Below are 72089 nucleotides of genomic sequence, written 5' to 3' on the forward strand. Positions count from 1 at the left end.
GGTTCTCTGTGGTAGCGTTCTTCGCTACAACATTGTCCGGGGACAACTTTTAGGTAACTTCACAAGGGGAAGGTGCGTCGGGAAAAATCATCGGAAAACTGGAAGAAGGACGATATTTGTCGCGTGTAGCCCAGGAGTTTTATTGCTGACACCAATGATTCACGCACATGGGGAGGGTTTCGAACCACAGGCACCGCTGCGAGAAGGAGAGGATATGATCGACCACGGCAACCACAGCAGTAGATGTCCGCTGCATTGTGCAACCCGCAAAAAGGAACCTACGTAAAGCAGCAAGCACACTAGGAATCCCATCTAACAGGACTGCAGAGCACGCTCCATAGTGGCAGGTTGACTGTGAAGGGGTAGCCTCTGCCCGACACCCACACATCGGCGGCACGGTTGGCGATGGTGCCAAAAACATAGGGACAGGAGCAACTAGGAGTGGGGTGACTTACTTTTCTCGCATGAGAGCAGATTCACCCTGAATACTGATTCTGGAGGTATCCTCATATGGCGAGAAGTGGGAACATGTAATTCGTACAGGAACATTGTTGAACTTGGACGTTATGATGGTCCATGTGTTATCTGGAGGCATCATGCTTGACGTTGCATGGGCGTACTGGGCTCAGAATGTTTGAACATGGTACATTCAGCGGCCATCAGCATTGTGACACTGTACTCGTATTTCAGGAGTGCATTCGGCTTTGACTTCATTTTCATGGATGACAACGCACGATCACATCGAACAGCACAGGAGCTCTTGGAACGAGGGTATATTCTGCGAATGGACTGACCCGCCCGTTCGCATCGACTTTCGTCCCATAGAGTACGTGTGGGGTGCTCTGATGAGACGTAGCACGTCCATAAGCACCAGTGATCATCCGGCAGTTGTCACCCGCCCTAAGGGAGAAATTGGTGATCACACACCGTATTAACGACCAAGTCCCACCTTTTGCAAAGCCCAGTGGACGATCATAAATCGGAGTGACTTCACTGTGATAACTGTGATACAAGTATGGTGCATGATGTCTGTTCATCTCATTGCGTATTTCTTTCAGTCTTCTTCTTTACTATATTGTAGGGGTTCGGTGCATGTATGGTCGAAGCATCATCAAGCTATGCCGGTTGACAGTGACACGTTACGCAGAAGTTACTTCCGTGCATAAATTTTGCACACCAGTGCATTTTACCGTGCGGTTAACACACCACTTTTTAATCAATCGAAATTCTGACATTGCCAAATTCTTTTTAAACAGATATATGGTTAACACACAACTTTTTAATGTATGGAGATACTAAATTTACCAGTTGTAGAACTATGAAACTGGAATTTGGTTGCAATAATTACAGGTCTGTTGTTTGGCACTGATGCACAATATTTTATTCAAAATAATCTCCATTAGAATTTATATATTTCTCCCACCTCTCCGGCAGGCTATGAGTGCCACGCCAAAAAACAGTTCTTCTTGTGAAGAGCCATTTCCGTACATTTTCATACGAATTGAAGCGTTATTCAGCGAGAGCGTGTCCCAGTGATACAAAGATGATAATCGGACGGAGAACAAGCCGCATGCCCTAGCGTTCGTTTCCCAACTGAACGCCTCGGTCGTTTCCCTGACCCGTTTTGCTGTGAGTGATGGGACATTTCCATATTCCAGGATCGTTTTTCATGTAATACTCGATTTAAAACGTTCATTTGCAGTTGGTAAAGATCAGTGTTAACGGTTTCACCAGGTTTTATCAGCTCATAATAGATGACACCCTTCTGTTCCCACGAAACACAGAGCATTGTCTTTTTTCCAAAGCGGTTTGGTCTTGCAGTGGATGTCGTTGGTTTACCTGGATTTACCCGTGATTTACGACGCTTAGGATTCTCAAAATGTATCCATTTCTCTTCACCTGTAGCTATTCGGTTTATAAACGACGGTCTTTTGTACCTGGCGAGCAGCATTTCACAAGTAGTCTTTCGATTTGCTTGCTGTCTTTCATTCAGTTCATGCGGAACCCATTTTCCCACTTTCTACACCTTTCCCATAGCTTTCAAACGAAGAGAAATGGCTTTTTGCGTCACATTCAATTGTTCCGCGAGTTCCTGTTGAGTTTGAGTATCGTCTTCAACCAATAAGAACTGCAATTCGTTGCCTTCGAACTTTTACGGTGTTTTCCATTGCTTTTTATTCCTCACGTCAAAATCACCTCTTTTGAATTTTTTGAACAAGTCTTTTGAATTTTTTGAATCACTGTGCTTTGCCAAGAGCATGTTCGCCGAAAGCTTCGACAAGCATTCGATTTGATTCTGCAGCAGTTTTCTTCAAATGATAACAGAAAACCAATGCTGTCCGCAAATCGTAGGCACAAAACTCGACGTGTTTACGGGTTTGGAACAGATACAGATGTATGGAACTTGGGATACTAAGTCTCGACATACGTCGCCAGCCATTCCAGGAAGCAGATGGCGCTGCAGACACGGTCTCACGGGCCGTATACTGACGGCTGGCACCATCTATGGGGAAATTCCGGTTTCATACTTCTACACGTGGTATAATGCGGATACATGCGGATATATGTTGTCTTCAGTAGAACTCACTGATCTCCAAGAGACACTGATTACGCCTGCTAGTATTTTAACTGTATTTCTCAACCACGGTTATAATTATCAATTCGAAAAGGTAAAGTAATATTATTATTTTGTTGTTTGTTTGCAAGCACATGTCCGAAATCCTTATATACTTCAAATCATCGCGCAACACTACCGTGCTCGCCGATAGTGGAGCCAAACAAAACGGCGCAGCCCGTTGATGTAGTAGAGTATCGTACAATTGTTTTTTTCTGTATTTAAAGGGGAGATATGTTGCAACAATTCATTCTGAGCCAAATCAAGCGCGATTCGACAATACAGCTATCTACGTTAGCCTAGACGTTGCCAGTGTGGTCAAACAAGTCTGAATGACGAAGAACGAAGTGACTGAGGCTCTCTGTGTGGAGCCCAGGTGCTGGAAGACCAGTATACCACAAATGACGTGATAGTGGGACAAGTCAAAATCAGTTGTAACTTTCAACACAATTTCACGACGTTTCTAACTTGACAGTGGTTACCGTCCACTACGTTCGCACACAGCACACACCCATTCAGAAAGCCCACTGAACGGAGGCAGCAGCGAAAATGCTGCAGATTTGTTAGGCCAAGCTTAATCACCATCGATGAATATTGGATAGATCATTGTGATCGCGAGACAGGGAAGAAAAATAAGTAAAAATGGCGAAGACGCAGTCATCGTTGAGAGAGGTGAAGTTGAGTGTTTTTTGTGTTCAAATGGTTCAAATGGCTCTAAGCACTATGGGACTTAACATCTGAGGTCATCAGTCCCCTAGACTTAGAACTACTTAAACCTAAGTAACCTAAGCATATCACACACATCCATGCCCGAGGCAGGATTCGAACCTGCGACCGTAGCAGCAACGCGGTTCTGGAGTGAAGCGCCTAGAACCACTTGACCACAACGGCCGGCAGTGTTTTTGGGACTGCTACGGTTTTGCACTAATTGATAATGCTCGTATGTGACAAATCGTCACAGAAACATACTGTCCGTATCTCATGATGAGATTATAGGGGGCTGTCAAGATGAAGTGTCGCAGAAAGCAGTGGAAAGAGATGGGTTCACTCTAGTACCCCAGTTCATTCCCCAAAGGATACATTTACATATGATTCATCTTTGGGCTACCGAAATTCTTTTATATGTCCTTGGATGAAGAAATTATGGTGTGGCAGTCACTCCGAAAATGATGATGGGTGTTTTTCAAAATAGAACGTTTCATGAATAGTTCAAATGCGTTCTGCAACCAAGGGCTTCACCATGTCATCCATCATGGGGGAATACTTGTAACACTGAAGGTTAATACGTAGAGAAACCAATCTCCATGAAGCATGGACAGTGCAGTGATGGGGTAGCTTGCATGCCTCAACGATACACATCTCAGTACTGTAGGTGAAACCACAACGGAGGGGTATCCGTTGAGAAGTCAAAGAAACACATGGTTCCTGAAGAGAGGCAGCACTTTTCAATACTTTCAAGAGCAGCAGTTTGGATGATTGACTGCTGTGGCTTTGTAATACGAGGCGTGTTTTTTAAGTAACTACCGTTTTGAAATTAAAAAGGACGTGCTAAGATATCTCGATATTTTATTTTTACATGAAAGCCTGTACCTTAATCTACTTTTCTACATAATTTCCGTCAATATTGAGGCACTTGTCATAACATTGTATCAGTTTTTGAATACCGTCCTCATAGAAGTCTGCCGCCTGACTTGTTAACCACTACATCACCACTGTTTTGACTTCGTCATCGTCTTGAAGACGCTGACCGCCCAGGTGTTTCTTCAAGTGCAGGAACAGATGGTAGTAACTGGGCACAAGATCGGGTCTATACGGAGGATGATCTAGAGTTTCCCATTGAAAAGATGTGATGAGATCTTTGGTCTGATTCGCCACATGCGGACGGGCATAGTCTTGCAGCTAAACGATGCCCTTGCTCAACTTCCATGGACTGTTGCTTTGATTCTGGTGTGACGTAGGCCACCCATGTTTCATGACCCGTAACAGTTTGGCTTACGAAATCATCACCGTCATTGTGGTGCCGCTCAAGGAAAGTCAGTGCACTATCTAAACGTTTGGTTTTGTGCACATCCGTCAACATTTTCGGTACCCAACGCGCGCACAATTTTCGGTAATTCAAGTGCTCGGTCACAATGCCACACAAAAGACTACGAGAAACATTAGGAAAGCCATTCCGCAAGGAGGAAATCGTAAAGCGTCTGTTTTCTCTCATCTTATTGTCCACTTCCTGCACCAAATTTTCGTTAACGACCGAAGGACGCCCACTCTGATGTTCATCATGCACATTTGTGCGGCCATCTTTAAATGCTCTCACCCACTTTCTTACCATTCCATCACTCATAATGTTTTCTCCGTAAACTGCACAGATCTCACGATGAATATCGATCGCTTTTAGGCCTTTAGCACTAAGAAATCTTATAACAGCTCGTGCTTCACAGTCGGCGGGACTAACGATTATCGGAGGCATCTTAAACACTCAGTACACAACGTAAATAAGGAAGAATCAGACTGTAATGGCATCAGTGCGAAGATTAAGGTACACCCTTCATGTAAAAATAAAATTATTGAGACATCCTTTCACGTCTTTTTTTTTAATTTCAAAACGGTACTTACTTAAAAAAACACGCCTCGTATCAACCAACATGGTCTTGCTGTGTTGGTACTGTGGACAGCTGAAAGCAAGGGGAACCTATAGCTGTTAATTTTATCAAAGACATGCAGCTCTACTGTATGGTTAAATGATGATGACATTCTGTTGGATAAAATATTCTGGAAGTTTCCTAGTCCCCTATTCGGATCTTCGAGTGGGGCTCCCCAGGAGGATGTCATCATCAGGAGAAACAAAACTGGCAATCTACGTGTACAAGCGTGGAATGTTAGCTCTCTTCATCGTCAGGTAGATAATACAATTTCAAAATTGAAATTGATAAGCCGGATTTAGATGCAGTGGGAATTAGTGAAGATTGGTTGCGCGATGAATTGGTTTTCTTGTCAACCGAGAACGGGATTATAAATACAAAATCAAATAGGGGTAATACTGGAGTAGGTGTAATATGAGTAAGAAAATAGAAAAGGGGATAAACTACTATAAACAGTACAGTGAACGCATTATCGTTGCCAAGACAGACACGAAGCCAACACCTACCACAGTAGTACAAGTTTGTACGCCAATTAGCTCCACAGACGACGAATAGATTGAAAAAATTTGTAGCGAGACAAAAGAAATTATTCAAAAAATTAAAGGAGAGGAAAATTTAATTGTGATAGAGGGAGTGGAATTAAGTAGTGAGAAAAGAAACAGAAGAAAAAATAATAATAGGTGAAAAAGGCCTGGGGGAAAGGAATGGAAGAACAAGCTGCCTGTTAGAATTTTGTACAGAGCGTAATTTAATTAACGATGAAACATGGCTTGGCAAACGTGAAAGAAGGTTGCTTGTTTAGAAGAGACATGGAGACACTGGAAGATTTCAAATTGATTATATAATGGTAAGACAGAGACATCAGAACTAGATTTTAAATTGTAAGACAATTCCGGGGACAGATGTGGACTCTGACCACAATAAACTGTAGATTAAAACTGAAAAAATTGTAAATAGGTAGGAAATTAAGGAGATGGAACCCTGAAGTCGAAGCAACGAGAAATTTTCGACAGTTTCAGAGGAAGCATTAGGCAACGATTAACGAAATAGAGGAAAGGAATACATTAGAAGACGAATGGGTTCTTTTGACAGATGAAATAGGGAAGGCGGCAAAGAATCAAATAGGTGACAAGACACGGCCTAGTAGAAACCTTGAATATCACAGGAGATATTAAATGAAATTGATGAACCGAGAAAATATATACATACTGAAAATGAAGGCGGCAAAAGAAGTACAAAATGAAATTGACAAGGAAATGCAAAATGGCCAAGTAGGAATGGCTATAGGACAAATATAAGGGTATAGAAGCATGTATAGTTATGGTAAGGACAGATATTGCCTATAGGAAAATTAAAGAGACAGAGAAAAGCAAAGCAGCCGTATGAATATCAAGACCCCAGATGGAAAACCAGCCCTAAGCAAAGAAATGAAAACTAAAGAGTGGAAGGAGTTGTAAGTAACCTGTGTATATGTTTGTATGTTGGCACCACTATTGACCGCATTAATATCACTGTCAGCGCTCTGCGCCCTCGGTAAGAGACTCTGTGGTGGGACGGAGTCGCTGTAGGCCGTTCGTAGTTAGCAGTGTTGGTGGCCAGCAGTGTTAGCGCGAGCGGACGTTTGGACGTGTGTCCTTCACGGAGGTTTAGTATTGGTTGGAAATGGATTCTAAAATTATGACTGATGTATCTGATAATGTTTGGGAAATGGAATTATTGATGATTATATAATTTTGGAACTGGATGTTACATGATTAAGCTGCAACAAAATCTTTCCTTTGCTAACCACATGCCTAGTAGTTAGAGCCTATAGTAGTTAGAATCTTTTTATTCAGCTGGCTGTATGCTTGCTGTATCTGTTGTAGTTCGTGTCATGAAGATTTTCTGTGAGATAAGTGACTTATGAAACATATGGGTTATTGTTAGGATCTCTTTTAATTCAGTGTCATTCTTTTGTTGTGTTAATTATTCAAGGACGTTCTTTTGAGTTAATTATTTGCAGTCAGATTGCGTTGCGCGTGAATATTGTGGGTAATGAATGAACAAGTTTGAGTTGTATTTGTCAGGGTAATTCTGTTGGTCAGTGTAATGATAAAAACAAACAAAGAGACAGTAGGTTCTATTTCACTTAGCGATTTCATCTCCTGGTAAAGACTAGAAGTTTCACTCAGTAGGTTCAGTTGCATTCAGAAGTTTAAGTAAAAACATAGAAGATTCAGACTGTTTAAAACGGGCTATGAAGGTGAAATGTACTTGAAAGTAATATACAGGAAAAGGAGAGGGCGAAGATGAAGGTGAGACGTACATGATACTGCGAAAAGAATTTGACGAAGCACTGAAAGATCTAGGTCGAAACAAGAGGCCCAGAATAGACAGCATTCCCTCAAAACCACTGATATCCTTGGGCAACCAGTCATAAAAAACTATTCCGCTGGTATGCAGGATGTATGAGACCCTGAGGCTTCAAGAAGAGTCTAATACATCCAGTTCCAAAGAAGCAGGAGTTGTGTCAGTATTACTGAACTATCAGTTTAATAAGGCATCGTTGAAAAACATCGACACGAATTAAACAGAGAAGAGTGGAAAAACTTGTAAAAATCGATCTCGTGGAAGATCAGTTTGGTTTTCAGAGAAATGTAGGAACACACGATTCAGTATTGACCCTACGTCTTATCTAGGGGTAGGTGAAGGAGACGTTCATAGCTGAGAAAAGGTACTACCACAGCTGTATCTTGAGAATGTCTTTATTCTATTACACTACTAGTTTCGGCGGCACATTCCCGCCAACCTCAGGCCCCACCACTGATTTTCGACCCTGTGTTGGCATTGGAGACAAGGTGGTATCGAGTGTAGACACCTGATGAAAGGTAGTCCACTTGTAGGCAACAAGGATGCCACAGTAAATGCGCCAAGGTAATCAAATACTCTTTCGGCAGTGCTCTGACCTGAGGATGGCTGTAATGTGCAGCCGAATCTACTCGTGTGATAGAATAAAGACATTCTCAAGATACAGTTGCAGTGGTACTTCTCATGTATATCATCAGCTGAAGTCCTTCGTCTATGCAATAAGTTGGACATCCATAAATTAGACGTTTATATTTTTTGCTTTTGACAATGTGGACTGTATTACACCTTTGAAAACTCGAAAATAACAGGTGTAAAACAGAGGGCACGAATGCTACATGCAACTTGTACAGATACCAGATGGCAGGATTCTATGGGCATGAAAGGGAAACACTTATTGAGAAGGGAGTGAGGCAGGTTGGTAGCCTGTCAATATGTATACTGAGCCTACAGTATGGGAAACCAAAGAAAAAGTAAGAGAAGGAATAAAAGTGCAGGGAGAAGAAATAAAAACTTGAGATTTGTAGATTACATTACAGTTCTATAAAGGCAGTGAAGGACTTGGAAGAGTCGTTGAGAGGAGTGAACAGTGTCCTGAAAGCAAAGTATAAGATGAAGATCAACAAAAGCAAAACAGATGTAATGGAATGTTCTCGGATTCAATCAGGCGATATTGAGTAAATTAACTAAGGAAACGAAACACGAAAAATAGTACATGAGGTTTGGTATTTGCGTGGTAAAATAACTGATGATGGCCGAAGTAGAGAGGATATAAAATGTAGACTGGCCATGGCAAGAAAAGTGTTTCTGTACAAGAGAAATTTATAAACATCGAATATAGATTTAAGTATTAGGAAACCTTTTCTGAAGATATTTGTCTGGATTTTAGCTATGTATGGAAGTGAAACATGTACGATAAACAGCTTGGATAACTAGAGAAATGGTGCTACACAAGAATGCTGAAGATTAGAAAGGTAGATCGTGTAACCAATTAAACGGTACTGAACTGAGTTGGAGAGAAAAGAAATTTGTGGTACAAGCTGATTATAGGAAGGGATTAGTTGATAGGACACATTGTGCTCAAGGGATCACCTGTTTGGTATTGGAGGGAGGTGGTGATGGGAGGAGGAGGAAATTATAGAGAAAGACTAAGAGATGAATGGAGTAAGCAGGTTCGAATGGATGTTGGTTGCAGTAGCTATTCGAAGATGAAGAGGCTTACACAGGACAGAGTAGTGTGGGCAGCTGCATCAAACCAGTCTTCGGACTGAAGACTACAATAACATGTAGAAAGGGACTAAAATCTCCACCAGTTTTGATGACCGCAGCCTGATTTCTTCGGGTGAGAGTCTATGGCCATCCTTTCTGTATGAGCTGTGTAAACGAGGCCAAAGCTCGGATACAGACATGAAAACAGTGTATTGCCACCAACCTTTTCTCTCAGTATACCACTTCGTTATTTTTACGTGAAGCTGCTCTCTACACATTAGCAAGAATTGTACTACTGTTCTCCTCTTTCCAACAATCCCATAATTATGATAGAAAAGTATATTGTTCTACTTAACAAAAATACACAGTTTTCAAGGCGCTGATAGATAAACAATTACAAGTATTAATAATAACAGTACAATCTTTCACGTACTACTATTTGTTTAAAATTTGATTTCGATATTTTTGGCAATTTATGAATATCAGACACGCAAGCATTATTTAGGGCACATCATAGAACGACTTTCCATTTGTGTAAGTATTAAACTATCATTTGTACAATTTCAGTTGGTGCCTCATAAACGACTGAGACATCGGATAAGATTCACAAAATTACAAAAAATCCATGGTATCAGCTTAGAGATGATCTACTGTTGCTCCAGTTGTTCTGTACATACTTCCACGTACGTCAAGTTCCAAAGCAAATTTCTAAACTACTAATAAGACTGTCACACATTTCACGCCTCTGCGACAATAAGTAGAGTCCCAAACAAACAACTTGAAACACCATTTAAAGCGATGCCATCTCTCCACTGTTAGTCTGTTTTGAAAATTTCTTTTATAAATATGTAAGAAGCACAGTATATCTAAAGTGCTCTGATTTACAACTGTAGAATATGAAAGAAAATTTAGTAAATCAGTTTGGAGACAGGGAGTAATTCATAAATCTGAAAAGAAGGAAAGTGACAAAAACATGGGTTTGAGTCAAGGCTGCTACTTATCGTCAGTGTTTCCTAACTCGTACGTTGAGGAGTCAGTGAAAGTCCAATGAAGTTTCAGAACATAGTTACAAAACCAAGCAGAAAGCGTATGAAATAGTAGAAACAAGCGTAAGAAGTTATCAGACCTTATGTATGATCATTGAACTAATGACCTTTCCGCAGCGGTAACACCGGTGACGATGATGTTTGGCTTGTGAAGCCCTCAACTGCGCGGTCATCAGCACTCGTACAAAGTCCCAGTTTTTACACACGTAACATCATTCAAGTACCCGTGGTCTGGGGGTAGCGTCTTTGATTCATAATCAAAAAACGTCTTCGGTTCCGGATTCGATCCCCACCACTGCCTAAATTTTGATAAATAATCAGCATTGGCGGCTGAAGACTTCCGGCATAAGAAGTCAGCCTCATTCTGCCAACGGCCTGCTCAAAGAGGGCGGAGAAGCGGGTAGAGGTTCAGGGCACTCTCTTGTCGTAGGGGTGGGAAATTCCCCCTAAAGGCGGAAGAATCAGCAATGATCAACGACGTGAGGATGCAGAAGGCAATGGAAACCACTGCATTAAAGACACGTAACGTGTATCCACAGGACATGTGGCCTGTAATTGAAGAAGTGTCATGATGATCTCTCCATTGGCAAAAGATTCCGGAATAGTCCCCCATTCGGATCTCCGGGAGGGGACTGCCAAGGGGGAGGTTACCATGAGAAAAAGATTGAATAATCTACGAAAGGATAACGTTCTACGAGTCGGGGCGTGGAATGTCAGAATCTTGAACGTGGTAGGGAAACTAGACAATCTGAAAAGGGAAATGCAAAGGCTCAATCTAGATATAGTAGGGGTCAGTGAAGTGAAGTGGAAGGAAGACAAGGATTTCTGGTCAGATGAGTATCGGGTAATATCAACAGCAGCAGAAAATGGTATAACAGGTGTAGGATTCGTTATGAATAGGAAGGTAGGACAGAGGGTGTGTTACTGTGAACAGTTCAGTGACCGGGTTGTTCTAATCAGAATCGACAGCAGACCAACACCGACAACGATAGTTCAGGTATACATGCCGACGTCGCAAGCTGAAGATGAACAGATAGAGAAAGTGTATGAGGATATTGAAAGGGTAATGCAGTATGTAAAGGGGGACGAAAATCTAATAGTCATGGGCGACTGGAATGCAGTTGTAGGGGAAGGAGTAGAAGAAAAGGTTACAGGAGAATATGGGCTTGGGACAAGGAATGAAAGAGGAGAAAGACTAATTGAGTTCTGTAACAAGTTTCAGCAAGTAGTAGCGAATACCCGGTTCAAGAATCACAAGAGGAGGAGGTATACTTGGAAAAGGCCAGGAGATACGGGAAGATTTCAATTAGATTACATCATGGTCAGACAGAGATTCCGAAATCAGATACTGGATTGTAAGGCGTACCCAGGAGCAGATACAGACTCAGATACTGGATTGTAAGGCGTACCCAGGAGCAGATACAGACTCAGATCACAATATAGTAGTGATGAAGAGTAGGCTGAAGTTCAAGTCAGGAAGAATCAATACGCAAAGAAGTGGGATACGGAAGTACTAAGGAATGACGAGATACGTTTGAAGTTCTCTAACGCTATAGATACAGCAATAAGGAATAGCGCAGTAGGCAGTATAGTTGAAGAGGAATGGACATCTCTAAAAAGGGCCATCACAGAAGTTGGGAAGGAAAACATAGGTACAAAGGAGGTAGCTGCGAAGAAACCATGGGTAACAGAAGAAATACTTCAGTTGATTGATGAAAGGAGGAAGTACAAACATGTTCCGGGAAAATCAGGAATACAGAAATACAAGTCGCTGAGGAATGAAATAAATAGGAAGTGCAGGGAAGCTAAGACGAAATGGCTGCAGGAAAAATGTGAGCCCGCATCTCGTGGTCGTGCGGTAGCGTTCTCGCTTCCCACGCCCGGGTTCCCGGGTTCGATTCCCGGCGGGGTCAGGGATTTTCTCTGCCTCGTGATGGCTGGGTGTTGTGTGCTGTCCTTAGGTTAGTTAGGTTTAAGTAGTTCTAAGTTCTAGGGGACTTATGACCACCGCAGTTGAGTCCCATAGTGCTCAGAGCCATTTGAACCATTTTTTTGAAAAATGTGAAGACATCAAAAAGATATGATTGTCGGAAGGACAGACTCAGCATACAGGAAAGTCAAATCAACCTTTGGTGACATTAAACGCAACGGTGGTAACATTAAGAGTGCAACGGGAATTCCACTGTTAAATGCAGAGGAGAGAGCAGATAGGTGGAAAGAATACATTGAAAGCCTCTATGAGGGTGAAGATTTGTCTGATGTGATAGAAGAAGAAACAGGAGTCGATTTAGAAGAGATAGGGGATCCAGTATTAGAATTGGAATTTAAAAGAGCTTTGAGGACTTACAGTCAAATAAGGCAGAAAGGATAGATAACATTCCATCAGAATTGCTAAAATCATTGGTGGAAGTGGCAACAAAACGACTATTCACGTTGGTGTGTAGAATATATGAGTCTGGTGATATAAAATTTGACTTTCGGAAAAGTATCATCCACGCAATTCCGAAGACGGAAAGAGCTGACAAGTGCGAGAATTATCGCACAATCAGCTTAACAGCTCATGCATCGAAGCTGCTTACAAGAATAATATACAGAAGAATGGAAAAGAAAATTGAGAATGCGCTAGGTGACGATCAGTTTGGCTTTAGGAAAAGTAAACGGACGAGAGAGGGAATTATGACGTTACGGCTAATAATGGAAGCAAGGCTAAAGAAAAATCAAGACACTTTCATAGCATTTGTCGACCTGGAAAAAGCGTTCGACAATATAAAATGGTGCAAGCTGTTCGAGACTCTGAAAAAAGTAGGGGTAAGCTATAGGGAGAGACGGGTCATATACAATATGTACAACAACCAAGAGGGAATAATAAGAGTGGACGATCAAGAACGAAGTGCTCGTATTAAGAAGGGTGTAAGACAAGGCTGTAGCCTTTCGCCCCTACTCTTCCATCTGTACATCGAGGAAACAATGATGGAAATAAAAGAAAGGTTCAGGAGTGGAATTAAAATACAAGGTGAAAGGATATCAATGATACGATTCGCTGATGACATTGCTATCCTGAGTGAAAGTGAAGAAGAATTAAATGATCTGCTGAACGGAATGAACAGTCTAATGAGTACACAGTATGGTTTGAGAGTAAATTGGAGAAAGACGAAGGTAATGAGAAGTAGTAAAAATGAGAACAGCGAGAAACTTAACATCAGGATTGATGGTCTCGAAGTCAATGAAGTTAAGGAATTCTGCTACCTAGGCAGTAAAATAACCAATGACAGACGGAGCAAGGAGGACATCAAAAGCAGACTCGCTATGGCAAAAAAGGTATTTCTGGCCAAGAGAAGTCTACTAATATCAAATACCGGCCTTAATTTGAGGAAGAAATTTCTGAGGATGTACGTCTGGAGTACAGCATTGTATGGTAGTGAAACATGGATTGTGGGAAAACCGGAACAGAAGAGAATCGAAGCATTTGAGATGTGGTGCTAAAGACGAATGTTGAAAATTAGGTGGACTGATAAGGTAAGGAATGAGGAGGTTCTACGCAGAATCGGAGAGGAAATGAATATGTGGAAAACATTGATAAGGAAAAGGGACAGGATGATAGGACATCTGCTAAGACTTGAGGGAATGACTTCCATGGTACTAGAGGGAGCTGTAGAGGGCAAAAACTGTAGAGGAAGACAGAGATTGGAATATGTCAAGCAAATAATTGAGGACGTAGGTTGCAAGTGCTACTCTGAGATGAAGAGGTTAACACAGGAAAGGAATTCGTGGCGGGCCGCATCAAACCAGTCAGTAGACTGATGACCAAAAAAAAAAAAAAAAAAAAACATCAGTGCCCATCAGATACCGAATATAAGCGCTGTCGGGTTTGGCAAGCAGTTTGATGGGTGGCCGTCCGTGTCTGCCGAACACTGTCGTCAAAAGGAGTGCACTCAGCACTTGTGAGGCCAATTGATGAACTACTTGACGGAGAAGTAGCGGCTCTGGTCACGAAAACTGGAAATGCCTGGGAGAACGGTTTGCTGACCACGTGCCCCTCCATATCTGCATCCAGTGACGGCTATTGGCTGAGGATGACAAGGCGGCCGGTCGGTACCGTTGGGCCTTCCGAGGTCTGTTAGAAATAAGGTCGTAGTTTTAGCAATTACGAAACAAGAGGACATAGTGTGGCCGAAGCAATATGACATAAAAGTGGAATAGCCAATCGGAAGAGAACTCTCTTCAACAAAACACAGTAATTAAATTGAAAAATCACATAAAATTGTCAAAGATGTATCTGAGAACATCAAAGAGGATACTTTGCTAACATTTCAAATGTGCTGCAAGTCAAGGAGACATGCGTGATTGCTAGAGTGCTGTGAAGAATTTTTTCGTGAATTAGCGTTAATATTCCCCAAAATGTGAAAAGAAAGAAAAATTTGTGCTTCGTAGCAGATTTATTACAAATATGAGAGACTGGGGCACTCCATAACTGACACTGCAGCTACGTAACATGCCATTCATTGTAGCTGCAATCCACAATTAAAGGTGCTTCGTTGTAATTTTACTGACATATATTATTCCATTCCTAAATGGAAGAATCGAACCGTGACAGTGAAGGTGCTTCACGAGCCACCAGAACCCCTCTTAGTCTCACAGTCATTAATCCTGATACTCATTTGGGCAGCAGAATTGCTAGGCAGTCTTTCTGGGAAACCGATTTTCTAAATTGTATTAAAAATGTCGGAAGTAATTTGCTGTATCAACAAAGGGAGAGTTTACAGATGGCAACTGTTGCTGCGGACCAGTGACACCTATTCGAGTACTCTTGTAGTTATGTCAACTTACGTGGACAGTTGTCTTGGCCTAGAACGCTCTTACTTTTAATATTAGTAACTCTTTTCTTTGTGTCCCCCTGAATATTCGTAGATAAGCTATGTTACTGATGACCAGTTGTTCATTGGCATATAATATGGATCTGTGTGAGAAGAAGTACTAATTTTAACAAGGAATCTAGATGAATCGCAGTGCTTGTGTTGTTAATTAACTGACGAGTCCTCAGCAACGTCTTGTCGTAGCACCCTCCGCTCGTGATGTTAAAGGGATTTCATGAGAATAGTTTCGACTGTATTCTACAGGTTTCTGTTTAAGGTCTCTGGGAACCTCTTCCAAATTTTCATATGCTCCATAGAAATTTATTACAATGATAATATCTTGTCTGAGAAATCGTTCGCTCTCTGTCCACGTGGTGAAGACTGCAATCGCTGGAGCTGTACAGATCAAACTAACGTCTCGTATGTGGTTTCTTTTACAGGTGGGCTGCGGTTTCCCAGAATCCAGAAATAAACCAGTTTTGCCCTCAGGCTCCCACTATTGATTGCAAGAGCTAGCTCTAGCACTGACCTTAGATATTTATCGTATGACAAACTTCAAATCTTCACGAGTGTTCTTGCAGTCAGATATCACCATGATCAATCCCTTTGATTTTTCATTCACACACGGGAGGCTGTATCCGTTTTTTCGATGCAATAGCCCCTGTCCATTCCACAGGCAGAAGTTCTTTCCCGTGCTTGTAGACCCTTTCAACAAAATATATGGCGCCATTTTAAAGGCACTAGACTCGCTTTTTGGAAGAGCGGGTTTCCTATCACTTCCATCACCCAGGATTTGCGGAAGCATGCTGAAAAGATTTTTTTATTCCGTTCTCAATATGGATTGATGTATCACATGTCATGCATACTACTCAATCGACTTCCCCTCTTCGCTGACGGAAGTTACAACTCTCTGCCGCTAGAGGGCTCCGAACTGTAGCGTGTAACATGGCTGTGTACAATGTAACTACGACTGAGCGTGAGAAACAGCATGTTATTATAATCGACTCTCTAACCCCAGGATAACGTCGACTTTACAGATTGCCGGCCAAGTTGTCTGAGGACCTTTGTCACATTTTCATATAGCCTATAGCAACATATCAAAATTTCTAAAGGGTTCTCTCAGAATTCGTTCGATCTCGGTTCGCTTGGTAAAAAAACCAATCGCTGGAGCAGAATAGAAAACACTGGCGTCTCATATGCGGTTTGTTTTAAAGAAGGACTGGTCTTCCCGAGAATACTAAGAAACTGTCTTGAGCAGTATAGTTATGTACACTCCTGCAAATGGAAAAAAGAACACATTGACACCGGTGTGTCAGACCCACCATACTTGCTCCGGACACTGCGAGAGGGCTGTACAAGCAATGATCACACGCACGGCACAGAGGACACACCAGGAACCGCGGTGTTGGCCGTCGAATGGCGCTAGCTGCGCAGCATTTGTGCACCGCCGCCGTCAGTGTCAGGCAGTTTGCCGTGGCATACGGAGCTCCATCGCAGTCTTTAACACTGGTAGCATGCCGCGACAGCGTGGACGTGAACCGTATGTGCAGTTGACGGACTTTGAGCGAGGGCGTATAGTGGGCATGCGGGAGGCCGGGTGGACGTACCGCCGAATTGCTCAACACCTGGGGCGTGAGGTCTCCACAGTACATCGATGTTGTCGCCAGTGGTCGGCGGAAGGTGCACGTGCCCGTCGACCTGGGACCGGACCGCAGCGACGCACGGATGCACGCCAAGACCGTAGGTTCCTACGCAGTGCCGTAGGGGACCGCACCGCCTCTTCCCAGCAAATTAGGGACACTGTTGCTCCTGGGGTATCGGCGAGGACCATTCGCAACCATCTCCATGAAGCTGGGCTACGGTCCCGCACACCGTTAGGCCGTCTTCCGCTCACGCCCCAACATCGTGCAGCCCGCCTCCAGTGGTGTCGCGACAGGCGTGAATGGAGGGACAAATGGAGACGTGTCGTCTTCAGCGATGAGAGTCGCTGCTGCCTTGGTGCCAATGATGGTCGTATGCGTGTTTGGCGCCGTGCAGGTAAGCGCCACAATCAGGACTGCATACGACCGAGGCACACAGGGCCAACAACCGGCATCATGGTGTGGGGAGCGATCTCCTACACTGGCCGTACACCACTGGTGATCGTCGAGGGGACACTGAATAGTGCACGGTACATCCAAACCGTCATCGAACCCATCGTTCTACCATTCCTAGACCGGCAAGGGAACTTGCTGTTCCAACAGGACAATGCACGTCCGCATGTATCCCGTGCCACCCAACGTGCTCTAGAAGGTGTAAGTCAACTACCCTGGCCAGCAAGATCTCCGGATCTGTCCCCCATTGAGCATGTTTGGGACTGGATGAAGCGTCGTCTCACGCGGTCTGCACGTCCAGCACGAACGCTGGTCCAACTGAGGCGCCAGGTGGAAATGGCATGGCAAGCCGTTCCACAGGACTACATCCAGCATCTCTACGATCGTCTCCATGGGAGAATAGCAGCCTGCATTGCTGCGAAAGGTGGATATACACTGTACTAGTGCCGACATTGTGCATGCTCTGTTGCCTGTGTCTATGTGCCTGTGGTTCTGTCAGTGTGATCATGTGATGTATCTGACCCCAGGAATGTGTCAATAAAGTTTCCCCTTCCTGGGACAATGAATTCACGGTGTTCTTATTTCAATTTCCAGGAGTGTATAAGAGACGGTGAAATAAAACGAGACAGATGAAAAAAAGGAAGTAAACTGTTAATACATTTATCCCACTGTGAGACAAGGCGGTCAATGACTTCACAGAAAAATGTTTGCGGCTGCTTGCGGAATTCTGATTATACCCAGGTGTCCGAAGCAAATTAACGTTCACAAATGTCTTTCTTCAGGGTCAAAAAATACGGAAATCACATGAAGAGAATCGGAACCGTACGGAGAATGTGTAAGGGCTTCCCGGCGAAACCTTGGTAAGATGTGGGTTCGCTCACCGTACCTTTTGTATCCCGCCTGGAAGGAGGCGCGTCGGTCTGCTCCTGAAAACTGAAAGGTTGGCCGAATGTGGGAAGTGAGTAGGAGCAGGAAAAGATAAGACACGTCGGTACTGCGTTTCAACTTATAGATGTTTACTATAGGCAAAAAACAAGTTAATACATGATTACATAACTTTGCAATGAGGTGCGAAGTCTTAGACTCGTCGTAAGTAGTACATAGTCTCATAGTCTCAATAGCAAGCGAAGTGTCCCGGCCGTCTGCTCTTGATTAAATGGGCTGAATCTGCAGTAGCGCTCGTAGAACTCAACAGCGCCTGCTAGAGGGCGCTGTCGTCGGTGTCTATTGTAGTGCCGACTTAACTTGCACTTAGGCCGTGACATCGTTGCTATCGATACCACGCTACCCTTGACCGTCAGAAGAGAAGAAAGAACAGCAAATCCCCTGTTGTACCGTCACGTCTCGAGGTGAGGAAAAGCGTGCGACCCAGGCGACCCGCAGCGCAGCTCTTATCTGTGTCCGGCGCAGGAAGGAACGCGGGGTCCCCGTCGGAGCGTACAGATTGCGGTGCGTGCCAGGCGCGTTCCGTACCGGCGGCTGTGCCTGGCCGCTGCTCGCTACCGCACGGGAAGGAAGCCGCCGCTTTCTCCGGCGCACTCTCCCGGAGGCTGGCGTCTGCCGCCGCTATATAGGGACGCACGCCTCCCAAAGACACACACTTTACCGCAGACAGAGCTTCACAGGGTTCCCGGGAACACAGCACCAGCACACTACTTTCAAGGTGAGTCGCAGACGATCTGTTAGTCGTAGTAGGTAACGAGGCTGCGAGAAAAATGTGTACTTCTTAGCTTGCTAGGTGTTCGCTTGCTCTAAATTCACAGCATTCCGATCGTGCTCAAAACCCTTTAGACCTCTTCTTCTTAACGTCTGTCCAAACTACTACGGGGTCCGCCATCCTCAATATTTGGCAAATTTATGTAGCCAAATGTCGTTTTGCGGCCGCAGTCGTCATTTACCTTACGCGTGTTTAGATGAACGACCCTCTGGTCAAAACGACTACTCGAAGTCCGTGCACCTTTCGCCCCACGTGTAAAACTTAAGCCAACCACGTCGCGTATGTGTCTGTGAGGACAGTGATCCATGAACCGTTGCAGAGTGTGAAGTTCTAATTTCGAACTGTGCTGCACACTGTGCAAGCGCAGAAACAAGTGGCTGTGGGGGCGTCTGCTGACGTCTGAAGTTAACCTATTCTGGCCGAGCTCGCTCCTGTTATGCAGGGGTCCCACGAGGAATGGCCAGTATTCAGGGGTATGACAGGAACTATCATTCGAAGCACAAAAAAAGTCTAATAAGCATGGTCTCCAAAGCGCACATTTTAAGAGCTATACACAGTTTTTCAATAGTAGAATTGTGTTTCACAGTAGCAAAGATGAACAAATGCTCGTAGCTCTTAAGGTATGCACTGCAGAGCCCATGTTTACTGGACTTTTTTTTTTTTTTTTTTTTTTTTTTGTCCATACTACCACCTCTCAAAAGGTGGAAAGCAAAGAGCTTGCAGTAGAAGACATTTCTTTCACGGTATCTAAGGTGAAGAAATGCTCGTAGCCCTTAAGGTATGCATTTTAGAGCCGAAGTTTACTAATCTTTTTTGCTTCGAATGATCATTCCTGTCATACTCCTGAATATTGCAGTTTCTCGTGAGACACCCTACAGAAATGAATTTTGTGCATTCGTCTCTTGTTAATCATTATTCTGTTGTTTCCTCTGTTTTCGTGAAACATTTTAAAGATTCTACGAGGTCTTGGTTCTATGTTCTGCAACAAAGACGAAAAAATCTGAAAATAAAGAGGTATTAACGTTTTTCAAAGAAAAAAGCCCTCACTATGCACAAATTAAAACGCAAATACATTATCCTGGTTTAAAGAAAATTATTTAACAGTGAAAATTTCGAATTATTTGACGAGGAAAATAATTTTCGACGACATTCCGCACTTTTCAAGAAAACAAGACACAAAGGATAGAGTAAAAACGTGCCATTTACTGCGTTCTAAATAATGTTTGTTGTGTTCACGAGTATACATTTTCTCGAGCAAAGGAAAGCATTTATTCTCAAATTTTGGGCAACTCTTACCCTATTCTTTCACATCTCAGGAGTGTAGAGAATTTACCACACGGACTTTGACAAGAACTTCCACTATGAATTTCGATTGGTCATTACTGAACTCTATTATCATTGCTTATATCTACCTTTTTTTGCTATATTTCAGTCTTTCCTTAAAAGAGATAGTCCCTCGTAACACGACCCTCACCGTTCACTTGCTAAACTGCACAGCAGAGAGCTCTCAAAACGCAAGAAATTTTGAGACTGACGAGGGTGACCACACCACACAAACGAGTCTCAGTACAGAAAAGAAACACTAGGGGCACTGCAATAGGCTGACTTGTCTCGAGCACTCAATAAGTGAGACATCAAAGTAGATCGTCTAAAGTGGGTTTTATAAAGGAGGTTTTACGGAGGATGTCGTGTGCGTCACCTGTCTGCAAGTGTATAATCTTTGCTTTGTGTGGTCGTATTTTAATAGTTGTGTACGGTATATTCTGAGGTGGAAACTGCAGACCAGCACACTATTTGTCTACACCAGTGACAAGACGCCTAAAAATCAGACTGACGGTGTTCAAATGTTCAAATGTGTGTGAATTCCTAAGGGACCAAACTGCTGAGGTCATCTGTCCCTAGACTTACACACTACTTAAACTAACTTATGCTAAGAACAACACAAACACACACACACCCATGCCCGAGGGAGGACTCGAGTTCCGGCGGGAGGCGCCGCGTGACTGGCTATGTTCGGTGCACCAACTACGAGTGTTAATTTATTATCTAACATGTTTTATGTTCATGTATAACAACGTTGTTTCAATACGCACGAGTGTCTGCCAGATAAAAGTGGGTCGCTGCCGTCATAAGCGAAGCATTCTTCATGCCACGACTCCTTGCATAAATGCTGCACCGTATCCAGTCATACAGTGAGTTCCCAGTCCTGAGCAAGTGTTAAATTCGTTCTCTTCATCTTCATTTCTGATGTTTCGTGCCTATCTTCAGTAAAGTGTTCGATCAACATTGTCAACTTGCATCAGATTCTTCACACTTCCTTTTCTTTTTTCCCCTTGCTAATGCTTTTATTATCTGATTTCGCCTTTTAGCGCCTTTTAGAGTTCCTTCTGCTGAGGTTTCCAATTTTGCGTCCTGCAGCTCCTGTTTTTTATCTTTTTCTTCTAAACGTTTTTTTTAATGAGAAAGGTGTACAGTTTGTGACTTTCGGTTAGGTCTTCTGCTCTTTTGAACTTTCCCTTTTTTGCCTTGCCAAGAAGGAGAAACAATTGTGTGAACTAGTACAATAGGTCTAGCGGTATTCGAACTCTTCTTTTACGAAAGACTCGACTGTATTCGATTGATCCATTTGTCTCTTTGGTCGGAAGATTCAGATTCAGTTTATTCTCCCGCTCATAAGATTCTGCCTGGAACACCATTAGGATTTTTCGCAGTTGCATACGCTTGGCCTCTTGGGTAGTTTTTAGACAATCGCACATCGGTGCCAGCAAGATTCAGAGAGAGAGATCCGACGTATTATTTTGTTGCAATGTAAGTGTATTTTATCCTGATAGTCAGCTAAAAATATTATGTTTCGACAATTCATTCCTAATAACTGTGGTTTTTGGTTCAAAAACTTACATAGAATGTAAAAATATATTTTACTTTGTGTCTTCCAAACGAAATGAGGAGGACGTTCACTTCACGGCTTCTCCTTCTCGTTGTACACACACTAAAACATCACATTCGAACCCCATTGGCAATATTGCCAACTATATGAAGCTACCCTCTGCACTCTTATCAGCCAGCGTACTATTACGCTCTTTTACCCTCCGTGTTTTATGCAGACAGACCACACTTTGCAGTGCACACTCTATTAACTTATTGTCATGAGAATCTGTGAGGATCAAACACGATATTAATTATAGTGAGATGCTAGTTTCTTGTGTCGGTGGCAAAAGTAAATAAATGCAGTCTGCTGTTTCCCTTCTTGTTCTTTCTTAGCATTATTCCCACGGCTGTAGCCCACATTTTAACCTGACTTTCATGATAACTAGTAGTAAATCCTGTACTCTATAGTGATCTCTTGCGTCAATGTTTGTATGGCTGCCACGGGTGAAATACAAGTGGAAATGTCTTCCTTCGACCTATTCTGAAGTATCAAGCACGCCTATATCTGGTGATCAGCACTGCATTGTGTGGAGGAAGAGTCTGGTTAAAATAGTTGGAGCTATTGATATACTGAAGACAAGTAGAAAACGGAGCACTAAGAATAATCTACTTTACACACGTTGCTGTATTTGGTAAATTACTGCCGCGTATGCCAGAATATACAATAAGTAGCTATAACATTCATAGTTATCCTCCCAGGTACATATACACATTCATTTGGCAGCTTATTTTAATGTGGACCACTGATAAGTGCTTGTGCAGGGTCGTGTTGTGATTATGATAATGATGACGAAAAAGTGAAATCTGTTGTCATTGTGTGATCATCCAGAACATCAGTGAGGCCGCCAATGTTGACATCATCGGCATTGTCACATACTGTATATCCACAAGGCACAAAGAAGCTTTAGATTTAATGCAGAGTGTTAGATGCACTCTCTGGTGATTAGCAAACAGTTCTGCGCCATGTCTCCTTTCTATACAAATAGTGATGATTAATCTTCTTACATCAACAGTATTAAACCTAGTTATCTCATATCTCATTAGCAGCATCAGTTACAGACACTGTACGCTAATTTATTGTTACATTACTTCTAAAGCCAAATGATATTCCTGTCGCACGTCTCTAAACTGAAACAAGTGGTTAAGTCTGCAGTTGCAGTACTTGTTAATCTCTGTTCATTATTCTTTTTCCTTTTCCCACTATTTGTGTGCAGTTGGAGGCGGAGATTTAGAATTAATACGATACTCGTTCAGACGGCTGCTAGAAACTACCTATAAACAAAATTCACCGCGGCCAGTATAAAGGCATGGTCCTATTTGAGGAGGTAGATTTTGGCGTTCTTCCGACCTTTGAAACTGAGCCGGTTGGTGGTAGAGACATCTAAAATATATCGTGGATTCAGAACAACTCTGAATGTGTAACAGTAACATTTCCAGAGGTGAAAGAAGTGGTAGGTGACTGTTAAATATTCTAGGAGTGTCCAGGGATCGAACTGCTGACTTTTGTATGCAGATTCTGTCATTTAACCTCCAAGAAAACGAGCCATACCTGACCAATACCCCTAACCACTGTACACCAGACAGATTCGATGTGGTTCTGACTCGCCTCCACGACTCTTAACTTAACGACCTATTTCTTCCGCTGTACGAGCACATTTGAACATACTCTGTTGTAAGTTATTGGATTAAAAAAGTAGGTCGATAAATACTGTCTGTGTATACGGGTATTAAAAAAAGTGTATATTGTGGAGAAGAAAGCGTGAGAACTTGCATTTATTTATGATATTCACCAGTTCACAAGTCCATACCTTGTTGTTAAAAGGCGTAAAATGAAGTCCGTTCGCTACCTATATGCGTGATTTACTACCTTCGAAACAGTTATCCACCAGTAGCAAATATATTTACCATATCTATTGGACACTGGACAGTGAATAATTGTTACTTGATATTCAAATGCAGCCAAAGGACTTACAATTGCAAGTTAAAATGCAGACATTGTTAGCACAAAGGAGATTATTTCAAGCGGAGTATAAGGGCAATTCCGTCACCTTCCGCCAGACTGCATTTCTCTAACTCATAATTAATAAAATATTCCGGGCTGTTAAGCCGTGGTCGAAGGGATTTCACTTTAGAACCCGACGTTTCGTCCCCATCTGCGGAGGACATTTTCAAGTGGAATCGTAACTTAGTTGAACGTCGGATTCACACCCTTGCAGTAGCGAGCCAGGGTATGAGTCGGAATTTCAATTAAGCTACGATCCCCCTTGAAAATGGTCTCTGCAGATGGGGACGAAACGTCGGATTCTTAAGTGAAATCCCTTCGACCACGGCATAATTGCCCGGAATATTTTAGTAATTGTGACAATTCCGGCCTTGAAAGTTTACATTTTACAATATCTCTAACTGTAATTTACTCATATAGGCAGCTTTTCTGTTCGTTGTTAACTGCCTGTAGCTGATGAGGCCTTTCTTCCTCTTCTTCGTCTTTTGCTTACCCGTTAATGGATGCTGACAACACGATGCATCTTTATTCTACGGACGACAGCATGTACGAGTACTAGTTGATCTGCGATTGATAATCCTGTCCACTGCTGTGTGTTATACAACCGAGCTATTTTTCTTCGTCTTCTTCTCCTCTTTCTTCAACCTTCCCTCCCGTTACCAAATGTAGACGCATATAATCGGTTTTCCACAAGACGGGCCCTAGATATATAGTTTTTTTGTTGTTTTAAACGTTGTTTGTATATTCTTCGCAATAATTCGTTGTAAGTTGCTCTTGCTGTCCTAAGTATTTTAAGCATTTTTCCAGAAATCCATATTTCAAGCCCTCGATCTTCCTCGCCGTTGTTACATTTAGTGTCCATCTTTCAGAATCGTATAAAAATACGGCATCATACAAATCGAAATCTAACTCTAAGCTTTAGGTGTAAGTCCGTAAGTGTGAGAATTTTCGTAATTTTAATGAATGCGTTGCGGGTGACATTTTGTCTCCGTATTGACCTCCAGTCTGAACAAAGACACGTTCCAAGGTTCGCAGATTTGTCTACTCTTTGTACTAAGGAGCCATTGAATCGTAGATTTGTCTTTGTAAAGGAGTCGGACTGCCGTGTGACAGTCGTTGAATGCGGCTTTTTGGTGTTCATATTTAATGGCGGAAGAGAGTGGTGTTAGCATAGCTCTAACCGTTTTAAAGTCGGTTTCGAAAACTACACTCATCTCAAGTATGAGTGTCAGGAACAGACATATAAATATATGATGCCACAACACAGATCCAGAGCCTTAAAGTGTACATCAAAGCGTTCTATATGTGCAGTACCGTTTCCTTTCCAGTCTTTCTTTCCTTTAAACTGACCTTCTCACGTAAAAATATCTGAAATTTCATTGGTCTGCCATTGTTGAGTCTTCTGTATAAGACTGTTAAAACCATTTGGTGACCTAAACCAGTGTTTCACCATCTTCTTTGGATTCCACATTCATTATGCCATACATACGGCACGATATTATCATGACAAATGGATGTGAGCTATACACAGTGCTAAATGTACGTCGAAATTGTATTAATTATAGATGAAAATTGTTGCCTCCAATCAATCGCGTTTTTGGCGTATACTCATTCATACTGAGACTCTTTGGCATTCTGTAGTGGTTATATGTGTGATGGAGTAACGAGTAAAGTGATGCATTGAATAGTACACAGGATAGACTAGGACAAGACTGATTCAAATTTCCATCCAACCGTTCTGATTTATGTTTTGCATAGTCTTCATAAAACGACGAAGGAAAATCTCGGAATGTTTGGTTTCAAGAGGACACGGCCGATTTCCTTCCCATTATTCTCTAATATGAGCTTCTGCTCCATATTCAACGATCTCATCGTCGTCGGAACTTACACTTTCTTTCCACCGTCCTTGAAACGTGAAGAAAGAATTTAGATTCTAGTCTACAACGCTTTGACTAAAGATGAATCAGAAGCCTAGGATAAATAGGTAATCTCTATCTGAATGAGCCTCTCCAATATTCACCATGGTTGAATTACATAATTCATAGGAATCTTACATCAGGACGGATGGACTAGGATTTCAAACATGTGCTTTTAGATTGTCAATTCAGAGGATTAATTGATGATTCAACGGCTCTTCTTGATGGTAACGATGTACAGATGATTGTAATGTTAAACATTTAATTTACAATGTCAGAGAGTAGCATCGTCTTCGTAATGGTCAACTTCTGATTGGAGAACGCGTCTGTCAACTACTTTGCTACGCTGACGTACATGACGTTTACCGTTTCTCATGAATTGGCACTCTGATTTTTCACGTGCTGTGCTTAGTTCTGTGCAGAGGTGCCCTTTAAGCTTTAGACTGAAAATCCCTGTGACATACAAGTATGGGACAAGAACTATCGAAACTAGTTACTCCTTAAGAAGATTAAATGACAATAGTGGCTGTTCCCAAATAATTTGCACCAAATTTTCAGGCACAAAGTAACATTTCATCTCATTATTAATGATATTTCTGTAATTGGTATTTTCGTGTTGAAAACCTATTTTCCGTTTTACGGCAATAGCAAAATTGCATGAACCGTTTTTACGATTCACGTGAAAAATCTGTTGTGGTACCGAGTAGGTTTATTATGATTCTGGAAGTAGAAGTTCAGCTGTAGTATAAAGATTTTTCACAGATAAGATTATGTCAGTATATGTTGTTACATATGCATACTTTTCAGGTAACTAAAAAGTAGAATGACGCAGCGATTTTCGGCTAACCTTCAGTAAATGCAAATGTACTATAATGTACAGAAGTTGACAATAGTCTTTGGTAGTGTTCCGTAAAGGTGTAAAGCAGGGGTATAATAATATTACAGTAATAAATGATAATAAAATGTATAAAAATATTAAGCCGGCCGTAGTGGCCGTGCGGTTAAAGGCGCTGCAGTCTGGAACCGCGAGACCGCTACGGTCGCAGGTTCGAATCTTGCCTCGGGCATGGATGTTTGTGATGTCCTTAGGTTAGTTAGGTTTAACTAGTTCTAAGTTCTAGCGGACTAATGACCTCAGCAGTTGAGTCCCATAGTGCTCAGAGCCATTTATAAAAATATTAAATTCACAAAAGGTAAAATAAAACTTGGTTAGAAGAAGTTAAGCAGGACTTACGAGAAATGAATGCCACATGAGATACCGTCCGAGAACGCAAAGCCTTTGGAATCCTAGTTGCAAAACAGTCATTCGCAGAGAAAGAAAAACAAAGCTGGAAAACCGTATAGAAAGGAACGTAGGAGACAACACAGCAAATTCATGAAGATATTTTGGAAAAAGAAGAAGCTGTTAAAGCAAGCTAACAAGTTCAAAAGTGCTCTTCAATAGGGTATTTCAATTATTAAGAGAACTTATACTTGAACTGTGTTTCGCAGGAATTCTATTCAGCGAAATATGCGTGCACGGTTTACTTACTCTCACGCCGTAGCTTGGTACCATAATACTGCAAGATGTCACTGAAAATATTATTTCTATCATGGAAAGACACACAAATATTTTATGATTAACAATGAACGAACAAAGGCTTACTGCAAGTAAGTACTCAAGACAGCTACTTTTTACGTTACGCAATTTGCCATTTGGTAAATATGTCATAGTACATGAAAGATGTGATCCCTGAGCTGATAGCTCGGCACATATATTAGTACCTTAATACGTGTTATTACGGGAGAAGTAGAATTTTACGTCCTGCTCATTTGAACATCCAGATCAGAGAGATTGCTATAGCGAACGAGAAACTCTCGCGACGCTAAAAACAAGCGCTAGGCGACGGACTCTTGTCAGCAATTTGATACTATCTTTACTGTAGTAACTTTTTCTGTCAACAACTAAATAGCTAAAATTACATAAATTTACATCAGAAAATAGTTATGGATTCTACACTTTGAGTACAGCATCAACGAGAAAATATAGTTCCCTCTGAAGTTGTGTGTTCTAAGTCCTCCCATGAGGCAGTAGAGTAGGTATTACTCCACAATCCAGTAAGTTCGTATTACCTATTGCGACTGGCGTTTCATTTTCATATGGAGTACAGAAACATAAGCTAATCTGTTCTACATCGGGTAATATAGCTTAGTTGGTAGTATTGCGTCGTAGGTATGTGATGTCATGGGAATGACAACTCACTAGCTGCTGCTACTGACGACTGGAACTAAATGACTGATTTTTCTTCACACATGGTTCTTCAGATGTGAGCCGATAACATCTGGCCAGAAGAATCGGCCGTTTAGATATTTAATGTTGTGCGACGAAGACAAGCAATAGAGTAACTTACGGCAATATCGCAACAAATGGTTCAAATGGCTCTAAGCACTATGGTACTTAACATCTGAGGTTATCAGTCCCCTATACTTAGAACTATTTAAACTTAACTAACCTAAGGACAGCACACACATCCAGGCCCGAGGCAGGATTCGAGCCTGCGACAGTAGCAGCAGCGCGGTTCCGGACTGAAGAACATCGCAACACATCCAATGGTGTATAAGTGGTGTCCAAGGATCGCTTCAGTGCAGATGTACACCAAGCTCGAGCTCTTACAGGAATAAGCGAGATGCCGCGGGTAAAGAGGCTAATGAGCAGGGATAGCAGTAGGGAAATCCATGCTGTTGCGGTGACCACTGTGACTAGATAGCGTAAAGGTCGGCGCATCTAGCCGGTAAACAGGAGACACTTCCTTTGTGTCTACATCCAATGGTGACGGCGATAATTAATACCAGCCCAGAATAAATATAATGAAAAATCTCATTGTATGATAAAACTGTGTACCGAAGTGAACGTAACAAGATATGTATGCCGACAGATGACGTGGCTGATTCTCGCTGCATTGTGCCTGTTTGGAAGCTATTCTATGACGTCTGGAGCCCCATTCCCGGGACACGACGGCGGCTACAGTGGCGAGGAAATCGGCTACGGCGGACTCGAGAATCTCCAGCAGGAGGGACACCAAAGTCATCACCAGGAGTACGACTATTACGTGAGTACGATAACTTGAGCGGTATGTGATTCCAATTGGGATGACGTACAGCAGAAACAATGGAGAACAGACACGTTTCATAGAAATCGAAGTAATTTAATTATAATTAACTTAGCCACAAATGGATTATTGACCAGTTGTTGTAGTGGTAAGATTCCGGATGTCTATTCGGGAGAAAAGCGATTCATATCCCCGTCCGCGAATCCAGGTTTAGGTTTTTCGTAATATACCTAAATCACTGCCATTTGAAACGGCACAGTCGATTTTCTTTCCCATCGACCTCAATCCTAGCTTGTGCTCCGAACTTAATGGCCTTGTCGTCGATGGGATGTTAAACGTTAATCTTTCTTCCATTTCATGTGCCACTTTGTAGCTTATAAGCACGACATCTTTCACACACAACTGATGTATCTATTCATTCACTCATTCATTCATTCATTTTCACTATACTCTTCTCAGCAGTCCACATTTATGTGTTTTCTAAAAACTAAGAACTGTACGACAGTATTTTGGAATTTACGTGTCTGTCCACTTCTTAATCTTAACGGAAAGTTATAAGGGTTCCATAACTAGCGCAAGTGAAATATTTACTATTCATTTTATCCAGCTGGTGTGCCACAGCGGGTATTTAAAAAACGCCATATTTCAACCATCTCGCGTGACTCATAAATAATTCTGGTTTCGATCTTCACATCATGTTCACGAGTCTTAAAATCATTCATAACGGCATACAACTGTCCTAGATGACTACTGGCTATGGCAAAATACAGGGTGTCCCAGGAGAAACGGATAATATTCACGAACGATCATTTGAAGCAAATAACTTCATATAGACGTGTGTCCAACCTCAAATGATTTCCGAGACAGAACATTTGTTTTCTGTGTTATTCGTTCCATTGTCAGGTTTACACATGTACACAACAGTTAATAAACATCACTACATGCGTTGTACACAGCAACAATTGAAAAATACGTATTCTTGACACACTGTGGGACACTGATTTCATAAAATCGCCGTATGCTGATAGTAGGACTACGCTGTTCTTACACAGATTGTTGAACTATACGCTCTGAAGAAAAAAGCGGGGTTGGAAGAAAACCTGTTTCCCACAATCTGCTGAAAACCCCAGTACATCTCGGAAAGCGCTGACGGTGTTCTTCCGTAGCAGCAGGAGCACTTCCATCTGTCAGCCGTAAACAAACACCATGTCTGCATATTCTTCATTAGTGTTGACCTGTGGTATTTTAACCAGCACGTGTACAAACACAGTTCTACATCTTCATCTACATATAAATTATTACTCTGCAATTCACAATTTAGTGCTGGCCAGAGGGGTCATCTAACCACCCTCTACACTTTATCGTTTCATTTTCGAACGGTGCGAGGGAATAACGAGCACTTAGGTCTTTCTCTGCGAGCTCTGATTTCTCTTATTTTATCATAATGATCATTTCTGTCTAAGTAACTGAGGCGATACACCATAGCACGCTATCTGATTAGAAAGCGCTTGTGAGGAACGGTGTCGCAAGCATTCTGGAAATTTATAAAAATGGAATCAAAACTGTTAACCGACGTTTGTCTCTGATAGACTCTCAGTCCCTCGTACTACTACACTCACAACACAACGCTGACGACTGTGCCTTCAACGGGATAGTTTAATGGCAGAAAGACATTCCGAGCAAATAGTTTGAAAGCAACGAGGTATGTTGCGTTAGAACAAAATAACAAAAAGGTTGGGTGTGCAAGACACAAACGAAAACGCCACTAGCCCAAAAACAAATGTATATTAAATATGCGCTATCTCGGAAACCGTTCAGAATAAGGTATATGTCCATATGAAGTTATTTACGGCGAATGAGTGATCCTGTTATATCGCTGAATATTGATCATTCCTCCTGTGGCATCCTGTGTATTGTCTAAACAACAGTAAAATATTGTAACACAATCTAGAATAACGTTTATAGTCAGATCCCACTATTTCGAGTGAAGGCACTCCACACCAAAAGGTGGAGCCTGACTGTAATACATAGACGAAGACTGTGTAAAAATTTCTTACTATTCATACGAAAAGGTGGAACCAGACCTAAAACACACCTCATGACTGCAACCAGCATCACGATGATATTGCAATTGGCTTGCCTTGGCTGTTACCGGAAACTCGCGGTGACGTTACTACAGTTAAGAAGTACAGTGGTGGCTCAGGGAAACGCATAGCATCGTGAATTACACTCCTGGAAATTGAAATAAGAACACCGTGAATTCATTGTCCCAGGAAGGGGAAACTTTATTTACACATTCCTGGGGTCAGATACATCACATGATCACACTGACAGAACCACAGGCACTTAGACACAGGCAACAGAGCATGCACAATGTCGGCACTAGTACAGTGTATATCCACCTTTCGCAGCAATGCAGGCTGTTATTCTCCCATGGAGACGATCGTAGAGATGCTGGATGTAGTCCTGTGGAACGACTTGCCATGCCATTTCCACCTGGCGCCTCAGTTGGACCAGCGTTCGTGCTGGACGTGCAGACCGCGTGAGACGACGCTTCATCCAGTCCCAAACATGCTCAATGGGGGACAGATCCGGAGATCTTGCTGGCCAGGGTAGTTGACTTACACCTTCTAGAGCACGTTGGGTGGCACGGGATACATGCGGACGTGCATTGTCCTGTTGGAACAGTAAGTTCCCTTGCCGGTCTAGGAATGGTAGAACGATGGGTTCGATGACGGTTTGGATGTACCGTGCACTATTCAGTGTCCCCTCGACGATCACCAGTGGTGTACGGCCAGTGTAGGAGATCGCTCCCCACACCATGATGCCGGGTGTTGGCCCTGTGTGCCTCGGTCGTATGCAGTCCTGATTGTGGCGCTCACCTGCACGGTGCCAAACACGCATACGACCATCATTGGCACCAAGGCAGAAGCGACTCTCATCGCTGAAGACGACACGTCTCCATTCGTCCCTCCATTCACGCCTGTCGCGACACCACTGGAGGCGGGCTGCACGATGTTGGGGCGTGAGCGGAAGACGGCCTAACGGTGTGCGGGACCGTAGCCCAGCTTCATGGAGACGGTTGCGAATGGTCCTCGCCGATACCCCAGGAGCAACAGTGTCCCTAATTTGCTGGGAAGTGGCGGTGCGGTCCCCTACGGCACTGCGTAGGATCCTACGGTCTTGGCGTGCATCCGTGCGTCGCTGCGGTCCGGTCCCTGGTCGACGGGCACGTGCACCTTCCGCCGACCACTGGCGACAACATCGATGTACTGTGGAGACCTCACGCCCCACGTGTTGAGCAATTCGGCGGTACGTCCACCCGGCCTCCCGCATGCCCACTATACGCCCTCGCTCAAAGTCCGTCAACTGCACATACGGTTCATGTCCACGCTGTTGCGGCTTGCTACCAGTGTTAAAGACTGCGATGGAGCTCCGTATGCCACGGCAAACTGGCTGACACTGACGGCGGCGGTGCACAAATGCTGCGCAGCTAGCGCCATTCGACGGCCAACACCGCGGTTCCTGGTGTGTCCGCTGTGCCGTGCGTGTGATCATTGCTTGTACAGCCCTCTCTCAGTGTCCGGAGCAAGTATGGTGGGTCTGACACACCGGTGTCAATGTGTTCTTTTTTCCATTTCCAGGAGTGTATTTCAAGAGAGTTGAGCATGTGCTGTCAAGTGTTTCAGCGTGTCCTCATGAAATCTCACGATAAAAACTAGTGATAAGCTGACCGTAGCGCCATCACTCCCAGGTGCGATAATATCGTGGTCAACTTACACGTTAACCTCAAAGTTAAGTCGTTTACAAACGAGTAAAGTACCGCATTCATGTAAACTGGGTTGTGGGTAAGGAAGAACTTACAGCGTTTTCAAGAATTAATTCCGAAAGTTATTAAAAAAATTGTACTATTTTTCCTAATTCACCCTCATCTCCGACCGTGAGGCGACTTGCTGATTCACAAACAGCCAGCACTGCAGCGCTGAATCCATTCAACGAACTGTACGAGGCCTGTCTAAAAAGTATCCGACCTTTGGCCAGAAAAAATATTTCGAGTACCTGACAGGGTTGGAACCCTAATCCCCCTCAAAGCAGGCCCCTTGTGCTTGCACACACTTAGCCCTCCAGTCCCTCCACTGCCGGAAACACCTCTGCAAGTCTTCTTTTGGAATGTTGCTCAGCTACGTCGTCGAGTTACGCATTATCTCTTCTCCACTCTCAAAATGGGGTCCTTTCAGTGGCGTCTTCAATTTTGGAAACAACCAGAAGTCGCAAGGAGCTATGTCTGGAGAGTAGGGAGGTTGGCGAACGGCTGTAATTCCATGTTTGTCCAAGAAATTTTGGATCAAGTGGGACAACGTCCGTTGTCGTGATGCAGTTACCACTATTTCGTCGTCCACATGTCTGGTCTTTTTCGCCGAACTGCGTCACGGAGTCGCCGGAGAACATCTTGATAGTACTTCTTTGTCACTGTTTGTCCTTCTGGTGCGTATTCGAGATGCACAATTACAGGGACATCAAAGAAGGCAGTGAGCATCACCTTGATTTTGCTTCACATCTGCCGCGATTTCTTCGGCCTTGGAGACCAGGGATGCTTCCATTCCGACGACTTTTTTATTTCTGGGTCGTGCCTGTACACCCCAGTTATAACAGTGTTCAGAAACCCAGGATCAGTGTTGGTGGTGTCCAGAAGGTCCTGTGCAACGTCACAACGGAGTCTTTTTGTTCCGACGACAACAACTTGGGCAGGATTTTCGTGGCCTCTCGGTGCATGTTCAAATCTTCACGCAAAACTGCATGTGCAGAATTTTACTTAATCCAACCTCTTGGGTAATCTCCAGCACGGCCAAACGGTGATCTCCCATCACCAGCTTTTGCACCCTCTCAACAACAGCTGCACTCCGAGAAGTTTGGGTCCTGCCAGAACGCTGGTCACTCTCCGCTGATGTGCGGCCATTTTTGAATCGGTTGAACCACTCCTTAATTTGTGGTACACCCATTGCATCTTCGCCAAACACCTGCTGAATCTTAGGAATTGTTTCGCATTGATAATCACCAAGCTTTAGACAAAATTTGATGCAGTATCTTTGCTCAACATGTTCAGTCATCTTGAGAGAATCAGTAATCAGACGAACACATTGTGTACCACCTGACTCGGCGACTGACAGGCAGCGACTGACGCGCTGGAAGGCGGGGACAAAATTCACGCTTACGCAATAAAAGTCAGTTCCTTTACTCTGTACTGAGACACCACGCTATCCTCTCTATTTTGCGCGGGAAAATCAAAGGTCGGATACTTTTTAGACAGAACTCGTATGTTTTCAATATTGTTTATTAAGGCGTCTTAACAGCAAAAAGTTTACTCACAAAAACTCTGAAGACTGGTTTGAGGAGTTGGTCTGTAATTAAAGACGGTGGATAGCCATTCCAGCAGCCGATTTAAAGAGACAAATCATGCAACGCATGTTCTATGAATAAATGCTGTTTGAAAACACCATCACATTAAGGATCTCTCGAAAATGCATTAGTATTGTTACAATTTGTTGTTACAAAATAAGGAAAAACGTCGTGTTGATGATTAAAGATGGACGTTTTGAAGACATAATTGTTTGGCACAGAAGTATCCTAAAAAACCTAGCTCGTGAATTATATTTTGTACTTTATATATGTCTGACACTGAATTACCTTTTAATTATAGTGCAAATGTACCACTCTTTTCTACGCTTTCTATTCTGAGTAGTAGTTTATCTTAGCAGATGATCAACTTGTTTCGAACATTTAGTCGCATTTATGTGTTTGATGCTTAACTTGTTAATTATTCACAATGACAACTCACGCCAGAGAGAGCACTCCCATATGAATAATGGATATAACATTAAATTAATAAGAGACTCATAGAACCTTTCTAAAAAGCGACCGTCAAAAAAAAAAAGAAGAAGAAGAAGAAGAAGAAGACCTGGAAACAGCTGGACGCAAACCAGCTAGTTTTCACTGCAATATTTTCATAAGTGCACGACTTTAACTACTACATCACGATGACCTGGAGGTGCCGGTATTTTAGACTATATGCTGTGACTTAAATCTGGTGGAAGCTGTAACTGCCGATGTCATTATATGACGTTTAACTATAAGGATCGTACAGTGAACGATGTGTTTTCATAAATCATCTAAGTGTCGTTGCATTGAAACGGCTTAGTTTCATAGCACCTGAGCTAAGATACGAAATCCAATATGGTGAGCCCCTAGCAGCCCACCTCAAACGCCTGAGAAGATCGATAGGAGTTCCTGCTGTATTCGGTATCGCGTGTGACGTTAAAATGACCTGCACGCGGGAACTCTTGTGAAATGAGTGATGCCTTCACTGACTCTCATCTAATACTTTCCCCTTTTTGGTGAAGTGTGTGAGGCAGTTTGTAGCCTTACGGCTTTTACTCCACTGTGTACTTGTGTGTACGGTTATTTCTGTAGTTTTTGGATGTCTGGGTGATGTGATGAATGTTCTGTGTGTGTCTAGTACTTGCCTGAGGTTGACGAGATGATTAGTATTATGGGGGTGGGAGGAGGATTAGGAATTGGATATAGGGATTTTCTCTTCGACATAGTCGTCGAAGATCGTCATTTGGCGTTTGTGCTTATCGCTGGAGTGGATGAGGACGTTTCCTGATCTGGAAGAGCTTTCATAGAAGGCCCTTGCCAGATCTTGGAAACGCTCTTTCAGGGGTGGAATTTCAGCAGCGGCGTGCAGATCATCGGCGGGGAAGCCGAGGAGTAGATGCAGTGCCGTCCTGACGGCGCGGTTCTGCAGCCTCTGGAGTTTGTCCAGGTGCTGCTTCGCCGCGTATCCCCAGACAGGGCATGCAAACTCCATTACTGAGTGTTGCCCACTTTCCGCACAATCTCTGCTTTCAAGAAAATTTTTTATTGCAAACGTACACTGTTGGCCATTCCACTGATCCATGATTACTAAATGGCGACACTTTTTACACCTCAAATGTTCAAATGTGTGTGAAATCTTGTGGGACTTAACTGCTAAGGTCATCAGTCCCTAAGCTTATAGACTACTTAATCTAAATTATCCTAAGGACAAACACACACACCCATGCCCTAGGCAGGACTCGAACCTCCGCCGGGACCAGCCGCACAGTCCATGACTGCAGCGCCTTAGAGCGCTCGGCTAATCTCGCGCGGCATTTACACCTCAAGGTCCCTGTTCCGCAGTACTGTCAACTGTACATAGCTGCGACTGTGTAATTCAAAAGTTCCCGTTTTTCTGTGTCACCCTGTCCTATGACCTTATAGCGACTAGTGGACTGATTTGTTACCGTATTACCAGCCGGAGTGGCCGGGCGGTTCTAGGCGCTACAGTGTGGAACCGCGCGACCACCACGGTCGCAGGTTGGAATCCTGCCTCGGGCATGGATGTGTGTGATGTCCTTAGGTTAGTTAGGTTTAAGTAGTTCTAAGTTCTAGGGGACTGATGACCTCAGATGTCAAGTCCCATAGTGCTCAGAGCCATCTGAACCATTTGTTATCCATATTGGTGGAGTTTCTGCCTACCACACGATTCGTCATCATACCGAGTGCTGCTTGATCGAGTCGCGCGCTCTTTCTGCCCGCAGGCGTACCCCAAGTACTCGTACAAGTACGGCGTGAACGACCTCCACACGGGCGACATCAAGTCGGCGCACGAGGAGCGCGACGGCGACAAGGTGCACGGCCACTACACGCTCGTGGAGCCGGACGGCGCCATCCGCACCGTCGACTACACCGCCGACAAGCACTCCGGCTTCAACGCGGTCGTGCGCCGCACCGAGCCCCTCCACCACGACAAGCACCACGAGCTGCTCGACCACCACCACGTATAGCGCGCGCCCACTGGGGCCGAGGGCCACCTGAGGGCAGCTGCAGTGCGCTGCCAGTCCTACTACTTGCGACAGAGATCTGACTACATCCCTAGTCGCTCCACTTGTCTTTCTTTCACTTCGAAATGAAAAAGTATGCTGCTCCTGGCAGACATCTTCTGCAGTTTTTCATTCTGGTAGAATACCGCACTTACAGAGAGGTTCAACTACTACAGAGAATTACGCACAACACAGGTTGTTTCGGTGGGCTGAATTGATTACCAATTTCCATTGCAAACAGCGTCTCTAGAGACAGATTTTGCTGTACATTTTTTCAGCCAACGTGTTATGTTCTTGACATACAGAATAGGTTATGTAAATATTGTTGTTTTATCTTTTTCAAATTTTGGAGAATGCGACATGAAATAAAATTGTTCGTTGACTAAAATAGCCAGTGTTACATTGTGTTTATAGCTGTGTCAAACACCCCCATAGCAATTGACTGACTCGTTGTCGTATGCCATGGATGAGCGGGAGGGAGACTCCAACCTGTGGCTTCACCCAACAAATTGGAAACGCTTTTCTCTCCCTCCCGCAGTACGGCTGCTTTCTAAGTGTGGGAGCTGTGTGTACATATATTGGTTGATTTAGGTGACTTTAATAGGTGTATGCACTATGCTATAATGTTTGTGTTGTATGATGATGAGAGAGGGGAGACGGCGAAACCTGGTACCGGCGCAGGGCCTGCCTGCTATCAAGTAGCACCAAGGTGGTCGTCAGGCTAAACGTGCTCATCCGACGCAATGATCACCACCAACAGAATCACAAGCCCTCACTCCATGAGACACTTCTGAGAGATTAAGAATGTGATTCAGAATATTGCAGCAAACTCTGATGACCTCTCCTCTCTCCTCCCCTTCTTCTACCATCAGTTCTCTGGCTCGACCGTTATTACGTGTGAGCGACCTGGGTTAGGAAGGCATCCCCATAGCAATGATTTCTGCATAACGAGAAAATAAAACATAAACACCAAGCGTTTGTCAGTGTGCGTGGTCTGTGTGTGCGTGTGTGAGAGAGAGAGACAGAGGGACAGACGAAGAGGAGTCGGGGAAACAAAGAGGAGTACTAGAACTGAACACATGAAGTTTAGCCGCCATTGTATCGAGTGCAGAAATATTGTAGTTCTACGTTGCTCCAAACTCCGGTTTGGCAATAACAGTCCATCTTTGCTAAAAACATTTGACAGTCGGCAACAGAAACTAAAACATTGCATTGAAACAAGCGTTCAGTTCATAGTGCTGTGGAATGTGGGAAAAAGACCGCAAATTGGCATTCATAAGAAGAAGAACAACACCAAAAATGCAACAGGAGCGTAAAATGTAAGAAATTGTCCACGCAACCTGTAAGTACAGTTCAAAACATTACTACTTAATATGAAATACCAACCACCAGAACTGTTGATAACCTATAGGCACACTGACAAAAATGTAAATTAAATAGCTAACATATATACATATTCCACGCCACTGATGATGCCTTGCAGAAAATAAAGGCGAAACGCGTATGGCACTAAAATTGTGTTTTATTCAGTTGCTGTTCAAAAATGGTTCAAATGGTTCTGAGCTCTATGGGACTTAACATCTATGGTCATCAGTCCCCTAGAACTTAGAACTACTTAACCTAACTAACCTAAGGACGTCACACAACACCCAGTCATCACGAGGCAGAGAAATCAGTTGCTGTCAGACGGTCCGCCGGCCGGGGTGGCCGAGAGCTTCTAGGCGCTGCAGTCTGGAACCGCGCGACTGCTACGGTCGCAGGTTCGAATCCTGCGTCGGGCATGGATGTGTGTGATGTCCTTAGGTTAGTTAGGTTTAAGTAGTTCTAAGTTCTAGGAGACTGATGACCTCAGAAGTTAAGTCCCATACTGCTCAGAGCCATTTGAACAACTTTTTTTTTTTGTCAGACGGTCCATAAGGAGTGTGATGTTTCATACCAGACAGAACGGAAATGGAAGAACTCAGATAATTGTGGGCAGTATGTTCCAAAACGAAATTAAAATATTTATGCCTACCGGTATATGCAGATGACACAGTAGTCTTAGGAGAAATGAACAAGAAATTAATTCATTCACCGTAATATTTTATAACAGCTTACTTAGAATATGATTAGAAATTTCTAGTGAAACCAAACACTTCACGGCAAAGTAAAGCAGCTAATGCCTTTAAAATGGGACAGACAAAATCGAAATACTAACTCAGTTTACATATTTCTAAATCTTACTAAATACAGAAAACAGTGTCAAAGAGGAAATTAACAGCAGAGTAGAAAAAGCCAGTAGGTGCTATTTCGATTTACTGAAGGTATTAAAAAATAAATTAATTTCAAAAGATTCAAAGATTCACATGCATAAAACTCTTATCAAGCCTGTTCTGACATTCGCTTGTCGGACATTAACAGAATCAGAAGAAGCAAATTTAAAAATCTTTGAAAGCAAACCTTTGAGGAAGATATGTGACGCTACTCAAGATAAGAACACAACTGAGTCTGGTATATTAACAAACAAAGAAGTAGATGGTGTTTGTAAATTAGTTTCACGAAAGTAGACCTCAATTGTAAAAATGGTAAATAACTTAAAGAAATTTGTGATACAGCACTGAATACAATGTATCTTCAACTTTTTTTTTACCTATGTTGAACGTGGCTACCTTTTGTAACATGACAAATGTCCGATCTGTAATTAATTTCCAGCCAGATCATATGAAGTAAGTCTTGATGTATGGTGGAAACTCGTTGTGTTGTCCGTTGCCATAGCTGTCGATGTTACCTGGAAGCAAGGAACAAACACTTTGTCTCTAACGTAACCACATACACATAAGTCCATTGGGCGTAAACTAGGTGATCGTGGTGCCCAGAATATTGTTCCAGCATGTCCACCACGTCGCCTGCATGTTGCAAAAACCCATTCCCACTTGCTACCTAGCGGAAACGTCGGGAACTAACAGTGTTCAAAATGGTTCAAATGGCTCTGAGCACTATGGGACTTAACGTCTGAGGTCATCAGTCCTCTAGAACTTAGAACTACTTAAACCTAACTAACCTAAGGACATCACATACATCCATGCCCGCGGCAGGATTCGAACCTGCGACCGTAGCGGTCGCGCGGTTCCAGACTGTAGCGCCTAGAACCGCTCGGCCACATTGGCCGGCAACTAACAACGTTATGTGGGAACAAAAGTTGAAGCTGTACCGCATACAGCACTGTGTCAAACATTTCTGTAAGCTACTGTTTCACAGTTAAATGTTACTTTTGTATAAGTAACTCATAAACACTTTGTATATGATCTATATAGAGAACCAAACGTTGAATCCTAGACAGACTTCGATGGAGTGTTCACACACCCCGATCCCTAGAAGAAAGGAGAAGTGTGTACAGAACATCATTAAGGAAGACGAGCTTTTGGAAGACCAAGAGTATGCGATGTAAGGGTTTAGATACGTTGGTTTATATTTCAGCGGTTTTGTGAAAAACCTGCAGCTTCAGCAGTTAGTAAAATTCAGTAAACGTTCATAACTGGCGTTCAGATAAGTTTAAGCAGCATTATTATCGTAGTTAAGGCACTGAGACGATTTTGGGTTTGTTGGGGATGGATTTTTATGCATGAGGTGCTCCTGGGGGGTCGTGCGGTGGCGAAAGATAACCTTTTGACGAGTCTCAGTCACCGCAACCAGTCGCTCAGAATCTGCAGCGTGTTATGTCGCTCCATGGACCTCCTCCCCGCCTAAGTTCCACGGTTTTTCTCAACACAGATCTAAGAACGTAGAACGAAGAAAAGAGTCTGATAACAGAAATTTTTCAGACGAGATGTTCTTGTGAAAGGTCTACGTTGTACCCTGAGGTGTAGATGAGTTTGAGTTGTACTCTTACCACTAAACCAGATTGTATCCAGACTATGTTGTCTGTTCTTCTTCATAGCAGAAGTAGCTTTAAGGGAAGAACAGCTCAGTGAAGTGGAGGTTTCGTATGGTATAAGTAAAAACATACTTGAAGCGGCGGAAACCCTCACATTGCCACATCAGAGGAAATACGGAAATCTTACATGTGATGAATTGGAAAATTAAATGCCAAGATAGAATTACCTGGCAAATCATTATGACGTCAGGACATAAAAGCTTCCATAGCTTGCGAAGCATGCTAATAATAATAATAATAGCAAATTTTATGAAAGTAAAACCATTTTGAAAGGTACGTCTGCAAGATTTAAAACACAAAATACAGAATTACATCAATGCCTTAAATATTAGAACTTCCCTTCCATGACAGGAAATCTTAAGCACAAGATCAGGTAGGCCAAGAGCTTAATCAGTGAGGTTATAGAAACAATCTATCAGCAAGGACATGAATAAGATTCCACCAAGACAGAATAGTAGGTCCGCCTCTTTAACTGAGTCGTCAGCGTGTCTGGATGTCATGTGAAGGACCCAGCTTCGATTCCTGGCAGTGCCAGGGATTTTTCCTTGGCAGGAGGAATAACGTCAATTAAGAAACTCCTTAACTGAGTAACAGCTGCACCGGATCAGCTAACCCGACAATGTTCAAGAGAGCTGTTTTTCGACCCCCACCACTCCGAATGGCGCCATTGAGCGACAGATGACGGGGCGATCGGTAAGGCCCGATATGGTTGTCTGTGACGTCAACGGAGGTTCTCCACAAAATATTAAGGCGTGGAATCGTTGCTTAATTCTGGGCCTTAACTGGTGACTGTTAACACAATTGAACTGCCTTACTGATTAGTTAGAACAACAACCGAACCAAAATACACCTAACTGTGACGAAAGAACGCAACAATGCTCTATTGTCGCACCATAGACACAGCGAAGTTCGCAGTGGCACGTTAGTGCGCTGGGCACCAACGGAGCCAAAGCACACTCGGTGAGAAACTCGGTCAGCTGATTCCTGTCGTGCTTCCGCTTTGGGCAAGGCGAGAACAACAGATGCCTCCGTATCGCCCACCTGCATGCGAGCACCAACGCTTGGAAGTACAAGTAGAACGGTAGTGCCCATCACGGCGCAAATTAAATGGCACTGTGCCTCTCACAGAAAAATGCTTATGCCTTGTACCACCATTGATACTTCAAGATCACATACGTAGATTGACATTACTAACGGTAAGTTCATTGCGGTTTATGGAAAGGTGGTTTCAGCCTCAATGTGTGTCTGAAGAGGTGGATACTAGTGAACTTGGCATATTAGGGTGACGGCAGTCTATTTGTAGACGTTTCCACCAGGGAATAGTGTGGTTATTCATCTTCGGGTCAAGAGGACCTTATTTCTGAAATGGTTCAAATGGCTCTAAGCACTATGGGACTTAACATCTGAAGTCATCAGGCCCCTAGACTTAGAACTACTTTAACCCAACTAAGCTAAGGACATCACACACATCCTTGCCCGAGGCAGGATTCGAACCTGCGACTGTAGCAGCAGCACGGTTCCGGACTGAAGCACCTAGAACCGCTCGGCCACAGCGGCCGGCTCTGAAATGGTGCAGTTTGTGAACTCTTTTCTTGTGCTTGAGCCAAGCAAATCTTGGATGAGCAAATGACACTATTTGAACAGCCGTGGTTGAAAATTCACTTTCCACTACTGTCACACACAGATGAAGAGAACGACATACCTGAAGTAAAGAGAAGGGGTACAGTGAAACATGAGAGCATTCAAATAAATCAGATTTGCGAAGATTACTGCCCCTAGGGATAAGAAGAGGATAGTAATTCGGCGAAAACGGAAGTTGGTCTAGAGTATCACACGTGATGTGCTGTTGGCGGATGACGGGTAACCAGTGATCTATAACCGCAGTTTTTGCTTCATAGAAAGAATAATGATCACCGAGACACGTCGATGACCCTGTTACCTGTTTTGGATGCAAACTAGTCCGTGTGGGGCAACATTACGGTCTGTGGACATCATGGCGTTCTCTCGAACAGTTCATCCCCATATAAGCCATGTTGGAAGCAAGCCATGGATGTTTCAAAATATTTGAACACTTTACGGGTTTTTCCATAAATCCATCCTCCACGATCACATTCATATGTTTGAAAGATTACAAGTACGATTTAGTAGTGCACCTTAGCCTCGAAATTTCCCTGATGTTATCCTAGTTGTACATCATTTTTCTGTTTTATTGTTATAGTGTTCCCATTTTCCATGAGCACATGGAGCAGTTATCACAAGACCATATTACGTATCACACAAATCTACAAGAAATGTGTGCACATTTATTTTCATTGTAGTTGCCAATAAATAGGAATTGCCTTCTAGTTTCCACAACGTTTATGTTTTGTTTTTATATCGTAACAACACGTTAAACCCTATGGTGTTTTCACATGCAGACGTGTTCGCCATTTGAATTTGACCCCCATAGGCACGCTGAGGTGAGCCAGACCTGTTGACATTTTTACGTAAATTTTAATGACAGAAAATAACTATTTTTTCGTATATAAAACAGAAAATTTCATTAAAACTGCCCTAAAAATCCCACGACCTAGAAATGTTCAAATATGTGTGAATTCCTAAGGGACCAAACTCCTGAGGCCATTGGTCCCTGGACTTACACACTACTTAAACTACGTAACTTATACACACGCCCATGTCCGAGGGAGGACTCAAACCTCCGGCGGGAGGGGCCGCGCAATCCGTGGCATCGGACCCGACACCACGTGGTCACTCCACGCGGCCACGACCTACAGAAAGATAGCGAGAGGAAGGAAAAAATGGAGAAGAAATAGAAAAAGACTGATAGAGGAAATAGAGGAGATTCAAAGGAGAGCTGCACCTTTCGTTACAGATTCATTAAGTAAACGTGAAAGCGCCGCGAAGATGCTCATTCAACTCCTATGACAGACGCCCCAGGAGAGGCTTTCTGCATTATGGTATGGTATACCGTAAAAATTGCGAAAGCATACGTTCCTTAAAGACTCGATTAATGTATTGCGTCCTTCCACGTATATCTCGTGGAAAGACCATGAAGTCAAAATTAGAGAGATTTGAGCCCAACGGAGGTGTACCAGCAATCGTTCTTCCCAGAAACCTTACGCGACTGGAAATGGAAAACGGGTATTTAGCAGTGGTACACCAAATACCTTCCTCCACCCATCGTCCAGTGGTTTGCGGAGTATAGATGTAAATGTAGAAAAAGAAATCGTATCTGGATATTTAGAGACGCCAGAAAGGCAGATAGAGGCATTTATTAGACTTTGTTAGCCATTGGCATGAATCACCCTCACCTTTGTGAACAACCTTTCAAGTATACTCTTTAGTTTCATTTAATTCCCATTTAAATGTTGGTATTCACACCCCGATTAGTGGGGTGGCTCCATTAGTTTACACGGAAACTGGAAAACATGAGGACATTCTGGCACCAGGTGTTAGCGGAGACCCATTGGCGTCCACCTTAATATCTCCCAAGACATCTGGCTGCAGCGGGTGCTGCAACCACCAGTTACTGTGTTAAGTATAAAGTGGTCAGAATAAAATAACCTAAGAGTGAAGTTAAATAAATGCAGAACTTTTTGCCACTGTAACAACCCGAAATCATGACGTTTGAAAAGACTAAGCAACTGGCATTCGAGAGGCGACATCACCTACTGCAAAGTGTGAAAGAACGCTTTCCCTAGGAATTTGTGAAGGAGTGCTGTAAAATGTAACGGGCGGCCGCTCGATAAGGTTGGCTTTGCCGCGCGGTGACGCGTTCTCGCTTTTCTGTTGTCGCCGCAAGGTCGCGCAGGGTCAGGTGACCCACCGCCAGCCGGAAACTGCCACCCTGACCCTGAGCAGGACAGTCGCCAGGCGGTCCCTCGCCTCCCTTCACTTGGTGGAGCGAGCAGCGGTTCAGGTAGCCACTTGCCGTTAGTTAGTCCGTGATTTACCGTCCATGGCTGAATGTATTCACCGCCTGAAGTGGCACAGGGGTTAACCCTGTGGACTGACATTCTGCACCTGACCAAAGCCCTGTCCCATTATTGTCCAGTCGTGGTCGGTCTCTAATCCCGACAGGAAAGCAGTTTCTCCAATTTAACTCAACCCATAAAAAGGTTAAAAATTAGAAATCGTGGAAAACTGTTGTAAACAGTGTAACGTCCCCTTAGAAAAATTATGAATGACTGTGCTGGTAAACCTCTTACGTTATTTGATTTTCAAACACCTGAGCAAAACTCAACGTACTCAAACAGTTTTCTCTATACTTATTCTGATCATCACTAAGCTGACACACAATATTTTTAGCGCAACGCAGTCTGACTTTCAATAATCCCTACAAAAGGATGGCCCTGACTAACAAAAAACTATACCTTTCATCAATCACTTACCTCTCAAAAATCTTCGTTACTCGAAATCTGCAATACAGAGAGCGCCATTACTGCCAGCTAAATAAAAGATTCTAACGGCCGGCCGAAGTGGCCGTGCGGTTAAAGACGCTGCAGTCTGGAACCGCAAGACCGCTACGGTCGCAGGTTCCAATCCTGCCTCGGGTGTAGATGTTTGTGATGTCCTTAGGTTAGTTAGGTTTAAGTAGTTCTAAGTTCTAGGGGACTAATGACCTCAGCAGTTGAGTCTCATAGTGCTCAGAGCCATTCTAACCACTAAAGGCACCAACTGCTGATAGGCATATTTAACAAATAAAATTTTGATAGAGAACAAACAATGTATCTATCTTAATAATGTTCAATAGTCATCATTTCATGACATCCATCTTTACAAATTTCCTTTTTCTAGCAGACACACGTCCAGATCGTACACTTATAGTGACCTCTCAAAACTCTGGCATTTCTCTCTCCACATCCACCACTGCTGGCGGCTCACCTCCAACTGCGCAACGCTATGCGCTGTTCACATCCAACTGCCCAACACTACACAAGCGAATATTCCAACAATGCCAACCAGCCACAGACTGCACACAGCACAATCAGTGATTTTCATACAGAGCGCTACGTGGCGTTACCAACATAAAAATCTAAGCAGCCTACATACAACAGTTTAAGTACACACTGCCGGAAAAAAATTCAGCAGCCTCAAGGACTGTGTTTATTTTCACCAGGGTATAGTATGTGCATACTGAGGGGTCATTGTGTCAGTGATTCTTTTGTCACAGCCATCCCTAATTATATGATGAACAGGAGGCTTGTCTATGGACCATGTGCTTTGACTCAACAGGTAGTAACCGTGTTGAATTTGGAGGTGAACGGTATTGGAAACATTCATTCTAAGGTACATCCATGCCCACAGATGAGTATGTTCTCCCGTTGAACAGCTTCAGCCATTTGAATAAGGTGCCATCATCAGCCTGCTGAAAGCTGGATGGATATATCGACGGATTTTTGCACAATGCACAGTGATGTTTCGATGCTTTCTGCTGTAGTCGATGGAACACTCCCAAACCTGTAGCCCATTTTCTGAACGTCTGCGTAGTACTGGCGCACGTCAATATCGACGCATTGCGCGAGCAGCAGCGGCCGACCGAATATCATCCAGGGACAAAATCTGGGCACGCATTGCCTCTGCTGTGTCCCCAGGAACCACTGAAATGCGTATGCTTCCATCAGGACTAAAAACACGTGGGTATCTGGCCAGGCTACCACAGAACCGCGATACCACCAATCATACCTACTGTGGTGTCATGAAGTAGTTAACTGGAGGGTGGAATGGCGCACTGTCGTGTTCAGTGATGAGAGTAGGTTCTGTCTGTAGCCGAGTGATGGACGTACACTTATATGGCTAGACCTGATGAGCTGCCTATTCCAGAACGCATTAACCCACCCCAGGCCATCAATTGCTACTCGCGGCCACATTTGGTGTTTCTACAGCGTAAAGTAACTGGTGCCCACTATATTGCACAGGCTGTAATCCCCGCACTACTGCAATTTCATCGACAGGAAGGTGATTTGCTTTTCCAACAAGACAGCGCACGTCCAAGACTGTTCCTGCTACAAAACGTGCTCTAGGTTGCGTAACGCCCCGGCCAACAATATCACCATATTTCTCGCCAGTTGGTCACATTGGAGGAGGAGGAGGAGATTAGTGTTTAACGTCCCGTCGACAGCGAGGTCATTAGAGATGGAGCGCAAGCTCGGGTGAGGGAAGGATGAGGAAGGAAATCGGCCGTGCCCTTTCAAAGTAACCATCCCGGCATTTGCCTGAAGCGATTTAGGGAAATCACGGAAAACCTAAATCAGGATGGCCGGAGACGGGATTGAACCGTCGTCCTCCCGAATGCGAGTCCAGTGTGCTAACCACTGCGCCACCTCGCTCGGTGGTCACATTGGATACATGATGAGGTGGCAAGTTACTCGTTCTCCACGGTTTGCAGGACCGTTGAGAAGTGCAACACAAGGTGAAAGATGCTTGAGTCTGTCACAGGATGCCATTCGCCCTTTATGATCGCTCGCATTCAAGAGTACACGGCTGTGTATTGAAGCGACTGTTTAGGCACTCTTAACTGTAACATGTGTCCTTTATTTAGTCTGAATCTGTTATCATACACTGCTACAGTGTGTCAATAATATGACCTTGTCCTTGAGGGTGTCACATTTTTTCTAGCGTTGTGTATTAGGCCTTGGAGTACATACAGCTTCCAGTAATCTGTTACCAACTCTTTCTGTAACTTCCTGTGACCCCAGCCCAGATATCAGCTGTTTCTTTCTGTCTATTCATCGCAACCATTCCAACAATCATACGTTCTTCTCGTGGTGAAGCCATTCATGATAGACCCATGCCTACTCTTCCTGCGACAGTGTTGTCCTGAATGATTACACTGCAACCAACTGTCTATGCAATCCACCAGCGTGATGTTGCCAAGCCTGGCCAGAGATTCAACCAATGTCTGGAAGGCGGCAGTAAGTTGCAGGTGCATGTCTTCTGATCATGTTGCATTCCAGTAACATTAGACACATCCAGTTCATTGATTATTCATCTGCAGGACGTTCTAAAAATAAGCTCACAACAGGATAAAACTTCGCTCAATATGTCCCACAAGCATGGAAATATTGACATATCAGTGTGATGCCGTCTCGTCATGTTGTTCATGGCGTAAAACAAACCATTTTTTTAGTGCATTTATGAGATTGGGACGATACAATGGCTTTTGTTGTACAATGAACAAGAAAAACCTTAAATATTCTCGCCACCTAAGCTCGCTGGAACACCAGACTAGGCCACCGTGCTAGTGAGATACGATTGTCTCACCTCTTTATCTGGCAAGCTAGAACCCGAAGTGCAACGTTATCTGGTCGCCGGTTATTACATTCCATGGTCAGTCTGTGGCAATCGGATGAAGAGGTTCCGTCGGTACGATATTTACGGAGGCCGTAGAGAAGCTGAGGGCGCGGAGAAAGCGTTGCAGGGTCAGCACGTACCAGCAAGTCAGCTGCAGGCAATTGGAGTCGGCTGCTGGGCCGGCGAAAGCTCGTCACATAGGCGAACACGGCACGCACTTCGTCCTCCTGTAACAGTGGGAAGGCCGCCGACGGCTAACGTTGTCGTGTTTTGTTTCATCTCTCCTGCGACTGTACACTCTCCGTCGTTAAGCCGTTCATTAGGTTGGTGCTTAAGTTCGTAGCGTTTTTGTTTTTTATGTTGACATTCCGGTTGCTGTGGGTCTATTTATCGATCGTCAAATTTTATTTGTATTTCACTTTTGCTATTTGAGTTTATGTATTGTCATTTTGACATTTGGAGGTAGTGAGTGGAGCAGTGGGCGCTGAAAAACGGAATACAAAGTGGAGGAATCTGATATATCAGACATATTCTTCTGTTCGACCTCAATAGGGGGTTGACAGCAGAAACTTCAGCCAGAAACATTTGTGCCTTTGCCTTTACCATTGGAGAGATGACGACAGGAAAATGGTTTTCTCGTTTTAAGAAAGATTGCTTTGATAGTAGTGATTGTCCATGTTCAGGAAGGCCTTCGAGATTTGATGAGTATGGTTTAAATGCATTAATCCACATCGATCCACGTTAGTGTCCTCGAGAACAGGCAAATATGATGAACTTTGATCATTCCACCTTCGTATGACAGTCTGTATGCAATGGGAAAGTCCAAAAATTGGGTTACTGTATACTTTAAATCAAAATCATAAAAATCAGCCGTTGACCACATGTACATCCCTGCTTGCACGTCATTAGTTGGCTGGTAAACAACACCCCGCGTTCCTGCTGCTAATAAGGCGATTGATTACACTCTTCGTTTGTTATATATATTTACGAGCTTCCAATAGGAGCGACTAATTTACAGATACCTGTGTAGTTACTAGATTATTTTTGTAATTTCTTGCATATTCGAGTGCTTACTAGGCACAAGCTTTTATTTTAATAACAGCGTAGCGTACAGTACCGCCGTTGTTATCGACCCTCGTATCGTATAGGCTTTTGTTTGTTTTGGTTAGTGTAGCTCAGTGTCGTTTACATTGTTAGTCAGAGAGCACTTCGAATTCCTGCTGCTAATAATCCAAGTACACCATTCGATTGTTGTATATTTCTACGAGTTTCAAACAGCAGCGACTGCAGTAATAGATAAGAACTGTGATTGCTGTATACAGATGTGAGCTGAGTTGGCGACCCTTCGCTCGAAGCTCCAGGCTGTGTTGGCTCTCGTCACACAGCTTGAGGCTGCTGCCTTGGGGCATCACTGTGGGGCATCGGACGCGGGGATACAAGAGACGTCGAGCACGTCCCACATGTCCCCCGATTAGTCCACTGCTGTGGCCGCCCAGGGCACTACCTGCACTGAGGTTGACCCCTCACCTGTGGTCGAGTGGGAGATCATTCAAAAGTCTGGCAGGCAGCGAAAAACTTTCCGAGTGGCCGATCGTAGGGCTTCCCCGGTTCGTTTGATGAACAGGTTTCGGGAGTTATCTGTCGCTGACGATGTCTCTGAGTCGATGTAGTCGTCCATCCTGTTCCAGAGAAAGCTTCTCAGCCCGCAAGGGTTGGGAATTCACAGAGGGTGGGTTTGCTGGTAGTTGGGAGTTCCAGCGTTAGGTGCGTAATGGGTCCGCTTAGTAACGTGGCTGCCATCATACGAAGGTGAAATGATCACAGTTCATTTGCCTGTTCTCGTGTACGCTAACATGGATCTTTGTGGATTAATGCATTTAAACCATGGCTTCATCCAGCCAGTGTGCACTCTGTGTGCATACCGGGGGGAGTCATTCCGCATGTAGAAAGGGTGCCTCCGGATGTCATTAAGACTCAGGGTACAGCCAACCGGAGGTGGTGGCTCATGTCGGTACCAATGACGTGTGTCGCTTTAGATTGAAGGAGATTCTCTGGTTTCGAGCGGCTAGCGGAAATGGTAAAGACTGCCAGTCTTGCTTGCGAGATTAAGCATCATCGATAGAACCCACTGTGGTTCTTTCGTGCAGAGCAGAGTGGAGGGCCTGAAGCAGAGGCTCAGGCGGGTCTGTGGCTGTGAAGGCTCCAGATTCCTTGACTTGCGCCATCGGGTGGTGGCTTTCTGGGCTCCACTTAATAGGTCACGAGTCCAATACACACAGGAAGCGGCTACACGGGTAGCGAGGGCTGTGTGGAAGGGACTGAGAGGCTTTTTAGGTTAGAGGGTCTCAGGGAACCACAGAAAGTGCGTCCGTCTAAAAGAGGACGTGTAAAACACAGTAAGTTAGTTGTAGAAACGATCGGTATTGTAGTTGTAAATTGTCGTAGCTGTGCTGGGAAAGAACCAGAGCTCCAAGCCGTAATACAAAGCACTGTATCTCAAGTAGTTATAGTAACAGAAAGCTGGCTAAAGACGGAAATAAGTTCAGTCGAAATTTTTTCAGACGATCTAACGCCGTTCAGAAAGGACAGATTAAATATAGTTGGTGGTGGAGAATTTATTGCTGACAGAAGTAGTTTGCCTTGTAGTGAAATTGAAGTAGATAGTTCCCGAAAACTAGTATGGTAGAGGTTATACTTGACAATCGGACTAGACTATTAACTGGATTGTTTTACCGACCCCCTGACTCAGAAGATATAGTTGCTGAACAATTGAAAGAAAACTTGAGTCTCATTTCAAATAGGTACCCCACTCATTCAGTTATAGTCGGTGGTGACTTCAATCTACCCTCGATATGCTGGAAAAATTATACGTTTGAAGCCAGCGGCAGGCATAAAACGTCATTCGAAATTGTACTGAATGCTTTCCCAGAAAATTATTTTGAACAATTAGTTCCTGAGCCCCCTCGAAGCGTAAATGGTTGCGAAAGCATTCTTGACCTCTTAGCAACAAATAATCCTGGACAAATACTGAGTATCGTGACGAATACAGGGATTGGCAACCACAAGGCAGTTGCTGCTAGGCTGAATACCGTAACACCTGCAACCATCAAAAAGAAATTCAAAGTATAACCATTTTAAAAAGCTGATAAAAATGCTCTTAATGCCTTTTTAAGAGACAGTCTTCATTCCTTATGATTTGATCATGAAGAATGATTTCACAGAGATTGTGTCGACAGCATTTGAGAAACATGAACCACATACATTAATAAGTGATGGTACTGATCCCGCATGGTACACAAAACGGGTCAGTTACTGTTGCAGAATCACCGAAAAAAGCATGCCAAATTTAAAATAACGCAAAATCCCTAAGACTGGCAAAGTTTTACAGAAGTTCGAAATATAGCGCGTACTTTAATGCGAGATGCTTTTAATAATTTCTATAACGAAACTCTGTCTCGAAATCAGGCAGAAAACCCAAAGAGATTCTGGTCATACATAAATCACGCCGGTGGCAAGACGCAATCAATACCTTCACTGCGCGATAACAACGGTGAAGTCAACGGCGAAAGCGGAGTTATTAAACACGGTTTTCCGAAACTCCTTCACCAAGGAAGACGAAGTAAATATTCCTGAATTCCAATCAAGAACAACTGCCAAGATGAGAAACATAGAAGTGCATATCCTTGGTGTCGCAAAGTAGCTTAAATCACTTAATAAAAGCAAGGCTTCTGATCCAGATTGTATACTAGTCAGGTTCCTCTCAGAGTATGCTGATACAATAGCTCCATATTTAGCAATTATATACAACAGCAAGATCCGTACCTAAACATTGGATGGTTGAACAGTGGAAAACCGTTGTGTGGAGTGACGAATTACGGTACACAATGTGGCAATCCGATGGCAGGGTGCAGGTATGGCGAATGTGCAGTGAACATCATCTGCCAGCGTGTGTAGTGCCAGCAGTAAAATTGGGAGGCGGTGATGTTATGGTGTGATCATGTTTTTCATGAAGGGGGCTCGCACCCCTTGTTGTTTTGAGTGGCACTATCACAGCACAGGCCTACACTGATATTTTAAGCACCTTCTTGCATCCCACTGTTAAAGTGCAATTAGGGATGGCGATTGCATCTTTAAACACGAACGAGCACCTTTTCATAATGCACAGCCTGTGGTGGAATGGTTGCTCGACAATAACATCCCTGTAAAGGACTGACATGCACAGAGCCCTGTCCTTAATCCTACAGAACACCTTTGGGATGTTTTGGAACGCCGACTTCGTGCCAGGCTTCACCGACCGACATCGATTCCTGTCCTCAGTGCAGCACTCTGTGAAGAATGGGCTGCCATTCCCCAAGCAACCTCCCAGCACCTGATTGAATGTATGCCTGCAAGAGTGGAAGCTGTCATCAAGGCTAATGGCGGGCCAACACCATACTGGATTCCAGCATTACTGATGGAGGGCGCCACGAACTTGCGAGTCATTTTCAGCCAGGTGTCCGGATACTTTTGATCACGTAGTGTTTATGCAGCAGTACTGTACCATCTACTGGGTAGCGGCTACATGTGGGATCTGAAAAGTAAAATATGGTGAAGATATTGAGTGTTTAACGCCGAGTATTTAATTTAATTAAAATTATGTTAAAAATAAATCCAGTGCATTACTTTATTCAGAACCCTTTCTTTTAATACTATTCATTGGAGTCATTTAGATTTGCAGTTATGTTCCTTTTGTGTACCTTTGTGTAAACATGAAAAAAAAACAGAAGTTTGTCAGTAAACGCTCTGTATGAAAGAGTAAATGATGTTACTGAAAAAGTATTAATTCAATTGCCTGTGAAAACTCGATACTTAGACTGGTTCTGTTTGGTTGGGCCACGGATGTTTCAGATACATCTTTTATTCAAGGGATAAAGAAAAATTATGAAGTGTATGAAGGGCTTCTTGACGTTCATAGCATTCGCTGCATGGTCACAGGGGAAGGAATTTTTATAGGAGTACGAAATGCTGTTCAGAAATTGAAAATTGGAAATTTGTTGTAAGGTCTTATGGGACCAAACTGCTAAGATCGTCGGTTCCTAAGCGTACACACTATTTAATCTAACTTAAATTACCTTACGCTAAGGACCACACACACACCCATTCCCGAGGGAGGACTCGAACCTCCGACGGGGGAAGCCGCGCGGACCGTGGCAAGACATCCTAGAACGCACGGCTATCCCTCGCAGCTTCTTCAGTGGAAAAACATAAGGTGTATCACAACTCATGGTGGCAAAAACGTATGTGGAAAAAGTGAAGGTGTCCTAGCTCTCGTGTCAAAGGCTGCAGTAAATGACGGTGGATCAAAACAATTAATCGTACGGGGAAAATCCTGAAGATGGTCTGAGGAAACGACCGAAACCGGTAGTTAATTAATAAAAAAATCTAAAAACACGATCGAGACTTTTTTATCTGATTTTTTAGCAAACACATCGATCGCTGTGCTCCAAACACATAATGCTTTCTAAAATTTTACATTAATCGTACATTGCACCAGTCAACAGTCTTTGTGCGAAAAATACTTGGATATGTCAGAAATTTTAAAGCTAGTCATATAAGCTGTTACTTATGTAAGACCACATGCTCTCAATCATCGTCAATTCCGCTAGTTTATTGAATACCATGACCTACAATGTTATACAGCAGTACACTGGCTTAGCTGTGGAAAAACTCTGAAGCGAGTTTTTGAGCTCCGAAGAACAATCGAAGTATTTTCTTGAATAGAGGAATCATCCTCTGGCTGAATTACAGAACAAAGAGTGGTTATGAAAGTTATCATTTTATACAGGATTATCTAAAAATATAACGACCTTCCTTTAAAATTACAATGAGAAAACTAGCTATCACCTAATTTGTTCACTCATATTACATCCTTTCGGAAAAAATATTTTGTTTGAGTCTCAATAGAACAAAAAATGTTTCATGCATTTCAATATATGCCAAACATCCAGTCAGTAGTCAGAGACTCCATCTCCCGTGATTTCGCAATTGAAACTTTGAGTGTTGTAGAAACAAATTTTCAGATTTTGATGCATTTGCAAACGGTATCAGCATTTCCCAAAGTGCTTTTAACCTTGATATTGTATCTCTTCCCCATACATTCAAACGTAAATGGTTGATCTGCAACTTAGTAATTTTTATACAGACATATATCTAAAAGCATCATTACTGGAATTTTATAACAGTTTTCTATTCACACAATTTTATAATTTGGTTATCACTGTTAGCATTCAACCGCGATTCTTATACATGTATTTTAACAACGCGTTTCAAGAGACAATGCTCTCATCATCAGGTTGCAAAGTCTATGTCATGAAATTAAACGGACTAAAAAGACAAAATACCATCACAAATAGTTGGGAAGTCCATAGAGTAAAACAGAATTAAAAGTATATTGGACTGTGGGTCCTCGTCTTACATTGAAGTTGTTGACACAAGTCGATGGCCGTCCCATAGCTACCAAATATGCTGTCGCACTGTGCCGGCTCGGGAGCAGTTGTGGACTGACGTACCTAGGTGTTGTGGCGTGGTTACAGCCGTGTGCTTGACGGTAACGCTATGCTATTGGGCGCCTTATTTCCTTATTGCATTGGTCTTCCATCGTTAGCCTCTCACAACTCCATCAGTGACGTGCTATAAGTTTAAAGTCGCATACCTACCCGAAAATAATTCTAAAAACCCGCTAAAAAATCTCATTTCTTTAAAATTATCTTGTGCACTTAGAATATTGCTTTGTTTCTTTTCATGGATAGCTATCTCGAATTCCTCTAGTAAATCAAGTTTCCTCCCTTTCTTTTCTACATGCAATACTTCTACGTTGTCTTCTATGCTATTAAGGGGATGGCCTGTTTCATATATATGGTTCGCAACAGCTGATTTGTCATATTTCCTAACCTGAACGCATCTTTATGTTTTTTATACCGGATCGCGAATGATCTTCCTGCCTGCCCTATATATTTTGCATCACAAGTTCTGGATTGAATCTTATAAACTCCCGATCTTTCAAACTTATTTTTCTTCTCGCCAATATCCTGCTTAAGGCTATACCTCACTAGGTTATTAGTCTGAAAAGCTATTTTAACATCGAATGGCTTTAAAATATTGGCTATCTTTTGTGAGACTTCCGTAGTATGGCATCGTGATAATTTTCACTTTCTCTCCATCAGGTTTTTTTCTTTTTGCGCTTATTACTTTTCCGTAACAGTTTTTTAACCATATCTATTCTGTAACCATTATTCATCGCTATTCTCTTAACGGTATTAATTTCAGTCTCCCTATCATTTTCGCTCATAGGTATATTGACTGCCCTAAGCACGAGATTACGGAAAGCAACTTCTTTATATGCCTGCGGATGGCATGAATCATTTATAAATTGCATAAATTTGCTCGTGACTGCTTTTCCGCTTCCGGGACTATTTATCTTTGTGGAAAACAGTCTCCAAAATGAAATATACAAAAAATATTTACAGATCTGAACTACGTGATGAGTATTTCAAGTCGCTGCAGATACTTTCCACCAGTAAACTTGAACTACAGCTGCAAATAATTGTAAGAGGGAAATCACAGCTACATATTTCACATTAATCGTTATTACAATGCTTAATTTCATGACGTGAATTGCTTATGTATGTCACATAGGTTCGGTAAATTTTTAGGATCTCTCTTAAATTAATTAAGCTATACTTAAAATGTTCGGTTGCATTATATATGTCAGTCAAAGTGCATCTTCATCGGCCATAAAATAAAAACAACTTATTGTTATACATATTTTGTATGATTTATTTGAATTGTAAATTTTACAGTGAACAGTGATACTTCGCGTATTAGGCATGTGTCGTTCATGAATCTTGCTCGTAATTAACACTAGTAAAGTGAAATGCTTTTTCCCGTGGGAACCTATGTATGTCAACGCATTCCATTCCCGAAAAAAGGTACTCTGCCAGATTTACAATATAATATTGTATTTTTTATCCTATTTCAGGATGAAGTTGTTTAGAGATATTTGTTTTTGCCTGTGCTTCAAAATTAGGAATAAAGGGACATTGAACTACCGTTAATTAAATTCTTAAAGTGCTTAACTACTGCCTTGTCATCTCAAATGAATTCGTGTTAGTTAACGACGACACATTAGAAATGGACTTTATAAACAGATAAAGCAAGGGAAAGGGTTAATTGCGCCGGCGCAGTCACTTAGTAATGAAATAAGTAGGAAGTGCAGGGAAGTTAAGGTGAAATGGTTACATGAAAAATGTGAAGGAATCGAAAAAGAAATGATTGTAAGAAAGCTTGGCTCAGCATATGCAAAACTCAAAACAACCTATGGAGAAATAAAAAGTCAGGGTGGTGACATTAAGTTGGGAATGCCATCGTCAAATCCAGAGGAGACAGCTGATTGATGGAAAGAGTACCTAGAAGGCATCTATGAGGGAGAAAACATGTCACATGACTTGAGAGAATAAGAAACGGGAACCGATAACGAAGGGAGAGGAGATCGTAATTTAAAAGAGCTGTGGAAGACTTAATATCAAATAAGGTACAAGGGACAGAATTCATTCCGTCAGAATTTCTTAAATCATTAGAGGAAGTGGAAACAAAACGAGTATTTATGATGGAACGTAGAATATATGAGTCTGGCGATACGTCATTAGACTTTCGAAAGAGCTTCATCTACACAATGCCGAATACTGCAAGAGTTGATTAATGCGAGAACTATCGCATAATCAGCTTAACATCTCATGCATCCAAACTGCTGACAAGAATATTATACAGAGGAATGAGAAAGAAATTTGAGGATGTGTTGGATGACCATCAGTTTGACTTCAGGATAAATAAAGGCATCAGAGGCATTTCTGGCGTTGCGGTTGATAAAGGAAGCAAGTCTAATTAAAAATCAAGATACATTCATAGGATCTGTCGATCTGGAAAAAGCGTTCGACAGCGTCAAATGGTGCAATATTTTTGAAATTCTGAGGAAAATAGCGATACGCTATAGAGAAAGACGGGTAATGTACAATTTGTACAAGAACCAAGAGGGAACAAGAAGAATAGAAGTTAACTTTATCCTGGAACTCTTCCATTTGGTCCGTGTTTGCATAGAAAAACAACAGTATGGGGCATGTATAACGCTGACATACGTATGTTCAGGTTTTAATATTTGTTTACTAACAGCCGCTCACACAGTTGCAGATGACATGTATGCCGAGAAAAACAGCAGCAGAAAAAGCACAGGAAATATGGCGCGAACAATAATTCGTAAAAACATGCTGTAACGTACAATAAATAAGGTAGTATGGAAGTATTCACAGAAAACTATATTCAAAAAAACCAATAGAACAACTGTAATAATGTGTTACTGTGTTTGTACAACTATGCTATTCTCTGCATGTTTTAGATGGCTATATTTGTCGCTGAAACTAGTTTGGGGAATACATAAGTAAATAAATAACAAAAGGTGCTTTGCTTCAAGGTGGGCTCACTGTTCCCATATTGATGATAAATATTATCTTCAGAAATTCTCAACAACCCAAATAAGCTTTCTTGGTATGCATATGTGGACGATGCTGTTCTAATAAGTACTAGCTAAGAGGTCTTGCAGCTCATAACAATTTCTTACAGCAATATTTGCAAGTAAAGCATGCTCACAAATTAACGGAAAAAAGCGCATCACATGGACGTGAGACAGTATTTTGAAGAGAACATGGTCCCAATGTATTCTAAATACCGGAATGTCTATTGATCCTGATTTTTCTTCATTATTGAAATTATCTGCTTCTAGTATTGTTACCGCGTTTTATCTATAAGGAAATGGTTTTGAAGTCCTAGCAAACTGACTTAAAGTTTATTTCCATTCATCCTGCATCATAAAGTGAAGGCAGCAGAGGATGAATAGATAAGAAGACGTGGGCTACTAGAAGTCTTTTGGTAATCCAAGAGGTATTGAATTTAACTGATGAAATGAGGAAAAAAAAATCCATAAATGAAGCAGGCGAAAAGGAATACAAACATCTCAAAAGTGAGATCGACAGGAAGTGCAAAATGGCTGAATGGGAATGACTAGAGGATAATTGTAAGGATGCAGAAGCATATATCACTAGCGGTAAGACAGACGCCACCTACAGTGAATTAAAGAGATCTCTGAAGAAAAGAGAAACACCTGTATGACTACGAAGAGCTCAGATAGAAAACCAGTCCTAAGCAAAGAAGGGAGAACAGAAAGGTGGAAGGAATATATAGTCTACAGGAGAGCGATATATTTTAGGGCAATGTCACGGAAATGATGACGTAGATGAAGAAGAGATGGCAGATATGATACTGCGTGAAGAATGTGACAGAGCGCTGATAGACCAAAGTCGAAATAATGCTCGGGTGTAGACAAAATTCTGTTAGAATTACTGATAGCCTTGGGAGAGCCAGCCATTACAAAACTCCTCCATCTGGTGAGCAAGATGTATGAGACACGCGAAATATCCCCAAACTTCAAGAAGAACATAAAAATTCCAATTCCAAAGAAAGCAGGTCCTCACTGGTGTGAAAATTACCACACTATCAGTTTAGTATGTCACGGTTGCAAAATACTAACACGAATTCTTTAGCGACGAATAGAAAAACTGGCAGAAGCCGGCCTCGGGAAAGATCAGTTTGGATTCCGTATAAATGTAGAAATACGCGAGGCAATATTGACCCTACGACTTAACTTAGGTTAAGGAAAGGGAGAACTACGTTTATAGCATTTGTAGACTTAGATGAAGCTTTTGAAAATGTCGACTGGAATACCCTCCTTAAAATTCTAAAGGAGGCAGGATTAAAACACAGGGAGCGAAAGGCTATTTACAATTTGTACAGAAAGCAGATGGCAGGTATAAGAGTCGAGGGACACGAAAGAGAAGCAGTGGTTGGGAAGGGAGTGAGACAGTGTTGTAGCCTATCCCCGATGTTATTCAATCTGTATATTGAGCAAGCAGCAAAGGAAACAAGAGAAAAAGTGTGAGTAGGAATTAAAATCCAGAGAGCAGAAATAAAAACCTTGAGGTTTTCCGATGATACGATGATATTGTAATTCTGTCAGAGGTAGCAAAGGACTTGGAAGAACAGTTGAACGGAATGGACAGTGTCTTGATAGCAGGATATTAGATGAACCTCAACAAAAGGAAAACGAGGATAATTGAATGAAGTCGAATTAAATCGGGTGATGCTGAGAAAATTAGATTAGAATGTGAGAACTTAATGTAGTAGATGAGTTTTGCTATTTGGGGAGCAAAATAACTGCTGATGGTCGAAGTAGAGAGGATATAAAATGAAGACTGGAGATGGCAAGGAAAGCGTTTCTCAAGAAGAGAAATTTGGTAACATCGAGTATAAATTTAAGTGTCAGGAAGTCTTTTCTGAAAGTATTTGTATGGAGTGTAGCCATTTATGGGAGTGAAACAATTGGTAACATTGAGTATGAATTTAAGTGTCAGGAAGTCTTTTCTGAAAGTATTTGTATGGAGTGTAGCCATTTATGGGAGTGAAACAAGGACGGTAAACAGATTAGACAAGTAGAGAACAAAGGATTTTGAAATATGGTGCTACACAAGAATGCTGAAGATTAGATAGGGACATCAGGTAATTAATGAGGAGGTACTGAATAGAAATGGGGAGAAGAGGAATTTGTGAAACAACTTGATTAGGAGAAGGCATCGGTTGGTGGGGCACATTCTGAGGCATCAAGGGATCACCCGTTAAGTATTGGAGGGAAGTATGGAAGGTAATAATCGCAGAGGGAGTCCAAGAGATGAATACAGTAAGCAGATTAAGAAGGATGTAGGTTGCAGTAGTTACTCGGAAACGAAAAGACTTGCACAGGATAGAGTAGCATGGAGAGCTGCACCAAACTACTCTTGGGACTGAGGACCACAGCAGCAACAACCTGCAACTTCGTGTAAAGTAGATTTTTTTATGACGAACGAAATTAAGAACGTAGATATTCTAAAAAACTTTGAACAAAACCTCCCCATTTACGTCGAATCACAAAGCAATTATCCTTTTTCTCAGTAGGTGAAAGTTCAAATAGGAGAAAGGAGGAAGTAAGATTATAATTCTACGTCTGGTCGACGTTGTGGTGTTTATAGACTTATTCAATTAGTAAGTAAAGGATGCGTGCATTAATCTGAAAGGTTTTTTTTTAATATCCGTTTTCATTCAAACAGTTCATAAATACTCGTAGGAGCCAAAACATTATGACCGCTGGTCAGAACGAGATGGAAATTGAAATGCCCTGGGTTAGGGCCTCCCGTCGGGTAGACCGTTCGCCTGGTGCAAATCTTTCGAGTTGACGTCACTTCGGCAACTTGCGTGTCGATGCGGATGAAAGGATGATGATAAGGACAGCACAACACCCAGTCCCTGAGCGGAGAAAATCTGAGACCCAGTCGGGAATCGAACCCGGGGTGCTAGGTATGACATTCCGTGACCACTCAGCTAGCAGGGGTGGACACAATGAGACTGAATGCCATCTGGCGGTGTTGTGGATAAGTAAATATGTGGATCATAAACGAATGTGGAATAATTCTAGCGATGATACGGACCGAAAAACGGAGAAATCAACTGACACAAGTGACTATGACAAGGGGCAGATTGCTATGGCCCAGCAGGTGGGAAGCAGCATCTCAAAAACGGCAAAGTGGGATGCTCATTTGCGTGTTTCTGCTGTAAGCATCTGTCTAATGTGGTTGAAAGACAGTCAAATCACGACTAGACGACAGGGTGTTGGAGGACCACGCCCCATCATAGACGGTTGAACATGGGGTTCCGTAGTAGACGATCGCAACGTGATCCAACGACATCGTCTACTGCGATTGTAGTAGGCACGAAGTCTTTAAATTGGACCATGGATCAATGGACAAATGGCTCCGAGTCGGATAAATCACGTTCATTGTTGCACCAGGTCGTTGGTCGTGTATGGATACACCCTTCATGCAGGCGAACGGCTGGTTGAAACATGCACGAGGCCTGTGGGGAAAGTATTATGGTGTGAGAGACGTTCATCTGAGCTGATATTAAGCTCACATTGATGTCTCGGCGACGGAATTTGCCTGGTTAGAAGCCAAGCACTAAGAAAGCACCTATAAACTGGCGGCCTGCAACACATGTAAACTGCGTACGACACCTGTGCGTACGCGCCTGCTGCTACACCTTCCGTAATCATACGAAGGACTTGTCGAATCGCTGCCACACAGAATTGCTGCTATCGGTGCACCAACACTCTATCAGGCTGGTGGTCATAATGGTTTGGCTCATCATGCACAGTTTGATCCAAAAACAAGAAACAACAGCCTCAAACTCTAACATCTCCTAAATTTCTCATACTGCCCAGTTAGGTAAATACCCATCAGGTCCTTAGATGCCCGTCTGAGGTGACCCGTCACGTACTGCGTCGACTCGACCCTAAATAACACTGGCATACAAAATTTTACTTTTTTTCTGTAACTGGCATAAAAACTGGTAATCATTATATTTTCGAGTGTGCTGATAACTGAAATGTTTGTGAAAATGCAAAATTAGCTTCCGTTTTTGAAATTATGATAACTTTACGTTAATGCCTATACAGGGTGAGTAGTCACGTAAGACGTAACACCCCTTTCATTTCGTCAACGATTACACACATCAACACGCAGTTTTCGGCAAATGTTGGAGTGTCCAGGGGCACGTACTTTTTTGTTTGGTTATTGCTGTTAGCGCTGATATCAACGGAGATATTTAAACAAGTAGGGTTTTTTTCTAAATGGAACTGTACTCTTTTTCTAACTGAATTCGACAGATCTAGAGCAGACAGTTACAGTGATATAACGTTTCTTCATGTTGACGTTGAAACCTGTCTTAGAAAATTCGAGAAATGTACTCTAACTTGAGAGCACGGGGCCAGAACAGGCAATGGCAGTTCAAATACCGCCAAGCTGCACTCTCGTGCTACGCTGTGTCTGAATGTCAACACATCTGCCTGTTTACTTGTCTGCACTGCGAGTCACTCATTTCTTCTTCAACATTCGTTGCGTGCTGATATGTACATCAATAAGAAGGGTTGAAGGCACTATTTTTGTATGGTGAATGTAAAGGAAATGCCGTAAAAGCAGTACCGTACGCTATCTATCCTGATCGTCATTTATTAAGAAGCTAATGCGGACAGACAGCTTGAACGTCAAAAAAAGGGCAAGAAAGAAGATTGGAACCGTCAGAGAACACGAAGAAGCTGTTCTGGCTACGATGCTAATAAATCCGCATATTGGTATGTCACACATTGCTAAGGAATATGGAATCAGTCAGACGAGTGCCATTTGTATGCTGCGTCAACAGAACTTCCACCCCTATCATCTGCCACTGCATCAGGCATTCGACGACCGTGATTTAGAACGTAGTACAGAATTTTGTCGGTTTCACCTTCAGCAACTAAGAGACGACCCCACGTTTTACCAACGCGTGCTTTTTAACGACGAAGCAACCTTTACTAACGACGCTGTTGTAAATTTGCATAACATGCACTACTGGGCAGCTAAAAAGCCGCACTGACTTCTTTAGGTGCAACATCAATGGCCGCGTAGCGTTAAAGTATTCATAGGAAACTACACTATAGAACCTTACTTCATCTCAGGTGTCCTAAATGGACATTCGTGCTCACTCTTTCTTACAAACATTCTACCGGTTCTTCCAGAAGAGTTACCACAGGACATTCGGCAGTGTATGTGGCTGCAACACGACGATTGTCCAGCCCACTCGTCCCGTGTTTCCATGCAAATACTGAATGATAACTTTACTGATAGCTGGATAGCACGAAATTTTGTTGTCAAATGAACTGCGATGTCTCCCGATTTGACTCCTCTTGATTTCTTTCTTTGGGAAGCACTCAAAGATGCAGTCTATGACCAAGCCCCAATTACGCCAGACGACATGAGTCGTGGAATCTCCAGTTACCGGTCTACCATATCCTCCTCTGTAATTTCATCTGTTCATCGTTCTTTCGAACGGCGATTGCGAATGTGACTTTCAGTCCCTGATCAACAGTTTGAACACATTGCTCAAATGAAGGATAAAGTTATTTTTTGTGGAAGATGAAATTTACCTTGCGCGATTTGTGTGGATACCAAATAATAGTTAGTAAATTTTTATTTCATTTACGTGTGTACGAAATTGTATTTCAACGTCAAATAAGTCAACAGCGTGTACTGCACGTAGCTAGTAACACTTATTTCGCGCTTACGTTCAGTATGAAACGATTTTTCGTTAACAAGGAGATTCATGTTGTTGTGTATAAGTGGTCACCAAAGTAGTTTTAATAAAATGTTTATTTAAACGAATGTATCCGATATGATATAATTTAGAGCAGTTTAGGCACAGACAGTTGCCCGAAAGCATGTATTTTTACCTCCAAGAATCACACACTCTCACGCACAGGAAAAGATAGGTTAATATTCCATCTAACATTTAGATATTTAATACAGTAGTTGCTTTTTAATCGTAGAAGACCTCTTTATTCCTAAAGAATGAACAGATGATTTCTCTGTTTCAGCTCACGTAAATGTGCGAGGTTGCACAAATGTGAAATAGGTTTCCTAATCCCTTTCTGATACGGTATACTCTAGCCTATGTCGTATTTCCACATACAGCAATCGTAGGTAAACCTGCATCCTGGTCGCAAGTTGGTTGGAGGGGAAATGAAACTTTATTCTCGTAGCGCAGGCCTAATTTAACTGTATACAGGGTGGTCAGAAATTCCCGTTACAGACTTCTAGGGCTTGTAAAGGGAAGTGAGTACATCGTATTTTGAATAGGAATCCATGTCCGGAAACGTCATCCAACGAGACCACAGAGCGTCAAAGTTATAGGCGCGGGCGTCTGTAAATGTACGTATACACGGGGTGATTCCGTGATGATGTTACAGACTTTCTAGGATGATGGAGAACGATAAATGTATTAATTTGAAGTAAGGATCCCTGTACCGGAAACGAACGAGTCTTAAGTTATAAACGAAAACCTTTCTGATACCTCTGACAGTTGAATACATGTACCGGTTCTTGTGTTGCGAAGAGTGTGGGGCTGGTAACTTTCAGTGGTGGTAGTGTGGACAAAAACGAGAAAAAATGTCCAATAGAAGTGGGCTCTAAATTGCGTACCTGAAGAGCTATGACCATTCGTTCATCTTCGCTAATGTGGAACACATCTCCCCTACTGAGCAAGTGTTCACAAATTCAAAGTGTGTTATGTCTTACGTGGCTCACCCTGTACAACAAACCTAAGCACCAAAGAAACTAGTATAGCCTTGCATATTCAAATGCAAAGATATCGAAACAGTCAGAATGCAGCCGGAGGTCGGCAACGCCTATATCACAAAATGTGTCTGGCGCAGACGTTACATAGCTTATTGCTGCTACAATGGCACGTTATCAGGATTTAAGTGAAGTCGAACATGGTGCTATAGTCGGCGCACGAGCGATGTGACGCAGCATCTCTTAGGTGGTGATGAAGGAGGGATTATCCAGTACGACCATTTCACGAGTGTACAGTGAATAGCAGGAATCCGGTGAAAAATCAAATCTCCGAATTGCTGCGGCCGGAAAAAGATCCTGCAAAAACGGGACCAACGATGACGGAAGAGAATCGTGCAACGTGACAGAAGTGGAACCCTTCCACAATTTGTATACATCTAACGTGCCATTGACATGTAAACACCATTCGACGGTTTTACAATACAACACTAATAGGAACGGTAAGACTAGCATCGTCGAATCAAGCGAATGTGAATGATGTATTCCTTCGAAGAACAAGTCGATATGCTTCTCAGTTACGGAGAATGTCAACGAAATTCAGTGAGAGCTAGAGACTCATGCGCTGAAAGATATTCACATCGTACTCACCCTACACGTCGTACATTTAGATATGTATATGCTAAATTGATCTTTAACGCATCGGAAACAGACCCGCCAAAGGAAAGTTACTAACTAGGAAATGGAAATTGGTACTCTTGCCACTGTGGTTTGAGATCCTTGTGTTAGTTCGCAAGAAATCGCAAGGGAATCTGGCATGAGCCAGAATAGTGTTGTTCGTGTACTGCATCGCAATTAATATCATCCTTACCATATCACCGCCCACCAAGAATTAACTGGTACGGATTGTATACGGCGCATTGAATTGTGCCAATGGGGTCAACTTCAGGATGACACATTTATTAATTTGGTTTTATTTACTGACGAGGCTACATTCACGAACCGTTATTGGCCAACTGAAAATTCATGTTGGCTTCAGCAAGTTGGACACCAAAAACCGTGGTCGGTGAATGTATCGAGTGGGGTTCTGGAGGACAGAATTACAAGCCACTATTTCATCGAAAGAAATCTTAATGGTACGAAATACACCATATTCCATCAAGAATCATTAGGTCTGTTATGGGAAGAAATACCTTTAAGAACAAGGAACAGAATGGGTGTCCGGCACATTTTTCTCTGATAGCTAGAAATGAGTCGTAGACACAATTCCCATATCGTTGGATTGGACGCAGAGGAGATGTGTCGCGGCCGTGCGTTCGCCACACTTGACGCCTCTGAAATTTTTCTAGTGGGGATTCGTAAAAGACATTGTTTATAAAGGCCTTCCAACTACACCTGAAGATATGCCAGAGAGAATTGTCAGAGCATGGACTTCGATAAGTGCCCGTGTGATAAGAAATACCACTCACTCTGTGATAAGTAGATTGCAGCACTGGATTGATATGAATAGTCATCACTTCGAACACTTTCTGTAAATGGACGTTCATGCCACCTTTGTGGCCTTCGTTGACCTTCAAAGACCTTACTGTTACACATCATTGGATTCGTTTCGATAAATGTTATCAGAAAATAGCATCCCATTTAAAAAACAAACTTGACCTTCATATCTCTGAAGCGATGCAACCTATCAACAAAAAATCAGCGTCATATTATGGCCCTCCTTGTCCCATGCAACTTTTGTCACACAAACTTTTCAGCTCCTATCACACTTTCGGCGTTATTCTTGTTGGAAATAGTTAGTGACTCACCCTGTATAAGGCAGGTGTACCAGTTTGGCTCATCAATGTACTATGCATGTATTTATCTTGATGTTATCCCTTGGACGAAGCTCACTGAAGGCACAACCGCTTTGGCTGACGTTTGTAGTTTTCTGGTGATGATTCCCTGATTATTGTCCAGTAACAATCGGCTAATATTGACGCACTTCACTTTTTCTGGTGTCTCATTTCCATCTCCGAGATTTCCTGGTGAAAGCGCTCTCCGTCCTCCTCAGTAACAGCATCACAGTAGTCAGGAAAGAAGTGCTAGTGGGAATCTAGGAAATGTAGTTTTAAGGACATGTTCCACTCAGTCTCTCGTAAGTTTTGTCGCAAGATCCTTTTACATTTCTGCCCTCTTGTCTCCAAAGATAACTTTTCGCCACCTGTCAGGACGGTGATAAATTGCTCATCTTTGTGCATTTTGCCTATCTGGTGATCCAACTAAAATCCCCTCTTTTATTTTCGCCTCATTAAGACGTAGAAATTTCTGGCGCTAAGACACAAATGTTGCCGGCCGCTGTGGCCGTGCGGTTCTAGGCGCTTCAGTCTGGAACCGCGTGACCGCTACGGTCGCAGGTTTGAATCCTGCCTCGGGAATGGATGTGTGTGATGTTCTTAGGTTGGTTAGGTTTAAGTAGTTCTAAGTTCTAGGGGACTGATGACCACACATGTTAAGTCCCATAGTGCTCAGAGCCATTTGAACCATTTGAACCAACACAAATGTTTCCCCAGTTTTGTCCTTGGCCTTAACGAAGTTATACATTTGTTTTGAAGAGGAGGGAAAAATATGTTTTTGGATGCGACACGCACTTAGTGCATAACAGTGAGATCCTGGTTCAAGTGATTGACGCTTAGGCCAGTCTTTCTTTTTATAAAGAAGTACTTCAGCTCGACAATGTCAGAGGCGCAGGAAACAACTGACTTTGATGTAGTCTTGTTGTAGCCCAAATAATACGCCTACTACACTCATGCTCATAAATTGTGGATAATTCCAGAATGTGGTGCCACACAACGTGGCACTAGACAAAACTGGCGCTAATAGCATAGACACAAAGGGAACACACACGACACAGATCCGTAAATCCACGGTATGGGTGATAAGTTGAGAAAATCGTCCCGAAACCCATGTGCTACAAGACACCACTGTTTGCTGTGCATGTACCGCGACATCAGTATGGGATATGATCACCAGGCCGCACAACCGGTTGGCATACTCTGGAATAGGTGGCCGAACAGCTGCTGGGGTATAGCCTCCCATTCTTTCACCAGTGCCTGTCGGAGCTCCTGAAGTGTCCTACGGGTTTGAAGACGTGCATTGATACGTCGACCGAGAGCATCCTAGACGTGCTCTATGGGGTTTAGGTCTGGAGAACAGGCAGGCCACTCCATTCACCTGATATCTTCTGTTTCAAGGTACTCCTCCACGATGTCAGCTCGGTGGGGCCGTGCGTTATCAATCATCAGGAGCAAGGTGGAACCCACTGCACCCCTGAAAAGACGAACATACTGGTGCAAAATGATGTCCCGATACACCTGACCTGTTACAGTTCCTCTGTCAATGACATGCAGGGGTGTACGTACACCAATCATAATCCCATTCCACGCCATCAAAGCACGACCTCCATACAGGTCCCTTTCAAGGACATTAAGGGGTTGGTATCTGGTTCCTGGTTCACGCCAGATGAAAACCCGGTGAGAGTCACTGGTCAGACTATATCTGGACTCGTCAGTGAACATAACCTGGACCACTGTTCCAATGATCATGTACTGTGTTCTTGACACCGGGCTCTATGGGCTCTTCTGTGACCAGTGGTCAGTGGAATGCGTCGTACATGTCTCCGGGTGAATAAACCATGTCTGTTCAGTCGTCTGTAGGCTGTGTGTCTGGAGACAACTGTTCCAGTGGCTGCGGTAAGGTCCCGAGAAAGGCTACCGGCAGTGGCCGTCTGCGGGCACTGATGGTGAGATATCGGTCTTCTTATGGTGTTGTACACTGTGGAAGTCCCGTACCGTAGCGCCTGGACACGTTTCCTGTCTGCTGGAATCGTTGCCATAATCTTGAGATCACAATTTGTGGAACACGGAGGACCCGTGCTACGACCTGCTGTGTTTGACCAGCCTCCAGTCGCGCTAGTATTCTACCCCTCATAACGTCATCAATATGTGTTCTTTGAGGCATTTTCAACACGCAGTCACCATTAGCAGTCTTAAAACGTCTGCACACTTACTCGCTGCACCGTACTCTAACATGCACCAATACACCTCTGCATATGCGGACTGCTGCCAGCGCCACCGCGCGACGACCGCAGGTCAAATGCACCGCGTGGTCTTACCCCGAGGTGACTTAAAGCCGCAAACTGCCCACCAGAGCGTTATTTCACCATTTATCAGCATTATCCTTAATTTATGAGCATGAGTGTACTTTCAGATCCCCGGAAATGTGCCATTTAAACTTGTCATAGTTCAATCAAAATAATAATTGTTTCGTTTCTTTCATGTTGGTGCATACCCAATCGGAATCAATGGTATCACTTATTGAGACTTACTTTGAGGGAGTCGATGAACAACCTCAACTGATCACCTTTATTATCAATGTCTGTAGCTGCTAATAGTCCCTGTACATCACTACAAATTACCAAGTTCTTTTCATTTTAGAAAAACGGAAGGAGTCACATTTACCTTTTTATCAAGATGATTCCACTGTAGTCTTCTAGATGCCTACAGTTCAGTTTTACCTTTAGGCATTTCCAAATCTCTCACTAGGTCATTATGTTCACAATGTGTTATTTTGTAAATCTCTGTACATTCAGCTTGGTTATGAATGGGATAGTGTAGCGCTAGTTTCACTACCGCCCTCGTCACTATCACAATCGGGAGGGACAGGAACAGGCACTAGTGGCTTGGCTGCTGGTATGTTAGAAAATGTCAGGAAAGACTATTTCTTCTTGGAAATACCATCTGTTAAGGGAGTCGTTATAATGCACATGGTTAGTTAGTTCTCGCCAAAGCATAGGTATAGCAGTGCCCATGGAAGATCTTTTACAATCCAGCCGCGAATGAAGACTCGAGACACAAGCCACGCAACATACATGAGGATCCCAGGTCTTCTTCTGGTCTCAGATGATTTCACAGCCAAAGTACAGTCTATACGTCTTCCTGATATATAGCGTTACTGAACTCCTTCGCGATTTCAATGTAGACCGTCCGCAAATGTAGCAAAAACTGCCAGCATCGTTAACGCATTTACGAGGCACATTGAATTACAGAAATTACAACGACTACACGCACTAACTACACTTCAGTAACACGTTCTTCCAGCACACGAACAGAAAACAGCTTGTTACAGACTAAAACTATGCTTAAATGAGTAATGCTCCGCTCCTCCCTTACTGTTTCCCCTGTTGCAACGAGCCCTGGCTAAAAATAGCGACAATATACATACAGCTAAGAAAATGGCTCTGAGCACTATGGGACTCAACTGATGAGGTCATTAGTCCCCTAGAACTTAGAACTAGTTAAACCTAACTAACCTAAGGACATCACAAACATCCATGCCCGAGGCAGGATTCGAAACTGCGACCGTAGCGGTCTTGCGGTTCCAGACTGCAGCGCCTTTAACCGCACGGCCACTTCGGCCGGCTATACATGCAGCTGTTGTTGCCTGAAACTTCATCACTCTGTCTACCATCAGTGGTATTTCGAAGCCTGTATTGGAACGGACTGAAAATCAATGCTAATAAAATATAATTATAACTAAATGCTCCCACTTTTAACTTGGAAACACCAGGTAGTTGGAGTTTTTCATTGTCGTTTTCGTTGTCTGCGTGGGCGATGTAGTTAATATTTATTTCATCCAAATTTCTTTCTCACTGTCCGCTAATGTAATCATTACATTGATCAGCACTGACACATTATTTACAAAATTCCAAGAAGTTTCAAGTGATCTTCTTGTGGACTCTGGCCAGAAAAACTCGTGAGATCGTGGTTTATCGACTGTCGCTCGCATCCTTAGAGTTTGGGCTTCGCCATCAATGGCTTGTCTCTTTTATACAGTCTTCCTTCTATGTAATAACATGACTTCAATTTAACAACGGTGTATGTGGGCGTTTTCATGGCTGTTCACGTGGCAATGATATGACATGTAATACCCACTTCTAAAAAATTACTTTTTGATAAAATTTTGTGTAATGATCTGTGACCAAAGAGTCGATATGTTAACGTTTGCAGTATCTGTACAAATAAACGAGGGCGCGGCCTTCAGTTTTTTCGGGGGCAGCTAGGAGATGCCTGGCTGCTCGTTTTTGTCTTTTGTCATCTCGCTTTCTTCATGTAAGTATCCTGATGTGTAGCTTTGTATGATTTGTAATACAAGTTAAATCTCAATCAAAATGTGGTCAAATACTTTGTTGCTATACTAGTTCACATACTTACGCTAGCTACCAATGTATTATCAATTTCATTTTTCAACCTTTTGTGGGAGAGACGCAACATAACGACGTGTCACCGATCCTCCACGGGCGTGACTTTATTATAAATGCTCTATGTCTTTTCTTCGCTTATTCTACGACCAGAACCTGCAGTTGTTTAGAGCAGAATTCCGAGAGTGCAACTAATTAACCAGTATAGATCACTTACCAGCTCGCGAAAAGCAATTTACAATTCAAAATTGAATCGGTCCACACATCAAGTCGCTCTGCTCCCACCACCTGTCTAAGACAATTACATCGGGCGATCAATAACAGCTTTGGCGATTTTTTTGTAAGTGGAAAACAAGACGTGCAGAGTGTTTTTTTTCCTCGAAGCCTTTCAATAGATTTCTTTTACAACTGCTTGTGCAATGGTACTCGACTCGTAGGAAACTGGTGGTGGAGGTCACTTTTCACTACCAGTATTTGACGGGCGGAAGAGGTGCTGGCGCACAGATTGTTATCACTAGACTTCGTGCCATAGTTTTGAATTAAATTACAAATCTCTCCGCAGTGTACCATGGAGTGAGGGCATGTCACATGTATAATTCTGTAGGATATCGAATCATGTCAAGATGCTACACGGCTTACTGTAATAAGCGTTGAATTAAGGACTCGTAAATACAGGGTGATATTTTTCCACCGAATACAAATCCTAGGGATTGATCGGTGACAGGATACAGAACAAAAAAGATACAATCAACTTATGTCCGGAAATGCATGGTTTTCATATTAGAGGCCGTTTATTCAATCATAAATTGTTGAAGAGACTGCGGTCTAATACGCGCTGTACGATGCAGCCACCGTTACAGTATATGTTGAAAATGGTTCCCATGTGCCTCAACGCATGCGTGTACGTACGCACCGTAGCATGTTCTGTCTCACACGTTCACATCGGTCAGGCTGCATTCTCACAGCGTCAAAGGCTGAATGAATACGCTACTTCTGTGTCTCCACATCTGGAATGAGCTCTGCACGCACGATACTTTTGAGATGGCCCCATAACCAGAAACCGCGGGGGTTGAGATCCGGTGAACGAGTAGGCCATGCAACTGCACCTCATTGTACAATCAATTGACCAGGGATGACGCAATTCAGATGCGTCCGGTCATTAACGGCGAAGTGTGCTCGAGCGCCATCGTGTGGCAGCCACATTACCCTTCGAATTATCAATAGCAAAGTCACCCACAAGAAACGCGAATAGCTGCGGCCTGTTAGGCAACGTGGTAGGACGGCTTGTCCCAAAATACGGACGCCAATTATCCTGGCCCACACAATCCAGCTGCACCGATGCTGATTATTCTCCGTCACCATACAATGGGCGTTCTGCACACTGTCCCACAGGTGACTGTTACGAAAGTTGAAGATACCACTCTGCGTAAAGGTGGCTTCATCTATGAATAGGATGGATTACACAAATCCCGGAATCGTGGTTTCCTGGTGAATAAACCAGTGACAAAAATGCTCGCGATGTG

At 43.0% G+C, this 72089-nt stretch overlaps 1 protein-coding gene across 1 annotated transcript; it reads left to right on the forward strand.

Moving 5' to 3' along the window:
- Window positions 1–18777: 18777 nt before the first annotated feature.
- LOC126419047 (cuticle protein 19-like) lies at window positions 18778–37204 on the forward strand. Its single transcript, XM_050086119.1, has 3 exons — window positions 18778–18961; window positions 28777–28950; window positions 36570–37204. Exons 2-3 carry the CDS (start codon window positions 28777–28779, stop codon window positions 36813–36815), a joined length of 420 nt encoding a protein of 139 aa, XP_049942076.1. The 5' UTR covers window positions 18778–18961; the 3' UTR covers window positions 36816–37204.
- Window positions 37205–72089: the final 34885 nt, after the last annotated feature.

The sequence above is a fragment of the Schistocerca serialis genome, chromosome 9 (genome assembly GCF_023864345.2).
Source record: "Schistocerca serialis cubense isolate TAMUIC-IGC-003099 chromosome 9, iqSchSeri2.2, whole genome shotgun sequence".
Lineage (NCBI taxonomy): Eukaryota > Metazoa > Arthropoda > Insecta > Orthoptera > Acrididae > Schistocerca > Schistocerca serialis.

Coding starts and splice junctions, on each gene's coding strand:
- LOC126419047 (XM_050086119.1), top strand. CDS start 28,777: ATGACGTGGCTGATTCTCGCTGCATTGTGCCTGTTTGGAAGCTATTCT. Junction 28,951..36,569: donor ACCAGGAGTACGACTATTAC/GTGAGTACGATA, acceptor TTCTGCCCGCAG/GCGTACCCCAAGTACTCGTA.